The following is a 72,089-nucleotide window of genomic DNA, read 5'->3' on the forward strand; positions in this document are numbered from 1 at the left end:
AAATTAAGCAGGCAGCCAACTGAATGGTCACATGTCAGGATTAGGTCAGATATAAAGTGATGTACTGCATAGTGAAAACTCTTAACTGCTGTCTGCAAAACAAGAAATAGATACCCTGGCAATGGATAATAATAGCTGATATTTTGTTTCACGTGAAATGTTTTTTGTAATTCCTATTTTTTTAAATTCAGCCTACAATTTTACTTTGCTGTTATATAGTTTGTGTGTTAAGAAGACCAATGATGCATTAGAGAGTGCCTTAATGTATTAATCACCAAATACCTACGGGACAAGGTATACTGAGCTACACATAATACAGTTTATTAATTACAGTTGACAATCATCAGGGGATGATAATCCTAGCTGTAGAATTGGTAAGTTTTTCCTCTTGCCCTTTGTTGTCAGAGAGTGAAAGAGAACATGATTATCCCAGTACTTTCTGAAGCATTGAAAATCTTCTTTTGAAGATATAACTAGTAGAGTGGATAAAGAGGAACCAGTAGATATTGTGGATTTCAATTTTCAGAAAGCATTTGATTAGGTGCCGCACAAGAGGCTATTACACAAAATTAGGGCTCATGGGATTGGGGGTAATACATTTGCATGGATTGAGGATTGTTTAATGGACAGAAAACAGAGAATAGGAAGAAACGGGACATTTTCAGGTTGGCAAACTGTAACTAGTTGGGTACTGCAAGGATCAGTGCTCCATCCTTAGCTATTTACAATATATATATCAATTATTTAGAGGAGGGGACTGAGTATAATATATCCAAGCTTGCTGACAATACAAAGTTAGGTGGGAAGGACATAAAAAGGCTGCAAAAGGATTTAGACAGGTTAAGCAAAGGGGCAAAAAATGTGGCAGATGGAATATTATATGGAGAAATATGAAATTATACACTGTGGTAGGAAAATAGAAAAGCAGAATATTTTTAAATGGGGAGAGACTGGTAAATGTTGGTATTCAGAGGAATCTGGGTGTCCTTGTACATGAATCATAGAAAGTTAAGCTTACCACCTAAGGAAAGGCATACTTCCTTTGGAGCGAGTGCAACAAAGGTTCACCAGACTGATTCCTGGGATGAGGGGACTGTCCTACGAGAAGAAATTGAGTAGACAGGCCTATATTCCCTTGAGGTTCGAAGTATGAGAAGTGATTTCACTGAAACATATAAAATTCTTAAGGGGCTTGACAGGGTAGATGCCCCTCGAGCCTCCTCCACCATTCAATTAAATCAACTCCATTTGCCCTCCTTAGCTCCCTGTCCCTTAATATGCTTATCCAATAAAAATATAACAAAACTTTAAACAATAGCAACATCTAGCATTTACATAGAATCTTTGATGTAGAAAACATCCCAAGTTGTTTTACAGACACTAAATCATGGAAAGTTAGGAGTGATGACTGAAAGCTTTGTCAATAACATGGGTCATGAAAAGATTTTTAAAGGTCAAGAGAAGTGCAGAGATGAAGGAGTTTCGGGAGGGAGCTCCAGAGAGTAGGGTGGATGTGGCTGAATGCTCTATCACCAACAGTGAAGTATAGGCAGTTCACAATGGGGGAAGAACATGTAACAACAAAAGATGAAAAGTCGTCAGTTGGTCTCCAATGGAATGTCAATCATCTCACTTAGCCTCTCTTCATAAGCACTAATTAGAAGTCTAGGTGACAAGTTGTCTGATTTCTGGCATTCCTTATTCATAAATACCAGAAAATAAGATTGTTAGACTCCAATGCCGACATGATTGGGATCTCGTGGCAAGAGGCAGGAGATTGTGATCTCTTGTGTGAGACTCCTCCAAAATAATGGAAAGTTGGTAGGCCTGTGTAAATAATACCAAAAAAAGGACTGCTACTGAAGGTCAGCAACTGCCTTGGCCTATGCAGTAAAACAGAATTAAGGGACAATTTTCTTTGGAACTCCTACTGCACAGCTCAGACCGCATATTAGAATAAGGGCTGTGGAGCCCTTATTGTCCATTTTGTAGTCTGCTCAATCTTCCGTTCATTAATTCTAATTGGCAGAACATCAGGAAGAGTGTGTAATGGCTGCTTTCCCCTGCACCTGCTTTTTTGATATGCGTTTCCAGAAAATGCCGCTCTGCACTCGGAAGGCAAATGCAGAAAATTTGGCTTTGGGTTTATGTACATGCAGAATATGATTTCCCATCAGGCTAGGGTTCAATAAGGAAATATTGCTCAGCGAAGGTTGACTAGATTGGTCCCTGGGATGAGAGGGCTATCCTATGACAAGAGGCTGAGTAAATTGGGTTTATATTCTCCGGAGTTTAGAAGAATGAGGGGTAATCTCATTGAAACAGTCAAGATTATGAAGGGGCTAGACAGGGTAGACACTGGGAGGTTGTTTTCCCTGGCTGGGGGATCTAGAACAATGGGCACAGTTTTGGTATAAGGTGCCAATCATTTGAGAGTGAGATAAGGAGAAATTTCTTCACTGAAAGGGTTGTAAATCTTGAAATTCTCTACCCCAGAGGGTTGTGGATGCTCCATCATTGAATATATTTAAGACTGAGATAGACAGATTTTTAGTCTCTCAGGGAATCAAGGGGCAGGGGGAGCAAGCGGGGAGGTGGAGTTAAAGCCCAAGATCAGCCATGATCATGTTGAATGGCGGAGCAGACTCGACAGACCACTGTCTACTCCTGCTCCTATTTCTTATGTTCTTAACACAAATATAAATTCATAAAATTGCAACAGGAAGTCTGTCAACTCCATATCCAAATCTTCCAAACCAGATCCTTTTTCTCTTCACCAAATTCAAGTGCAGCAATTCCAACCTGAGGAAAATTTAATCAGAATGAAGACTTATCCAAATGTTTGTTGCAACTGCTTGTAGCTAAATTTATTGGGGATTCACAAGCTTGTTAAGATCCAAAAGCATTTTGGCTATCAAAATCATATTACTTATTCTGTTTAATACAAAACATATCAATAAAATGAGTAATAAAATACATTTCAGCACATACGCAATGCAACTATTTGTTCAGAAAAGATGTTATCCTCGAAATGAAGGTGAGTTAGAAGGTCTGCTAATGAAGTGCTGAACACAGTTGAACAAAATTAGTTTATTGAGACACAGAAGGGCAGGTTATCAATCAGCATAGCCAGGCCATCTGCCATGCTGGAAGCTACTTCAACAATTCACATAATTAGGCAGATTTACTCTGCATTTAATAAACCAAACCAACATAAATCAAATAAATACTTGCATTTACATACAAAAAAAAACTGACTGGCATGTTTACTACTCAACGTGCTCTCTCTCCTCTGAGTTCACTGCCCTACTATCCTACCTAAATGTCAACCCTTATAAACTCCCCTACCCATATTCTCGGCCACCTCCTTGACCTCGCCATCTTTTGTTCATTCACTATTCCCATTGTGTCAATCACAAATAAGGCCATCTCTGATCATTTCCTTGTATCCCTCTCCACCTACATCCTGCTTCCCTCTCCCAACTCCATTTTTTTCTGTATCTGCCCAAGATTCTCCCCCAAGTCACTTACAATTTCATTTTCAAATTTGCAACTGTCTAGCCTTTGGCCTTCCATTCACCATGAGATTTCTGCAACTACTGATGCACTCAATCACACCCTCATCTCCACCTCCACCTTTGATGCCCTTGTCCCCATTAAAACCATTACTCCCTCTCACCCTGATAATCCCCCTGCTATGGCCCTCATCTCTTCTCCCTTAGGTCCAAGGGACAGAGAGTTGAACATCTATGAAGGACAGCTGGTTTACCATTCATCATCTGATCTGGCGGGACCACATAAAGCACAACTAGGTTATGTTCTTCTCTGCCAAAACTGCTCACTATCATAGATAACCCCCAGCTTCTATTCTCCAATAAAAACTGTCTACTTAACCTCTTTCCCCTGTGTCCTCTATCCCTAACTCCAACAACAGGTGCAAGGAGCTTATGGACTTCTGTGGCTCAAAGGCACTGCTGCTTCCCTCACTTCCCCTGGCCCATCAGGCCAAATCCCCTAAGCTCTCCTCCTGCCCTAGCCCTGAACTCTATCCTGCTCTATTTCTCATCATGCCCTCTCTAAGTTTGTCTTGTCCATAAAACCCACCTCCTTCTCCCCAATTCTATTCCCACCAAACTGTTGATCATCCAACTTCCTTTTCTGGCTCTAGTGTTAGCTGGTATTGTTAGCAGTTCCCTCTCAGATATTGTCCTCCTCCCATACAAATCTGCCGTCATCGTCCCTCTCCTCAAAAATCCACCCTTAACCTCTTTTATTCTTGTAAACGTCCACCCCATCTGCAACATCCCTTTTCCTCTCCAAAATCCTTGATCCATGCCTATCTTTCCAACAATTCTATATTTGAATCCCTCCGATCAGGTTTCTGCCCCACCACAGTACCAAAATATCCCTTATCAAAGTCACAAATTATATTTTATGACAGTGATCATGGTAAACTATCTCTTCTCATCCTTCTCAACCTGTCGGTAGCTTTTGACACAGTTGACTGCACCACCCTCTCCCAACACCTCTCCTCCATTGTCCAGCTGGGTGGGGCTGCCCTCGCCTGATTCCATTCCTATCTATCCAGTTGGACGCAAAGAAGCACCTGCAATTACTTCTCTTCTCACTCCCGCACTGTTATCTCTGGTCTATCCTTGACCCCCTCCTATTTCCCATCTACATGCTGCCCTTCAGTGACATCATCCAAAAGCACAACCTGAGGTTCCACATGTATGCTGATGACACCCAGTTCTACCTCACCACCTCTCTTGACTGCTCCACTGTCTCTGATTTGTCATATGTCTTGTCCAACATCCAGTACTGGTTAAGCAGAAATTTTGTCCAACTGAATATTGGGAAGGTCTTTGACATCAGTCTCTGCCACAATCTCTCTTCCCCATCCACCAACTCTATTTCTCTCCCTGGCAGTTGTCTGAGGCTAAACCAGATTGTTCGCAACCTTGGTATCATATTTGATTCCGAGATGAGCTTCCGATCTTCAGCTGCCTAGGCCCTAGGCTCTGAAATTCGGTCCCTAAGCTCTCCACCTCTCTACTGCTCTCACTTCCTTTAAGACTCTACTTAAAACCTACCTTTTTGTCCAAGTTTTTGGTCAGCTGTATGAATATTTCCATACATGGCTCAATGTCAAATTTTATTTGATAACACTCCTGTAAAGCGCTTTGGGACATTTTAGCATGCTAAAGGTGCTGTATAAATGCAAGTTTTTTTTGTTGTTGCATAATTTACACATCTCTGAACCTAGCATCAATACATCTTTTCTGCCCTAATTTTACTGGCTGGTTTACTTCTGCAACAAATCACCGTTGGAAGTGCACCAGGATTGCACTTTCATCTGCCTGTATCATCCTACTATGATCGCATCCAAATTGCCTCAGTGCACCTTCATTAAATATTCAGAGCAAACTGTAGAGTTATTAGCGCCCTCTACAGGGAGTCCACCTACACATAAGGAGAGGGCGGGCAATGCGGAGTTGCTGCAACAGTGTTAAAATGGTTGCAGCAGCTTAAAAGAGTAAGCCAGCAATTTTCTGGCAGTAACAGTTTCAATCAACCCAGTGTGAGGCTGGTGATTCATCAGAGCATTGAGTCCCTAAAATTACAGATTTTTCTTTTTAGATGTTTGTGTCATAAATCTGGCTAAAAGGGATCCAGCTTTTTGACAGAGAGATACAGTGCAGATCCAATGAAAGCAGGTGACCACAACAATGAATGCCATCTCCAGCAACCACGCAGAGCTGATCCATACCACAAATGACCTCATCAGGCTAGCCAAGGTAACATAAGCCAGTCACTCCTTGAACCAGTGCAATGATATGAGCATATTTCATCATCCTTACCTACCCTGTTTGAACTAGAAATGCCTAGAGGCCCACAAGTCCCTTAACCTCTCCTCCCTTCTCCTGCAACTGCTCATTCACTTATGAAGGAATTTGAAGACAAACAGTGAAAGATTTATTTGAGATGTATGTATTCATTTCCTGCACCTGTTCTCTTATCAAGCATTGCTTTTTCACACCTAGGCTGCATACCTTAATCATAGCAAGCAAAGTGTTTTCACGCTATCTACTTTCTTCTTAAAGGAGAAGACAGCCAACAGTCAAAAAAAAATTATCTCCAGAATCCCCTAAGAAATCTGCTCAATAGCATCAGCCAGCCACCTCTCAGCCTCCCAAAGGAGCAGCAAGGAGTTAAGGGTTTAAGATTGAATGGGCACCCAATGTAGGCACCATTGTGGAGCAAGGTGGTAAGAAACAGTCTGAAGGCACACAGCTTGAATTTCATTAAATATTTTTATTTCTGAGGGGATATGTGCACAGTGATTTGGGTAAGCTGGAGGAATGCCTGCAAGAAAGAGTGGCCGAATATTATCAAAATGGGAGTCTTGGTAGTTAGAAGGGGAGCTGCATGTCAAAAAATGAATCAGTTGATGGAGTAGCCAAAGGGTGCCTGATGGCATGAATGATTTTGCAGCACGCATGGATTTTGTTTAGGTGAAAGTGTATCTTATGAGCTGTGTCCACAGATGTCTGGCAGCTAGCTGCAGCTTCCAGAAATTGGGCTTCAGTTGTCTGCTTATCTTGCTATTTTTCTACATTTACCTCTTCTTCCATTTTTTCAGAAGAGCTTGCAGCAAATGGCAATGATCCAAGATACCGTGGCTAGGATATACTGTAGACCTTCCCCAGATCTGTTAAGTCAACTAGAGCATGCCTTCAGAATCTCCATAGTCTGCCGAATCACAATGCAGATAGCACTACAAGCTGGTCCTTCTTCTTATCTGCCAGTTTTTCATCTTCAAAGAGTGGAATCCTCAATGGAAAATCCATTTTGTCCAGTATTTAGCAAATAAGGGCAGTAAAAGTTAAAATGCAGAGTACCAGCTGTAATGCTGCAACATTTTAGTGAGATGAAGAGGCAAAAGCGAGCATAAATTCAAACAGAATCGATTTTTCTGCAACCAAGTTTCAGCAAGTTAAAAGTCCAATACTCCTTCCCCTGTCTTACACTGTCTAAAATATCTCTTTTATGCAGGTATTGTTTTCTAGGGACGAACTTTAAGTATCAGTGTGAGGAAATAGACTGTAAAACATGAGAGGCTGATTATAATCATAATGTGCATGAGTCAGCTGGGACTTTGTTGCGTTCACATAGCTGTTAGAGGAAACTTTTACAGGCAGGGAGGCAATGCTAGGTGTCCCCACCACATTGTTCTCCCTTACCTACCTCAGTTCTTCCACACATGGAATATGCTGGAAATGCTAAGCAGGTCAGGCAGAACTGCTTCTGACCGAAAGGTCATCGACCTGAAACGTTAACCCCACCTTTCTCCACAGATGTTGCCTGACCTGCAGAGGGTTTCCAGCATTTTCTGTTCTTAATTCAGATTTTCAGCATTTGCAGTATTTTGCTTTTGGTTTTATTCTTCTACAAAATGGGCAGGAATCAGGACAAAATACAGCCTACATCTAAATCTTCAAACAATGACATCCTCTTATTACCTGTTAACAGTTACAGACAGGGAAGTGAGAAAAGCGTAGGCAGCGTAGCAAAACAGAATATTTCAACATTGAGCCCAATTATAACCTATTGTGTTCCTGCAAGTTCCCAATCAAATTCTATTAGAACAGTATAACAGTTCTGATGAAAGGTCATCAACCTGAAACATCAACTCTGTTTCTCGCTTCACAGATGCTGCCAGACCTGTGAATGTTTCCAGAATTTTCTGTTTCAATCTTGAAAAGATTTCAAAAGGAAACTGGATAGGCAGGGCGACAAGGATCAAGCAGGGGAGTGGGACTGACTGGATTACTCTGCAGAGAGCTGGCGTGGACTTGATGGAACGAATGGCCTCCCTCTATACCACAAACAACACTATGCGCTGAATTTTACAAGCCCCGCTGAGATGGATTTGGAGGCGGGGGTAGCCATAGAATTGTGATGGCAGGTGGTGGGGGGGGGGTGGGGCAGCGGGGCCTTCCTGTCACACCGGGATTTAGCCAACAATGGCCTTCCCGCCCAGAGGGCAATTGAGGCCCATAAGGGCGGAACAGTGGCGCAGTGGTTAGCATCGCAGCCTCACAGCTCCAGCGTCCTGGGTTCAATTCTGGGTACTGCCTGTGTGGAGTTTGCAAGTTCTCCCTGTGTCTGCGTGGGTTTTCTCCGGGTGCTCCGGTTTCCTCCCACAAGCCAAAAGACTTGTTGGTAGGTAAATTGGCCATTATAAATTGCCCCTAGTTTAGGTAGGTGGTAGGGAAACATAGGGACAGGTGGGGATGTGGTAGGAATATGGGATTAGTGTAGGATTAGTATAAATGGATGGTTGATGGTCGGCACAGACTCGGTGGGCCGAAGGGCCTGTTTCAGTGCTGTATCTCTAACAAAAAAAGTGGCCTATTACCAGCCTCTTCCTGCCACCGCTAGGATTTAACCATCGGCAGGGGCGGTGGGGGGGCCTCCGTCACCCGGGGAGATCTCCCAGTAAAACGAGGCCACCTTCTTGTGGGCTTGGGGGTGGCCATCCTCCGTGAACCATGGATTGTCCACAGAGGGTCCCCACTAGGCAAATCTCCACATATGTTAACCCTCTTCCCCCGGCACTAAACGCCACCCCCCAGCTCTGGCGGCGCTGCCGATACTACTGAGCTGCCTGTCCTCTGATTGGTCAGAGGCTCTTGGACTCTCTAAAGGGACGGGGTTCCCGGTGCCGAGAACTTAAGTGTCTTAGTGCCGTTAGATCGCGCCGGGGGCAGGCAGGGGGTGGGCTCCGGGGTAGGGCTCCCCCGCTGATGACGGGAGCCCCTCTGGTGCCACTAAATTCAGCCCTATGACTCTATTTCTTCCTCTGTAATTGCCTTTCCAGTACACACTCGAATGGAGATGGCGGCTTAGGAGTAAAATTGCCCACATTCTCAACATTCATTTTCAAAAACACAGGGTTTCATTCACCTGCCTCTTAACAGCTTCTTAGTTTTAAACCTTTTCTGCTCCCCATTTATAAATGGTTAATTGCAACCATCAACAGCGTCCTCGCAAAAGCCGTTACTTCCACCTTCACAAAGAAACATAATTTTGAAACAGACTAAAATTCTTAATACTTATTCCTTTTTATAAGCCATTGCAACCTCTCTGGTGTCAAATAAAGAATCGTGTTTCTACAAGCAATCTGTCCAAGGAGCAGCCTAAGGAAAAGTGAAAATAACTGCTTTCTTTACATAAACTGTTTATTGTGGGTTTTTGCATGAAGCTTAATCACACAGATGTAAGCATTAAAACAGTATGAACATATATAAACAATAGATTACTGTTTTAACTCTTGCATTTTAGATCACTTAACCAGACTTGTTTTCCTGATAAAACAATTGACATTAGATTGCATTGATAGTTCAACAATCTTATCCAATACTGCCACCTAATGATAAATTATGATACAGTTTCACTTGATATTATCTCACCTTCATTCAGATTCCAAGCCAGACAGAGATTACATGCCACAAAATCAGAGATAAATCAGGCTCAAGCGCAACTAATCCATCATCAAATATATTCAGAACCTGATTCAATAACAATGAGAAAAACAAAAAAGGTAATAATACATTTAGCTGAGGTTCTTATGCTGTTTAATATCTAATAAAAGTAGCTGTCTACAAAATACTAATGCTCAGATAATTGCTGTTAACATTAAGTCGAGAAAAGGTTGTGTTGAGCAAGAACAACATCAGATCAGTTGAGCACAACAGCTCGTGTGAAGATTCATAAGAGGACTTTCTAGTTAGCATATTCTATGGCGATTTATGAAGGAAATTAGGGCTGCTATAAATGTGCATGTGTGCATATACATGTATTGCAGTCACAAAATCCTATTACCAACCTATTGTAAAAATACATTATCATTCATCACACGGTAGCAGATCTCAACTAGAGTGGGTGATTGGTGCTACAATGTGACCAGAGAGTTGTTGGACGAAGAATAACACTCAGTCAAGATGATTTCCTACTCACTGTCCAATGTTGCCTGCTAGGAAGTGCACATAATGACATTTGGGGTAGCACCTTCTGAAGTCATACAGTCTGACAACAAGAAAAGTGACCACTTTGGCCTCTGGTAACTGTTAAACTATACATCAGTAGCTGTCCAATACACAATTTATTTATGAGTTTCATGATTTGCAGAAATTATTTTTAAAATGCTGACACTTTGAGAAACCTACATAAAGCTTTCCTGATGTTTAAATTTCTCACATGACGTGAGCATATTTCAAAAGAGTCTGAAAATTGAAGGACTTACAAGTAAATTGTGAGCATTGATTATGCTGCTTCACCCTTAAGAGAAGAGGTGAGAAAATTAGGGGGAAAATGTCCTATGGTAACGAAATTCTTTACATGTGCAACATAACAAAATCAGAGAAACTCTTAGTTTTCAATTTATTTCATTGATATAAACTGTAAACTGCAAACCGTTTGTACCTACCCATTACTCAGACATAATACACAGTTATAAGAGCGAAGACCAAAGTACAGAAAGTCCTCCAGAGAACTCCTCTTTGCTGGCGATGCTGCATGAACATCCCACACAGAAGAGTGTCTGCAGAGACTCATCGACAGGATTGCGGCTGCCTGCAACGAATTTGGCCTAACCATCAGCCTCAAGAAAACGAACATCATGGGACAGGACGTCAGAAATGCTCCATCCATCAATATTGGCGACCACGCTCTGGAAGTGGCTCAAGAGTTCACCTACCAAGCCTGAACTATCACCAGTAACCCGTCTCTCGATGCAGAAATCAACAAGCGCATAGGAAAGGCATCCGCTGCTATGTCCAGACTGGCCAGGAGGGTGTGGGAAAATGGCACACTGACACGGAACACAAAAGTCCGAGTGTTTCAAGCCTGTGTCCTCAGTAACTTGCTCTACGGCAGCGAGGCCTGGACAACGTATGTCAGCCAAGAGCAACTTCTCAACTCATTCCATCTTCACTGCCTCCGAAGATTGCTTGGCATCAGGTGGCAGGACCGTATCTCCAACGCAGAAGTCCTCGAGGCGGCCGACATCCACAGCATATACACCCTACTGAGCCAACAGCGCTTGAGATGGCTTGGCCATGTGAGCCGCATGGAAGATGGCAGGATCCCCAAGGACGCATTGTACAGCGAGCTCGTCACTGGTATCAGACCCACCAGCCGTCCATGTCTCCACTTTAAAGACATCTGCAAAAGCGACATGAGGTCCTGTGACATTGACCACAGGTTGTGGGAGTCGGTTGCCAGTGATCGCCAGAGCTGGCGGACAGCCATAAAGGTGGGGCTAAAGAATGGTGAGTCGAAGAGACTTAGCTGTTGGCAGGAAAAAAGACAGAAGTGCAAGGAGAGGGCCAACTGTGTAACAGCCCCGACAACCAATTTTATCTGCAGCGCCTGTGGAAGAGTCTGTCACTCTAGAATTGGCCTTTATAGCCACTCCAGGCGCTGCTCCACAAACCACTGACCACCTCTAGGCGCTTACCCATTGTCTGTCGAGACAAGGAGGCCAAAGAAGAAAATAAGAGCTGTACTGTGACAGTAGCTGATTGTCACAACAAAAAATGATTATACAGTTCAAATAAAAATAACAAACTGTAAAATGCTGGAAATCTGAAACAAAAACAGAAAATTATGGAAATATACAACAGGTCTGTCAGCATCTGAAAATGAATGTTTTCCAACAGAATCAAAGTTCTGACAAAAGAATTACATCAGAAACGATAACCTATCTTTTTATCCTTACATATGCTAATGGCTGCTGCGTATTTTCAACATTTTCTGTTTTTGCTACACAGCTTGCTGTACGTTATGGGAAGTTACAGAATGATCTGCTTTCAGACTTATCTCTATAACCAGCCTACAATTCCCATAGCAGACTGGATGCCAATGTAAATGCAGTTAAACCCTGGAATAAGTTAGCTTGGCATTAGATGTGAAAAATTTGTTTTGCAGTTTAGGCTATTCCAAAATATGTTTGTGTTCACAGCAAAAATGATAATGGGCTGAATTTTATTGCGTGTTGAACATCGCGGCATCGGGCTTTGAAGTCGGCGGCCTTCTGAAACGGAAGTGCCGCCGCCGAGACCCGGTGATATTCCGCACGCGGGCTCATTTAAATGGAGGAGGTGGAGCAGCCGTCCCCAATGACGTAGAGGGAAAGGCTGCTCTGTCCCCGGCAATGGCGTCCACGCCAACGCGCAGGTGGCGGTGCCATTTTTAAAAGGTTTCAAGCGCTTAGCAAAAATCTGAATTTTTAAAGAGAAAAGATCGTTAATTGTTTTTATTTATTTATTTATTTTATTTATTTAGAGATACAGCACTGAAACAGGCCCTTCGGCCCACCGAGTCTGTGCCGACCAACAACCACCCATTTATACTAACCCGACAGTAATCCCATATTCCCTAAACTAGGGGCAATTTACAAACGGCCAATTTACCTATCACCTGCAAGTCTTTGGATGTGGGAGGAAACCGGAGCACCCGGCGAAAACCCACGCAGACACAGGTAGAACTTGCAAACTCCACACAGGCAGTACCCAGAATCGAACCTGGGTCCCTGGAGCTGTGAGGCTGCGGTGCTAACCACTGCGCCACTTTGCTGGAGGCCCTTTCCCAACTCCCCCCCACCCCCCCGCCCCATGGTTGTTTTATCGGCCAATATGGCAAAGAATAAATTTATTCCCACCCTGAACTTTCCCCCCAAACTTGTACATTCGCCCTTCAACCCCTTCCCACCATCCCCACAGCCAATAAAAAATGTTTTCTCTGCTCCCCTCCTCCCACCCTGATATTTTCATTCCTTCCCCCTCCCAACCAGTGTCTCACCGCAGAACCCCAAACGGAGCCCAACAGCCATAAAATCAGCATGGGATAGCCACTGGGACAAGGTAAGTTGATAAGCATCTTATCTTAATTAATTTTAATATTTAAATGAAGGCAAGCAGCGGGACAGCCACACGGAGGCCTCGCTGCCGCTGGTAAAATGCGGCGGGGCCTTTTCGGCGTCGAGGGTCGTGGCGGGGCTGCTCCCACAGGTATTTTACGGGCCCCCCCCACCGCCACGAACCCCGACATCGAGGGGCTGGTAAAATTCAGTCCAATGAGTCTTCTAAGATTCAAAACCTCATAGCTTGTTTTTAATTCACAGGATATAGGTATCGCAGGCAAGGTCAGCATTTATTGCCTATCCCTAATTGCCCTTGAGAAGGTGGTAATGAGCTGACATCTTGAACCGCTTCAGTCTATGTGGGGTAGGTACACCCATTGTGCTATTAGGAAGGGAGTTCCAGGATTTTGACCCAGTGAAGGAGCGGCGATATAGTTCCAAGTCAGGATGGTGTGTGGATTGGAGGGGAACTCCAAATTCAAATAGTTAGGTAATGTGATGTCACATTAGCTACTCTCCTCTAGAGAGAGCTTGTCAAACAGGTACTCTCCCATCCCATTCTCAGGAGCTCCCAGACGCTTCAGGTTGGTGATGTCGTCCCCAAGTTGCTTGATCACCTTCACCTGCTCATCCAAATAGTGAGTCTCCAGGAAGTCACACAGATGAGGGTCAGTACAGGTGTTGGCAAGTTGATGTAGATCCAGCAAACTCTGGTTCACATTCTTTTCCAGACTGAGGGCAACTTGCATTGCCTGTAGACCATTGCTCCACTCATCCCTCTCTGGTTTCTTCACATCCTGTAGGAAGATGTGGCCTCCATGCTGATTCTGGAATTTCATCAGCTTCTCTGCATGTTCCTGCTTCTCATGGGAATGATGTTTGAAGAACTGGGAGAAGTTGTTGAGGGCGACATCATCCCGGTCAAAGAAAGACATCAAAAAAAATAAAGATAGGAAGCAGTAAGTTCCACATTAATCTGCTTGTTAACAGCAGCCTCACAATCCTGGTGGTGTTCCCATGCATCTGCTGCCCTTGTTCTTCTAGATGGTAGAGGTTGCAGGTTGGAAGGTGCTACCTGAGTAGCCTTGACCCATTGCTGCAGTGCATCTTGTAGATGGTACACACTGCTGCCACTGTGCGTCGGTGGTGGAGGGAGTGAATGTTTCAATCGGGCTGCTTTGTCCTGAATGGAGTCAGAGCTTCTTGAGTGTTCTTGGAGCTGCACCCATCCAGGCAAGTGGAGAGTATTCCATCACACTTCTGACTTGTGCCTTGTAGTTGGTGGATAGGCTTTGGGGAGTCAGGAGGTAAGTTACTCACTGCAGGATTCCTAGCCTCTGACTTGCTCTTGTAGCCACGGTATTTATATAGCTACTCCAGTTCAATTTCTGGTTAATGGTAACCCCCAGGATGTTGATAGTGGGGGATTCAGCGATTGTAATGCCGTTGAATGTCAAGGGGAGCTGGTTAGATTCTCTCTTGTTGGAGATGGTCATTGCCTGGCACTTGTGTGGCACAAATGTTATTTGCCACGTAAGTCATAGTCACCATTATTGCTACTAGCTTTCTATTCCAGATTTATTTAATTGATTGAATTTAAATTCCCCACCTCCCATGGTGAGATTTAAACTCATATCTGCAGATCACATTGATCACATGATATTCACATTGGAACACATTTCTTGGATTATTTGATAAGTGACATCATTGGGGCTCGATCTACAAATTTAAAGCAGGATTCTGCGGGTGGGTGTCCCACTTCTAAAATTCCAAAGCAGTGGGATCACAACAGATAAGTTGCCATAATTATTTCAACTTCCTACCTGCCCATTTTCCGCAAGGTAGAGTAGGTTAAAATTAGCCCTTTGTTTGTGTATGTGTTTGTCTGTCTCTCTCCATTTGTCTCACAACTATTAATAATTAGAATGTTTACAATGTCTGTCAACACAATAGGTAATAATCAGATGAGATTATTACATAGAATTTACAGCACAGAAACAGGCCATTCAGACCACCTGTTCTACTCATTTTTGGTTATCTACTAGTATGATTAAATCATCAATTTGAATCACTTAAAACATAAGTGCCCCCTTTTAAATAATAAATTCCAAATTAGAATAAAGCCACAACAACAACATATATTTATGGTTGGTAGGTAAATTGGCCATTATAAATTGCCCCTAGTATGGGTAGGTGGTAGGAAAATATAGGGACAGGTGTGGATGTGGTAGGAATATGGGATTAGTGTAGGATTAGTATAAATAGGTGGTTGATGGTCGGCACAGACTCGGTGGGCCGAAGGGCCTGTTTCAGTGCTGTATCTCTAAACTAAACTAAACTAAAATTTATATAGCGCTTTTAACATTATAAAATGTCCCAAGGCACTTTACAGGAGCATTATAAATGTTATGCACACACAAGGAGAAATTATGAACACTACAATGAACTTATGAAACAAACCCAAAACAGATAATTTTTCTATAAAACAAAAAGGAGTCGAGAGGTCACGTGACCTTATCCTCTACTGCTAATACACATGGAGGGCTGAATTTTATGCACACCCACATGCACGGGCCACCATACCGCCACGACCTAGCGCGCAGCGGCTCATTTCCATACGCAGGGCGGTTTCCACCCCCCCCATCACATGGCAGGGGCGGGATCTGCAATGCCAGCAATGGCATCACCTGCCTCTGCGCAGGCGCTGGCATCATTTTTAAAGGGCTACTAGACCTACACAGAGAGTACAAGGTTCAACTCCGGAACACCCGCTCCACTACACTGTACATAAATGTGTGACCCATTCCCAGCCCCAATAGACAGAAAAGAAATGGTAGCCCCATTACCGCCCCCAAAAACACTTAAATTGAACAGTTGACCTCTTCCACTCCCCCCCCCACCACCAATTGCACAAAGTGCAGAGGTCACCCCTTCACCGCTCCCACACTAAAATGCAGAGTTGACCCCATTTCCCTCCCCCCACGACACTAAAAATCCTACATTCCCCCCTTCCCCACCTCCATGGCACCAGCTTTCCCTGAACGGAAGATCGTGGGTAGCCGGTAAGATCACAGGGAATGCCGCTGCGATCTTCCAGTGCTCCCCCTACCCCCGCCACGGAGCCCAATGTTGGAAGCTCAATAAAATTCAGCCCAGAAATTGCAAGAATCCTGAGACAATCTTCATGTCTGGACAAGCCTTGGAGAAGGCATTAAAATGTAAATGACCTATTCTGTGTTAATGGCTACTTCTCTCAAACAAATTGGGTTAACAATGGCATTGCAGACTTAGTGACTCCAAATTCAAATGCATGAGAATGGGTGTGAAAAATCTCCACTTTGTCAAGATGCAATGAAGATGAGTTACACCCAGACCCCATTGTCTAACCTGGCCTCACCATCAGACACCTTTTATGAGAATAAGAGAGAAACTCTGGTCACATGACAGAAACCAGGTTTCTGATAGGAGCTTAATAAAAGGTATATGCTAGGCAGACAAAGCCAGAAGAGAGAGAGATCCATCGATGCCATCGAAGAGACAGGACACTGCCTAAGATTACCAGCTTTGAACTACATGTAGGCAGCGACTGGTGTTTGGCTTTGAACTCCCTACCTGAGAAATCATAGCAGTACTTCACCAGTGACCTTTGGCTGGAATATAACAACAGCAGTCTGCAACAGTGTATCCATCTTCCTAAACCTCCCAAGTCTTTCTTCAATGAACAAGGGAAAAGAATACAGGCCTGCACCATTTCAAGTCTTCATCCCGGGAAACACAACCTTACCAGAGGACTCTTGAAAACCATCAGAACTAAATGCATGTCATCTTTTAATCTCGATCTTTTCTTGTGTGAATGTATGCATTTAAGAGTGGGTGAAGTTGCATACATTTTCGGATGTTGTATAATAAACATCAACTTGCAAGAAAACCTGACAGTTGTCTGTTTCTTGACAAGCAAAACACTGAGGAGATAAAACACATTTTTTAACAGAACATTGAGAGGTGAAAAAGGGGAAACCATCCCTATCATCTCCCACCTGTCCTTAACAATAAAACAAAGTATGGCACAGAGACACAAAAGGAGATATCAGGTCAGATGACCAAAATCTTGGTCAAAGAGCTAGGTTTTAAGGAGTATCTTAAAGGAGGAAAGCAAGATGGAGAGGCAGAGTGGTGTAGGGAGGTTATTCCAGAGTTTAGGATCTAGGCAACTGAAGATGTGGCCACCGATGGTGGAGCAATTAAATCAGGGATGCACAAGAGGCCAGAATTAGAGGAGCACAGATATCTTGGAGGGTTGTAGGGCTGGAGGAGAGTAAAGAGATAGGGAGGGGCGAAGTCATGGAGGGATTCGAAATCAAAGATGAGATTTTAAAATCAAGATGTTGCTTGACCGGGAGCCAATGTAGGTCAGCAAGCACAGACCTAATGGGGGAACAGGACTTGGTGCAAGAGTTTTGGACAACCTCAAGTTTACAGAGAGTAGAATGTGGGAGACCAGCCAGGAGTGAGCTGGAATAGTAGAGGTAACAAAGGCATGAATGAGGGTTTCAGCAGCAGATGAGCTGAGGCAGGGGCAAAGCCAGGTGATGTAACAGAGGTGGAAATAGTCAGTCTTAGTGATGGCATGAATATGAGTTCAGAAGCTCATCTCAGGGTCAAATGTGACATCAAGGTTGCCACCAGACTGGCTAAATAAAAGTAACATAAACACTTATCACATTAACTTCATTAACCTCTAACCTCAGTAGTAGGCAAATTATTGGAATCTATTCTGAGGGACAGGATAAACTGTCACTCAGAAAGGCACAGGTTAACCAAGGATAGTCAGCGTGGATGGGCTTTTGACAAGGACCCACATGGCAACTGGTTAAAGAAATAAAATGCCATGGGATCCAGGGAAATGCAGCAAAGTGGATACAAAATTGGCTCAGTGACAGGAAACAAAGGGTAATTGTTGACGGGTGTTTTCGCGACATGGAGGGCTGTTTCCATGGCGTTGCGCGCGGCTTAGCACTGGGTCCCCTGCTTTTTGTGGTATATATTAATGATTCGGACATAAATGTAGGGGGCATGATCAAGCAGTTTGCAGATGACACAAAGATTGACCGTGTGGTAGATAGCGAGGAGGATAGCTGTGGGTATCAGCATAGTGGGGAAAGTCTTTGCTCGAGTCGCTCTGAACAGGCTCCAGAAGCTGGCCGAGCGCGTCTACCCTGAGGCACAGTGTGGCTTTCGTGCAGAGAGATCGACTATTGACATGCTGTTCTCCCTTCGTCAGATACAGGAGAAATGCCGTGAACAACAGATGCCCCTCTACATTGCTTTCATTGATCTCACCAAAGCCTTTGACCTCGTCAGCAGACGTGGTCTCTTCAGACTACTAGAAAAGATCGGATGTCCACCAAAGCTACTAAGTATCATCACCTCATTCCATGACAATATGAAAGGCACAATTCAACATGGTGGCTCCTCATCAGAGCCCTTTCCTATCCTGAGTGGTGTGAAACAGGGCTGTGTTCTCGCACCCACACTTTTTGGGATTTTCTTCTCCCTGCTGCTTTCACATGCGTTCAAATCCTCTGAAGAAGGAATTTTCCTCCACACAAGATCAGGGGGCAGGTTGTTCAACCTTGCCCGTCTAAGAGCGAAGTCCAAAGTACGGAAAGTCCTCATCAGAGAACTCCTCTTTGCTGACGATGCTGCTTTAACATCTCACACTGAAGAATGCCTGCAGTGTCTCATCGACAGGTTTGCGTCTGCCTGCAATGAATTTGGCCTAACCATCAGCCTCAAGAAAACAAACATCATGGGGCAGGATGTCAGAAATGCTCCATCCATCAATATTGGCGACCACGCTCTGGAAGTGGTTCAAGAGTTCACCTACCTAGGCTCAACTATCACCAGTAACCTGTCTCTAGATGCAGAAATCAACAAGCGCATGGGTAAGGCTTCCACTGCTATGTTCAGACTGGCCAAGAGAGTGTGGGAAAATGGCGCACTGACACGGAACACAAAAGTCCGAGTGTATCAGGCCTGTGTCCTCAGTACCTTGCTCTACGGCAGCGAGGCCTGGACAACGTATGCCAGCCAAGAGCGACGTCTCAATTCATTCCATCTTCGCTGCCTTCGGAGAATACTTGGCATCAGGTGGCAGGACTATATCTCCAACACAGAAGTCCTTGAAGCGGCCAACATCCCCAGCTTATACACACTACTGAGTCAGCGGCGCTTGAGATGGCTTGGCCATGTGAGCCGCATGGAAGATGGCAGGATCCCCAAAGACACATTGTACAGCGAGCTCGCCACTGGTATCAGACCCACCGGCCGTCCATGTCTCCGTTATAAAGACGTCTGCAAACGCGACATGAAATCGTGTGACATTGATCACAAGTCGTGGGAGTCAGTTGCCAGCATTCGCCAGAGCTGGCGGGCAGCCATAAAGACAGGGCTAAATTGTGGCGAGTCGAAGAGACTTAGTAGTTGGCAGGAAAAAAGACAGAGGCGCAAGGGGAGAGCCAACTGTGCAACAGCCCCAACAAACAAATTTCTCTGCAGCACCTGTGGAAGAGCCTGTTACTCCAGAATTGGCCTTTATAGCCACTCCAGGCGCTGCTTCACAAACCACTGACCACCTCCAGGCGCGTATCCATTGTCTCTCGAGATAAGGAGGCCCAAAAGATATTAATGATTCGGACATAAATGTAGGGGGCATGATCAAGCAGTTTGCAGATGACACAAAGATTGACCGTGTGGTAGATAGCGAGGAGGATAGCTGTGGGTTGCAGGAAGATATTGATGGTCTGGTGAGATAGGCAGAAAAGTGGCAAATGGAACTTAACCTGGAGAAATGTGAGGTGATGCTTTTGGCGAGGTCAAACAAGGCAAAGGAATACACAATTAATGGGAAAATACTGAGAAGTGCAGGGGAAGTGAGGGACCTTGGAGTGAACGTCCACAGATCCCTGAAGGTAGCAGGACAGGTCAATAAGGTGGTTAAGAAGGCATATGGAATTCTTTCCTTTATTTGCTGAGGTATAGAATATAAGAGCAGGGAGGTTATGATGGATATATTATTGGTTAGGCCACAACTTGAGAATTATCTCCAAATTTGCAATTGACACAAAACTGGTGGGAGGGTGAGTTGTGAGGAGGATGCAGAGAGGCTTCAGAGTGATTTGGACAAGTTGAGTGAGTGGGCTAATGCATGGCAGATGCAGTATAATGTGGATAAATGTGAGGTTATCCACTTTGGTAGCAAAAACAGGACGGCAGATTATCTGAACAGCTATAAACTGAGAGAGGGGAATATGCAACAAAACCTGGGTGTTCTCGTACACCAGTCGCTAAAGGTAAGCATGCAGGTGCAACAGGCAGTAAAAAAGGCAAATGGTATGTTGGCCTTCATAGCAAGAGGATTCGAGTACAGGAGCAGGGATGTCTTGCTGCAATTATACAGGGCCTTGGTGAGGCCACACCTGGAATATTGTGTGCAGTTTTGGTCTCCTTATCTGAGGAAGGATGTTCTTGCTATAGAGGGAGTGCAGCGAAGGTTTACCAGACTGATTCCTGGGATGGTGGGACTGACGTATGAGGAGAGATTGAGTCGGTTAGGATTATATTCACTGGAGTTCAGAAGACTGAGGAGGGATCTCATAGAAACCTATAAAATTCTAACAGGACTTGACAGGGTAGATGCAGGAAGGATGTTCCCGATGGTGGAGGAGTTCTGAACTAGGGGTGATAGTCTAAGGATACGGGTAAACCTTTCAGGACTAAGATGAGGAGAAATTTCTTCACCCAGAGAGTGGTGAACCTGTGGAATTCGCTACCACAAAAAGCAGTTGAGACCAAAACATTGTATGTTTTCAAGAAGGAGTTAGATATAGCTCTTGGGTCTAAAGGGATCAAAGGATATGGGGAGAAAGCAGGAACAGGTTACTGAGTTGGATACTCAGCCATGATCATAATGAATGGCGAAGCAGGCTTGAAGGGCCGAATGGCCTACTCCTGCTCCTATTTTTTATGTTTCTATGTGTGCAGTTCTGGTCACCTCATTACAGAAAGGATGGAATTGCACTAGAGAGGGTACAGAGGAGATTTACGAGGATGTTGCCAGGACTGGAAAAATGCAGCTATGAGGAAAGATTGGATAGACTGGGGTTGTTCTCCTTGGAACAGAGAAGGCTGAGGGGAGATCTGATTGAAATGTACAAAATTTTGAGGGGCCTGGATAGAGTGGAAGTGAAGGGTCTATTCACTTTAGCAGAGAGGTCAGTGACAAGGGGGCATAGATTTAAAGTAGAAAAATTAGGGGGGAGATGAGGACAAACTTTTTCACCCACAGGGTGGTGGGGATCCGGATCTCACTGCCTGAAAGGGTAGTTGAGGCAGAAACCCTCAACTCATTCAAAATGAGTCTCGATATGCACCTCAAGTGTCGTAATCTGCAGGGCTACAGACCAAAAGCTGGAAGGTTGATTAGAATAGGTGGATCGTTTTTCGGCCGGCACAGACATGATGGGCCTAGTGGCCTCTTTCTGTGCCTTTAGGGCGGCACAGTGGCGCAGTGGTTAGCACCGCAGCCTCACAGCTCCAGCGACCCGGGTTCAATTCTGGGTACTGCCTGTGTGGAGTTTGCAAGTTCTCCCTGTGTCTGCGTGGGTTTTCTTCGGGTGCTCCGGTTTCCTCCCACAACCAAAAGACTTGCAGGTTGGTAGGTAAATTGGCCATTATAAATTGCCCCTAGTATAGGTAGATGATAGGGACAGGTGGGGATGTGGTAGGAATATGGGATTAGTGTAGGATTAGTATAAATGGGTGGTTGATGGTCGGCACAGACTCGGTGGGCCGAAGGGCCTGTTTCAGTGCTGTATCTCTAAACTAAACTTTCTATGATTCTAAAAAAAACTTTCATGAGATCGAATTACAAACTTAATCCCTATTTCCACCTCTTTGTAAATAAATGCAAGGTGCATGGTACCAACTCGAGGCTATCTCTGGACCCGTGCTTTGTCTTTCGCTACAACTATTTAGTACTCCATTTGCATTCTGTTCCATGACACCTGTCATTTAATCTCTGCCCCTTCCCCCAAACCACCACCGCCCCCCCAGTCCTATCACACTCCTTCCTTCTTGTTCTTCTTCCCCCCCCCCTCCCCCTTTCACTTGCTCAAAGACTGTTGCATTTCTAACCTTTGCCAGTTCTGATGAAGGTCATTGACCTGAAACATTTGTTTCTCTTTCCACAGATGCTGCCAGACCTGGTGAGTATTTCTGGCACTTTCTGCTCTTATCAACTCGAGGCTGTTTGCTTTGCAATTCAACTATTTGAAACACTGCTGAAAGTAACCTTCCAGATTTAGAGTTAAGGTTGAGCTGATATATTTTATAGTGTTTGAATGTTTTTGCGGTTGGTTCTTATCTCCCACCATTTCCCTTAACCACCCCTATACCAAGATGGCCGCCCTGCAGCCCCAGCTTTAGGTGGAGGGAGACCCCTTTACAAAGATGGTCACCCAGTAGATTCAGGTGAAGTTCTGATGAAGGGTCTCTGACCTGAAACGTTAACTCTGCTTTTCTCTCCACAGATGCTGCCAAACCTGCTGAGTATTTCCAACATTTCTTGTTTTTATTCCAATCACAGTTCGCCCGCTCCCCGGCACGTGACCCAGCGACTGCGCGCGCACCCTCCGCGACCATGTCGCTGTACGCATGCGTGAGTGTCCGGTCGTTGGAGGGTTGGGTGCTAGGTGAAGAATGGAGGCGGGAAGCGATCAGCAGGTAATGTCCGCTGTGTTTAGCAGCGTAGTGTTTGAGTACGTTGACAGGTTCGGTGTTCTTGGCACTAGTATGGGTGGGCGGCCCGGAAGGCGCTTTCTCTTTAGGATGTCTGCATCGGGTCCCTCTCAGAACTGCTGCTGCTGTGGCTCCAGTTGGAGAGGCCGAGCTGTCGCCACTACATCACACGGTGCTTCTAGTTGAAGAGCCTTGTGCATCTGCAGGTGCCCCTGAAGCTGCTGGTTTCATCTTAAATCCGCCGTTTAGGGTGTTTAAAATGTTAAAGAACAAAGAAAATTACAGCACAGGAACAGGCCCTTCGGCCCTCCAAGCCTGCGTCGATCCAGATCCTCTATCTAAACATGTCGTCTATTTTCTAAGGGTCTGTATCTCTTTGCTTCCTGCCCATTCATGTATCTGTCCAGATACATCTTGAAAGATGCTATCGTGCCTTCGTCTACCACCTCCGCTGGCAACGCGTTCCAGGCACCCACCACCCTCTGCGTAAAGAACTTTCCAGCATATCCCCCCTAAACTTTTCCCCTCTCACTTTGAACTGGTGACCCCTAGTAATTGAATCCCCCGCTCTGGGAAAAAGCTTCTTGCTATCCACCCTGCCTACACCTCTCATGATTTTGTACACCTCATTCAGGTCCCCCCTCAACCTCCGTCTTTCTAATGAAAATAATCCTAATCTACTCAACCTCTCTTCATAGCTAGCGCCCTCCATACCAGGCAACATCCTGGTGAACCTCCTCTGCACCCTCTCCAAAGCACCTACATCCTTTTGGTAATGTGGCGACCAGAACTGCACGCAGTATTCCAAATGTGGCCGAACCAAAGTCTTATACAACTGTAACATGACCTGCCAACTCTTGTACTCAATACCCCGTCCGATGAAGGAAAGCATGCTGTATGCTTTCTTGACCACTCTATTGACCTGCGTTGCCACCTTCAGGGAACAATGGACCTGAACACCCAAATCTCTCTGTACATCAATTTTCCCCAGGACTTTTCCATTTATTGTATAGTTCACTCTTGAATTGGATCTTCCAAAATGCATCACCTCGCATTTGCCCTGATTGAACTCCATCTGTCATTTCTCTGCCCAACTTTCCAATCTATCTATATTCTGCTGTATTCTCTGACAGTCCCCTTCACTATCTGCTACTCCACCAATCTTAGTGTTGTCTGCAAACTTGCTAATCAGACCACCTATACTTTTCTCCAAATCATTTATGTATATCACAAACAACAGTGGTCCAAGCACGGATCCCTGTGGAACACCACTGGTCACACGTCTCCATTTTGAGAAACTCCCTTCCACTGCTACTCTCTGTCTCCTGTTGCCCAGCCAGTTCTTTATCCATCTAGCTTGGATTGGATAGGAAGAGGCTGTTTCCTTTGGTGGGAGAAAAATATCATGCCCTAAAATTAGAGCCAGGCTATTTCGCAGTGAATTCACGAAACACTGTTTCACACAAAAGGTAGTGAAGAATCTGGAGTTCTTTCTGTTCACTCACTCCCAAAATACAGGTGGGAGTGCTGGGTTAATTGGAATATTTAAGACAGATTGATCTTATTAGGTAAGGGTACCAAGGAATATTGATATAAAAGGCATATTTAGGAATTTTTGTTTTTTAAGATTGCCTTTTTTCCCATTTTTAGCTGGGAGCATGAGCAACAGGTTACATTTTCCCATTGACATGTTTTCAAGCTATTAAGGGGAGCAGATAGGGTAGATAGATGGAAATTTTTCCCACTGTTTGGGGATTCTTGGACTAAGGGACATAGTCTAAAATCAGAACCAAACACTTCAGGAGTGAAATGTGAAAACACATCTACACACAAAGGATGACAGAAGTTTGGAACTCTCTTCCACAAACACCAATTGATAGAGCAACCGTAGATTATAAGTCTGAGATTGATAGATGTTTGTTATCCAAAGGGATAACATCTGCAACCTAATTCTACATAGCCGTCTTTGCCGCATATCCCTGATACCATTTCTATGAAAGACTGTACATTGAGTTTATCAAAATGTATAGTATACACAGAGGTGCTATTTTATCTTGTCATTTTTACATATCCAGATAAGATGCAAGTGAATGGAATATTATTGGCACACTGTGTTAACATCAAGCACTTCCGGTCAGGTATAACATGGGAAAGATGCAGAGTAAATCGCCTTGTATCTTCAAATTGCCTTTTAAGGCTAACCTCAACTCAAAAGAGCATTCTCTAGTGCAGCTTCGCAAACATTTTTGGTTAAAGGACCCTTTTACAAATGGATTAGTAATCATGGATCCCCCAGCTAAATTCAATTACTAAATAATGCTCATAATATATGAAGGTGCTACATTAATTAATGTTTTAATAGTGCTTTTAAGAAAGGAAGTATTTACTTAGATATTAGTGAGATGCATGTGCCTGCTAGTAGTATCAAGTAGTATCTTTTACAATCTGTTGATTCTAATTCTAATATCAGCAACAGGAAATTCTGGACTAAAATGGTTTAAATATGTTTTTTCCACCAAAACATCAAAAATTTGACAATCCCCAATCTCACCCCAAAATTGGAGAATAGCAGAAGGTAGATACACTCAACACCAATCATCTTTTTGGTGCTCACCATCTAGCGATCTTTGTGCCACTGTGCACTGCACATGTGGCGGTCGCACTTCGCTGCCAGCTTACACCAAGCTGCCGCTGATGTGGTTTGCTCGTCTTCACAGTGGCCCACCCCCACCAGAAGTAATTGCAAACTGTACTATTCTTGATGCAAAAGCAACAGAGACTGCTTCCACACTAAATTATAAATCATTATACACGTCCTGTTTGAAAATAATTGTTGTACTACTTATTATTGTCAGATGCTCCTCTGCCAAATATGTTCAGCAAAAGCTCAGAAACATAGATTATTTCGTGGACCCATGTTTGAGAACCACTGCTGTAATGCACCAGTGTGATTTCCTTTTCCATGCAAACAATCCTTATAATTTGCTAAATAAGACATACAATGCATACGGGATTATACACAGGTTTAAGCTTTGCTCATATGGTCGTCATTACTCACTGAAGTATTGGGTTAAGACTGACCCAAGCTCATTTCACACAGCAGCTTTGCAGGCAAATAAAATCTGACTGGATTCTACCCCAAGTCTCCCATGTGATAACTCACTGCATCACCTAGTTCCCAGTTGACATTAAATCCTTTTTAAAAAGTCCATACATCTGCAGTTTTTTGTTAAATAAGCTCCTACTCCCAGTGATGCTATACCGTTGCAAAGTGTTTAATTTGTGTATTCTGTTGTCCCTAATTAACAACATCAGGAATATTTTTCTTGCAAGCAGTGCTGCTAATAATTCTTGTAGAAAATAATGGACCTCTGGGCTCATTACAGAGCTGAAGAAGCTTTGGTTGCCTCATTTACAATAAGCTGTCCCGTCATCAGTGACTCTCAAAATTGCATAGAATTTACTTCAGAATTATTTCTGTTAATGGCTTTGTGGGCACTAGCTTAAATTTAGAGTTTGACTGTGTGAGGGGTAATGGTTCAAGTCATAGGATCAGAAAGGTTTATTGGATATTAATTCAAGTCCTTCACATTATCAGTATATCCTATCTGGTATTGTCCTTGTGAATCTTTTTTGTACCTTTTCCAATGCCTCTGGAGACCAGAATTGTGCACAGTACTCTCAAGTGTAGTCTAACAAATGTTCAATTCACGTTTCACATAACTTCTCTGCTTTTTCAATTCTGTCCCCCTCGAGCAGTGAACCCCAGTGCTTAGTTTTTTCTGGTCTTATTAGCCATGTTGCTACTTCGAGTGATTTGTATATTTTTACTCAGCTTCTTTGTTGCTCTACCCCATTCAGACTCTTATTATCCAAGCAGTATGTGGCCTCCTGTTCTTTCTACCAAAATACACTACCTCACGATTATCATGAAATTTATTTGCCAATTACACACCCATTCTGCAAGCTTGTTAATCGCTACCTGTATTGTCATTCTTCCATTGTATTAACCAAACCTACCAATTTGGTGGTGTTCACAAATTTTGAAATTGTAGTTCAGACTTCCGAGTCCAAATCATTGATGTAAATTGTGAACAACTGTGGACCCAGCACCATTTTCTGAAACAACACTTCCTACTGACCTGAAACATTAACTCTGCTTCTCTCTCCACAGATGCTGCCAGACCTGCTGAGTATTTCCAGCATTTCTTGGTTTTATTTCAGATTTCCAGCATCCACAGTATTTTGCTTTTACTTCCTACCTTTTGCTAGTCTGTGTAACTACTTTTAATCCCTACTGTGTTTTCTGTTTTGTAGCCAGCTTGCTATACATTCTGCTACCTGTCCCTTGACTCCACATGATGCGACCATAGTCATGAATCTACTAAGCATTATTTTATCGAAGGCTTTTTTGAAATGTCAATCGTTCACCAGATTGAGCAGATTTATTTTCTAAAATTAAAAGCCAGAGGAAGATAAAAGATAACGTTACCAATAATAATTTGAACTGTCTCTTTTGATGGCTCATGAATTATATTCAGCAGGGGCGGCACAGTGGTGCGATGGTTAGCACCGCAGCCTCACAGCTCCAGGGACCCGGGTTCAATTCTGGGTACTGCCGGTGCGGAGTTTGCAAGTTCTCCCTGTGACCGCGTGGGTTTTCGCCGGGTGCTCCGGATTCCTCCCACAGCCAAAGACTTGCAGGTGATAGGTAAATTGGCCATTGTAAATTTCCCCTAGTGTAGATAGGTGGTAGGGAATATGGGATTACTGTAGGGTTAGTATAAATGGGTGGTTGTTGGTCGGCACAGACTCGGTGGGCCGAAGGGCCTGTTTCAGTGCTGCATCTCTAAATAAAAATAAAATAAAAAATAAAATTTGTATGATAGTGTTACGACCAGATGAGAAGGGGTTTAGGGGTTCCCTCTCAGCCTTTGCCTGGCTTAACCATAACAGGGTTTAATTTTAGAAACACCGTGTTCCAGCGAGAGCGAGACAGACAGCCAGGCGAGAGACTTGATAGTTTTGTGACTGAAGCTAAAACAGTCTTTTGTTCCTTTCTGTGTGGCACAATTCAAAAAACCTCAGGTTGCCCAGCAGGTTAGTCATGTGACTAGCTCCTTATTTGGAACAGTCTCCCCTGCGAGGTTTGTGGATTGTAGTACCTTAGCAGTCTCTGGAATGCGCGTCCTTACATCTTCACTGTAATGGTGATCAAAATCCATTTGGGTTAATTGGAACAGGGAATATCCCTTTGTCTCCACAAGCAGCATCTCTTAGTAATGTCCTTCCAGGCTAGTGTCTGGTGATCTTCAAACAAGTCATTTCTTCACTCCAGCTTACAGTTTAAAAGCAACAGTTTAAAATCAATGTTCATATGACAAAATTAATATGCTTCATTCTTGGCAGGTGGGGGCCTGCATGATAATAGTCAATTTTCTCTTTAACTTTGAAAGCATTGGAAATCAGGCCTTTGAAAGCACTGGAAATTAGGCCTTTCTGGTTACAGTGGGCTGAATGGCCTTGCTCATACGTAAATGTTTTGTGACTTGAAACAAGACTTAAAAGACAGAAGATGGGTTGGCATTCAGTTGCCATCCAAATCACTAATATATGTTTCTCTTTAAAATACGGATTGGCCTGTGAAATGGCCATTTTCTGTTTCTATTGAAACACTTCTGAATTCAAGATTTTTATTTTTGCATCTTAAAAGTACAAACAGATTTAGCAATTGCCATGACGGTGAAATATGTGATGCATTGTAAAGCGTATTCTATCTTTCATGAAAACAACCAGTAAATAGCTGTTGAAACAGAAAAATGAACAATATAAAGATAGTTAATAGGAACAGGAGTAGGCCACTCAGCCCATCGAGCCTGCTCCATTATTCACGATCATAGCTGATCATCCACTTCAATGCCTTTTTCCCACACTATCCTCATATCCCCTTATGTCATTGGTATTTAGAAATCTGTGACCATCTGCTTTAAACATACTCAATGATTCAGCTTCCACAGCCCTCCGGGGTAGAGAATTCCAAAGATTCACAACCCTCTGAGTAAAGAAATTTCTCCTCATCTCTGTCCTTAGTGGCTTCCCTTTATTTTGAAATTGTGTCCCCTGGTTCTAGACTCCCCAACCAGGGGAAACATCTCAACTGCATCTACCCTGTCGATCCCTTTAAGTATTTTGTAGGTTTCAGTGAGATCACCTCTCATTCTTCAAAACTAGAGAATACAGGCCCAGTTTCCCCAGTCTCTTCACAGGACAGTCCCGCAATCCCGGGAACAAGTCTGGTGAATCTTCGTTGAACTCCCTCTATGGCAATAATATCCTCCCTGAGGTAAGGGAATCAAAACTGCACACAGTACTCTAGGTGTGCTCTAACCCAGGTTTTATACAATTGAAGCAAGATTTCACAACTCCTGTACTCAAATCCTCTTGCGATAAAGGCTAACGTACCATTTGCCTTTTGCCTTAATTGCTTGAGGCACCTGCATGTTAGCTTTCAGTGACTTATTGACAAGGACACCCAGGACCCTTTGTACATCTACACTTTCTAATCTCTTAGCATTTTAAGAATTGCTCTGCACATCTGTTTCTCCTACCAAAGTGGATAACCTCACATTTTTCCACATTATATTCCATCTGCCACATTCTTGCCCACTCACTAAGTCTGTCCAAATCCCCTTGAAGCCGCTTTGTTTCTTCCTTACAGCACACATCCTCACCTAATTTGTGTCATCGCAAACTTGGAAATACTACATTTGGTCCCCGCATCCAAAACATTGATATATATTGTGACCAGCTTGGGCCCAAACACTGATCCCTGCGGTACCCCGCTAGTCACAGCCTGCCAGTGTGAGAATGATGTGTTTATTCCTACTCTCTGCTTCCTGCCTGTTAACCAATCCTTAATCTATGCCTGTATATTACCTCCTATCCCATGTGCTTTAATTTTGCTAACCAATCTCCTGTGGGGGATTTTATCAAAAGCCTTCTGAAAATTCAAGTAACCACATCCACTGACTCCCCTTTATCAATGCTATTAGTAACATCCTCAAAAAACTCCAACAGGTTCGTCAAACATGATTTTCCATTCATAAATCCATGCTGACTATATCCAATCAGATCATTATTATCCAAGTGTCCATTTACCACATCCTTTAGAATAGATTCTACATTTTCCCAATGACTGATGTAAGGCTAATAGGTCTGTAATTCCCTGTTTTCTCTCTCCCTCCCTTCTTAAGTAGTGGGGTGACATTTGCTACCTTCCAATCTGCAGGAACTGCTCCAGAATCTTTTGAATTTTGGAAGATGATCGCCAATGCATCTCCATAGCTACCTCTTTCAACATTCTGGGATGTAGAATATCAGGTCCTGGGGACTTATCAACCTTCAGCCCCATTAATTTCTCCAATACTAATTTCCTTCAATTCCTTATTCTCCCTAAACCCTTGGATCTCTAATTCTGGGAGATTTAGACACCAAGTAATCATTTAGCTTCTCTGTCATTTCTCTGTTTCACATTATAAATTCTCCTGACTCTGCCTGTAATGGACCCACATTTGTCTTCATCAAACATTTCCTGTTTATGTACCTGTAGAAGCTTTTACAGCCTGTTTCTATATTTTTTGCTAGCTTACATTCATATTCCCTTCTCCCTTTATCAGTTTCTTCATCCTCCTTTGCTGTATTCTAAAATCCTCCCAATCCTCTTGTTTCATACTATTTCTGGCAACTTTATAGGCCTTTTAATCTTATACTATCTTTAACTTCCTTTGTTGACTGCCTTCACTTTTGGGGGTTTTGGTGCCTTGAAGGAATGTATAGTTGCTGTGAACTATGTAATATTTCTTTAAAGACTATCCATTGCCTAAATACTATCATACCTTTTAATGTATTTTCCCAATCCACCTCAGCCAATTTGCCCCTCATACCTTCATAATTTCCTTTGTTCAAATTTAACACCCTGGCTTCAGATTGAACTACTTCTCTTTCAAACATAATGTAAAATTCTATCATATTGTAGTCAGTCATCCCTAAAGGTTATTTTACAGCCCTTTCTCATTACATAATATTAGATCTAATGTAGCCTGTTCTGTAGTCGGTTCCTCAACATACTGCTCTAGAAAATGATCCCTAACACACTCCAGAAAGTCGTCCTCCACACCATTAGTGCTCATTAGGTTTACCCAGTCTATATGCAGATTGAAGACACCCATGATTACTGTATTACCCATGCTATGTGCCTCTCTAATCTCCAGACTAATACTATGCCCCACACTACCACTACTCTTTGGCCTATAAACAACAGCAACCAATGTTTGCTGCCCCTCACTGTTTCTTAGCTTCACCCAAACAGATTCCACATTTTGTTCTTCCAATCTGAGATCCTCCCTTACTAATGTACTGATCCCATCCCTTATTATCAGCGCAACACCACTTCCTTTTCCTTTTTGCCTGTCCTTCCTAATTGTTGAATATTCAGTTCCCAGTCTTGGTCACCCATAGCCATATTTTCATTATGGCAATTAGATCATATCCATTTACCATTATTTGGGCCTTTTAAATCATCTACCTTGTTGCGAATGCTCCGTGCATTCAGGTAAAGTGCCCTTAACCTTGTCGTCTTGACATTCTGCATTCTAAGCCCAGTTGATGCTCGCCTTTGTTTCGCCTGCCTTCTAATGTCACTTGCTACTTTTCTACCTCCTGTTACCAGCTTTACTTCTGTCCAGTTTGAGCTACCCCTCAGGTTTCTGTCCATCTTCTACAGGTCCCACCTGCCCCAGAACCAGTCCCAATGTCTCAGAAATCTGATTCCCTCCCTCCGAACCAATTCTCCAGCCACATATTCAGTCGATCAGTCCTCCTGTTCCCTATGCTCACTAGCATGTGATACTGGGGGTAATTCTGAGATTACTGCTTTGGAGATCCTGCTTTTTAATTTCGTTCCTAACTCCCTAAAATCTGCTTTCAGGACCCCATCCCTCTTCCTACCTGTCATTGGTACCAATGTGGACCACGACCCTGGCTGTTCACCCTCCCCAAGAAGGATGTCCTGCAGCCACTCCATGACATCCTTGACCCTGGCACCAGGGAGGTAACACACCATCCTGGAGTCACGTTTACTGCCGCGGAAGCACCTGTCTGATCCCCTGACAATTGAATTCCCTATCACTATTGCTGTTCCACTCTTCATTCCCCCCTCCTGTGCAGCTGAGCCACCGGTGGTGCCATGGACTTTGCTCTGGCTGCACTCTCCCAAGGAACCTTCGCCCTCACCAGTATCCAAAATGGAAAACCAATTAGCAAGCAAGATAGTGCAGGAATCCCCATCCTCTCTGCCTGCATGCTCCTAACCTGCGGTGTGACCACCTCCCTAAACATGCTATCCACGTAGTCATTTGCCTCGGGGGTGCACAATAGTGACTCTAGCCACCGCTCAAGTTCCAAAACCTAGAGCTCAAGCTTCTGCAGCAGGTGACACTTCCTACAGATGTGTTCGTCTGGAACTCGTGGTGTGGTCCATAACTTCCCACATAACCGCAGGACGTACATTCCACTTGGCCGAGCTGACCTGCCATAACATAACTTTAAAAGCTTGTTATTACAGTGAAAAGTAACTTACCAGTTACTCACCAATCAGCTTCTTCCCCCTGCACCGAAGAGAGAGAGGCAGCTACTGGAGGCTGAAAAAAGGTAGAAGAAAGAAAGAAGCCCCTCCTCACGCATCAAACTCCCACTTTAAACACTACGCTCAAATTTAGTTTTTCTTAATTTATAGTTCTCCTCCTTAGCGAACTCCCTCACTTACCAAACTCCCTTCTTTACAATCTGTGCCCTCCAGCAGCACTCAAGGCAGACAAGCAGCACTGAGTCCCCTGAATTTATACTCTGAAAACAATGCTGTGTGCAGAAACTAGCCATCTAATTAACTAGCTACAGATACTCTGTGTTTGTACACCCCTGTTTAAAACTGCAAGAAACCTAACTTGCCTCTTAACTGAAACAGGAATTTCAATGAATTGCTAGATGTAAACAAAACAAAAACTATTCTTGAGAGAATAACCCTTAAAATCCATTCACTTACCAAACTCCCTTCTTCACGTTCAGTTCTGAGTAGTGCTGTGTGGTCACCCATACTTCAGATTTGTCTTCTCCCATACTTCAGATTTGTCTTCTCCCCCAAATAACTTCATTCACATGACTATGGAAAGAAAGCTAGTTTTGTTTTTAATATCAAAAAAGCTGCAGTAGCAGCTAGTGACTCCCATAGTTGGGAAAGGCTTTGCCTACACTCAAAGCCAACCAAGGCCAGATTTGATCCCTGGTTTATGCTAAGTTGGCTAGTCTTAAATCAGGTCAGCTGTGAAGTAGGCTGCATGCACACACCCAAAAACAAAAGCAAGCTGCTGCAGATGTTGTAACTCTCCACAGCTACTGCCTGACCTGAGTGTTTCCAGCATTTTCTGTTTTTATTGCATACACTCTGTCTAGGTTTACATTTGACTGGTCACTTGGCAGTGGTAGCCACTGTAGAAGTGATTTATGACTTTAACCCCTTGTAGGAACTAAACCAAATCAGGAGCACATCCCCATGAATCTCCTTTAATCAAGTTCAAGCCAAACAAATTCTCAGACACTTATTTGGGTCCAAAGAATTGCACTAGTTTTTCCTAAAAGAAAGAAAACCAACAGAGAATTTTTACCAGCTTTCAGATAGCCTGCTTCTAATATTTTATGGCTAAATCATAAATATCCCAGATATTATAAGGGTCTGGGAAACTCTCTTCAATACATATCTCTCCACTTAAAGAGACACAGAGAGGGGGTTCTTGTAGTTGTATACAGAATACTACATGAGACGATTTATTAACTATATATTTATTAAAGAATTTAACATGCAATAAACTTCTTAAGTGGATAAGTATATCACAATATCAAATATTACTGAGAGATGTAACATATTCTTATTTCTAACATAGAATCCAAAAGTTTAACCTTGCTAATGTTACAGCAATATTATCTTGGAATATTCAGATTATTCATCAAAATGTAAAGTAAGCTTGTACCTTTAATCCCCGAATAAGGCATGGGATGAGAAGTATTGTTGAGGATTCAACACCCCTCAGTGTTTGCTTTAGAACCTTGTATTTTTATACTATTTCTAAGGTGTCATATGACTTTTACATTAGATGTGACCTTCCTGTGTTCCTTTTAAAATCTATATCTTTAATTTAATGTTTTACTGAAATTTGAAGTTATGAGCTTTTATCTGGTCAAAATGTTTACAATTGTTTTTACTTGACCTCTCTTGTTCCTGTGAGTACATTCCATTTATTGTTAATTGCCCTTTCCATGGTACCCACAGCAACTCTGTCTGAACAACAACTCCATAAACCAATCAAGTTTATTGCTACCTCTTACTGAGGTCACACAGGATATTTCAATGTCTATGTTTATGTTCCAAGCACCTGGTAACAGCAATTCTATTCTGACAGAGACCTTGAAATGTTGAACTCTACCATCTTAAAGGGGAACTTCAGTGAGCACTGAAAACTAACCATTTATTCAATAGTTAACTCTAAAGGCATAATACACTAACTATTTCCAAATTCTACTTAATCAAGCCTATTATACCTATATTCCATCACACTGTTATCACAGCATAAGTTAGTGTCTTCAGGAGAGAAGGGGAAAAATTGTGTTTGTATTTTCTTTTAAACAGGATGATGGAATAAGACTAACTTCAGACATTTGGTACAACCATAAAATGTACTCCAGATTTTGGCAGCATTATCATCTAGCTATGGGATGGCTGCAGAAACATAGACGGGCTTATCGCAAGGCATTCGAGTCACTTGAGTATTCTCCCTGGTATAACACAGAACCAACAGCAAGTCGCTTTGCTGACTGGCATAACGGTTCTTTGTGCTACTCTTCAAGACGTACTGAGCAAACTGAGCGCAGCCAAAAGGGACGACAGCAGTGCCCACGCAGCTCGGAGTTTGAAATGGCCAATTTGAACAGTGAAACTGTTCTGAATTCTGACACAGAAAGCGAAACGGAGTCGGAGAGTGAAATAGAATGTGATGTCAGCAATGTGGAAATAACGGAAGAATTGCGCCAGTACTTCAAACAGACAGAAAAGCATCGAGAGGAGTTAAGTAAGTGTTCGTGATTGAATAGAATTTTCTTTTTGGAGTATATCACCATGACCTGGATTTGTGTGTTTGCTGCACCCTTTCCCTGTTGAGCAGGAGAACAGATCATACCTCTTTCCCCTCCCCTTCCCTTTTTATCTGGTTGAATAATACTTGTTCCATTCCAGAAAGTCCTTTGGTGATGAATAGAACTGGAGTCAATCTTTTCACACATATTTATTTACAGAATTACACATGACAAGCCTACACCTGCTAACCCCACAAACACAGTTTTAGTCTATCTCTTTATAGGGGCTCAAGTGATTCCCCAGTTAATGACCACTGCCTGCATCCAATTAAATGCAGTTAATATAGTTAACAGATTCCCTTCTCTCTTTTTAAATATAAATTAGAATTAATATATACAACCAAAATTTCAAAACAAATTAAATCAAAAACTTCCACATTCTGTACAAAGCATTACATTGTGAGATGCACCTTCTCGAGGGCTCTTAACATTTTTCTCACCTACGTTTTTTGTAGCGTGTCTGTTCCCACAATGAACGATGATCCGCATAACATTCAATGGGCAAACTATCTTCAGTACACCCCTTGTACAGAATCTCACTTATAATATTTGACAAATAGAATCCCATGTCTACTGCTGCCACAAGAGCCAGTGTTTCAGCAGCTGAAGTACTTTTAACAGCCATTTTTTATTTTATTAGCTTCCCAAGTAAAGGACGGTATTTCCCATTCTTACCCATAAGAAATATTATAAAACCAGCTGCACTTGAATACCCATTAGAAAGATTAGCATGTGAAGCACCTCTAAAAATGGCTCGTTTCATGTTCTTTGGGTCATCTAAGATGGCAACTTAAGTATGCATTGCATCAGATTTAATATTTTTAATGTTTTATTTGCCCTTTAAACATTATCAATTTTAGGGTGTTTCATCGTAGTTCTTGATTCCAACACATAAAACTAATATCTCATCTAGTCTGAGTGCCCAACCAGTTCAATTGACCAATCAAGCTTCACAATTGCTCGGTCTCTTTAGATACAACATCATCTTTCTGTGATGACTGAGCATGATTAATCGGGATGGGAGTAACACTAAATAGGATTGTTGATTTTAAAGTTATTCCAGACCGACTCTTCTTGATATCTGAACCAATATATTTAAAAGGCCCTATAAGCCTGACTCCCAATTTTTAATTCTACTTTAATCTTAACATATTTCTCATTCTGCAGTACCACCCCATAAGAAATCATTAACATGCATCATGAAGACGCCCAAAAGTTTTCCTTTGATACCAATAAAACATTGCAGGATCTGCTTTTAGTTGAACACAAAACTATTTTCAGGAGAACAGATCTCCCTGAAAAATACCACCCCATGGAAGCGTCATTCAAGCCATAGTTGCATATGTTTAGTTTCCATGGTTTCCTTCTACATCTGCTGACTTTTGGGTGGTTTCAGAAATGTTTCTCTGAAAAGTATCACCCTGCAGAAATGCTGCTTTTATGTCGAATAATCTACATTCCCATGAATATGTGGCCAAAAGAGCTAAAAAGATTTTCAAGATTACTTTTCTAGCTGTGGGAGAATCCACTCCAACATCTGCATCACCCTGTCGCCCTACAAAACCTCTAGCAACTAGCCTCGCTTTGGCCTTATAAGCACCATTTGCAAGGACATTTTCAGTACAAATCCACCTAAGTGACAAAGCAGGTTGCCCCTTATCTGGTAACTCAATAAACTCCAAACTCTCTCCAACTATCTTATTCCTTTTTGGCTTCTCTTATTAGCTTATCAGGTTTATTGGCAGCCACCAAAACTTCATAATCATGAGGACCTTTGCTTGTAGTTCGATTTTTAGACTGTTCTGTGGCCTTTATTTCATGGCTGCATTTGCTGACAACACAATCACTAGGTGGCGCAGTACTGGCATATGCACAAGTGCAGCCTCATGGACTGAAATGTCACTGTCTGCGACGTCTCAGGCAGCTGCCATTAATAACGGTGGAGCTGAACAATTTGACAAAAAAAAATGAATTGAAGCCAAACCCCCCCTCATCCCTCAATGGCCACGATCTTCACCACCCCACCCAAAGAACCCTACTCCCTCCCTCAGTCGCTGTCTTCTCTTCCCCACTCCCTCCCCAGGGATAGGCACCAACATGTTGCATCACGGACATTTGACAAAATTATTGACTCAACCACGGACATGGGGGCAATTAATCTGAATATAAAGTGTATAGCTAATCTAATGCAATCAAAACAGAGTCCGATGTAAAAATGCATTTCTCCCTAAGTATACAAACATCAATGTAGAGCAGCACAACTGTATTAGCTCCCCCGCCCTTGCTCCCTCCCTCATAAATGGCTTGGACATTGGAATACAAAGTATAATTTCAATCAGTTTCACTTTCAATCCAGCGCATTTGCTATAATGTGTCACATTGTACACCGGAGGTCAGAACAAATGGTATTGTTTTTATAAAACTATTTGAAAACAGCAGTTCAAAAATCAAATATAACAAACATAGAACTTTGGGTTTATTCCTAAAATATTTGAATTTTATGGATGAATAGTGACAGATTGCTCTTTGAAAGAGCTAGCGCAGACTCAGTGGGCCAAATGGGCACCTTCTGGGTTGTACTATTCTGTTTGTTGGACTGTTTTCCTGTTCTATTTGCTTTGTTACTTTAAACATCAGTTGTAGTTCCAGTGCACTCCTGGCTGGTCTCCCACATTCTACTGTCATTCAAAACTCTGCTGCCCATGTCTTAACTCACACCAAGTCCTGTTCCCTTATCAGCCCCGTGCTGGCTGACCTACATGGGCTCCCGGTCAAGCAACGTCTTGAATTTAAAATTCTCATCCTTGTTTTCAAACCCCTCCATGGCCTGGCCCCTCCCTATATCTGTAATCTCCAGATTCAAAACCCTCCTAGATATTGGAGCAATATGTTGTAGAACCAACCAGGAAGCAGGCTATTCTAGATTTGGTATTGTGTAATGAGGTGGGATTAATTAATGATCTCATAGTTAAGGATCCTCTCGGGAAAAGTGATCATAGCATGCTAGAATTTCAAATTCAGTTTGAGGGCGAGAAACTGGAGTCCCACACTAGCGTTCTGGAGCTAAACAAAGGTAATTACATAGGCATGAGGACAGATTTGGCCCTAGTGGACTGGGCAGGAAGACTAAAAGGTAGGATAGTTGATGAGCAGTGGAAGATGTTTAAGGAGATATTCAATTCCTCCCAACTAAAATATATTCCAGGGAGGAAGAAAGATTCTAAGAGGGGGAAAAAACATCCATGGCCAAGCAAGGAAGTTAAAGATAACATAAAGACAAACTACAGCATACCATATTGCAAAGGCCAGTGGCAGGCTGGAAGATTGGAAAACTTTTAAAGATCAACAAAGGGTTATTAAAAAAGTAATAAAATGAGCAAAGGTAAATTATGAAAGAAAACTAGCGCAAAATATAAAAATGGATAGCAAAAGCTTCTATAAGTATATAAAAGGGAAGAGAGTAGCTAAAGTGAATGTTGATCCTTTGGAGGATGAGACAGGGAGTTAATAGAGGGGAACACATAAATGGCGGAAACACTAAATCAGTATTTTGCCTCCGTTTTCACGGTGGAGGACACTAGTAACATCCCAGTAGTAACAGGAAATGCAGAGGTTACAGAAAGGAAGGAACTTGGAACAATCATCACTAGGGAAAAAGTACTGAGCAAACTATTGGGATTGAAGGCAGACAAGTCCCCAGGGCCTGATGGCCTACATCCTAGGGTCTTAAAAGGAAGTGGCAGCAGAGATAGTGGATCCATTGGTTATAATATTCCAAAATTTCCTGGATGGGGGAAAGGTTCCAGTGGATTGGAAAAAAGCTAATATAATGCCTTTATTCAAAAAGGGAGGGAGGCAGAAAGTAGAAAACTATAGAGCAGTTAGTTTAACATCTGCCGTTGGGAAATTGTTAAAATCCATTATTAAGTAAGTAATAACAGGACATTTAGAAAGTCAAAACGTGATCCATCAGAGTCAGCATGGTTTTATGAAGAGTAAATCGTGTTTGACTAATTTGCTGGAGTTCTTCGAAGCTGTAACAAGCAAAGTGGATAATGGGGATCCATTGGATGTTGTATGTCTGGACTTCCAGAAGGCATTTGATAAGGTGCCGCACAAAAGGTTAATACACAAGGTAAGATCACATGGGGTTAGGGGAAATTTATTAGCTTGGATAGAGGATTGGCTGACCAACAGAAAACAAAGTCGGGATAAATGGGTCTTTTTCTGGCTGGCAAGATGTAACTAGTGGGGTGCCACAGGGTTCGGTCTTCGGGCCCCAACAATTTACAATCTATGTTAATGACTTGGATGCAGAGATAGAAGGTATTATAGACAAATTTGCAGATGACACTAAAATTGGTGGGATAGTAAGTTGCAATAAAGAAATAAGAAATTTACAAATGCATATGGGTAGGTTAGGTGAATGGGCCAAAATTTGGCAGATGGAGTTTAACATGGATAAGTGCAAGGTTATCCATTTTGGTCGGAAGAATAGAAAGGCAACTTATTATCTAAATGGAGAGAAGCTTCAGTGCAGAGGGATCTGGGTGTCCTCGTGCATGATCCGCTGAAAACTAGTACGCAGGTACAGCAGGTAATAAGGAAGGCAAATGGAATTTTGGCGTTTATTGCTAAAGGAATAGAGTATAAAAGTAGGGAAGTGTTGCTGCAGCTGTACAAGGCACTAGTGAGACCGCACCTGGAGTATTGCTTACAGTTTTGGTCCCCTTACTTGAGGGATGTAGTTGCACTGGAGGCAGTTCAGAGGAGGTTCACTAGATTGATTCCAGAGATGAGGGGTTTGTCTTATGAAGAGAGATTGAGCAGTTTAGGCCTTTACTCTCTGGAGTTTAGAAGAATGAGAGGAGATCTGATTGAGGTATGTAAGATGATTAAGGGGATTGACAAAGTAGACGTAGAGAGGATGTTTTCTCTTGTAGGGCAGTCTAGAACAAGAGGTCATAGTTTTAGGATAAGGGTTGACAGATTTAAAACAGAGATGAGGAGAAATTACTTCTCTCAAAGGATCGTGAGTCTGTGGAATTCACTACCCCAGAGTGCGGAGGATGCCGGGACATTGAGTAAATTTAAGGAGATAGACAGATTGTTAATTAGTAATGGGTTGAAGGGTTATGGAGAATGGGCAGGAAAGTGGAGTTGAGGTCGAGATGAGATCAGCCATGATCATATTGAACGGCAGAGCAGGCTCGAGGGGCTGAATTGCCTACTCCTGCTCCTAGTTCTTGTATTATATCTGTGCTCCTCTAATTCTGGCCTGCTGTACATCCCTGATTTTAATTGCTCTACCATTGATGGTGTGCTTTCAGTTGCCTAGACCCCAAACTTGAATATCCTCCCTCCACCTCTCTGCCTCTCCTACCCCCTTTCCTCCTTTAAGGCACTCCTTAAAATGTACCTGTTTGGTCAAGCATTTCATCATGTGACCTGGTATCTCCTTACGTGGCTCTGTCATACTTTGTTTTATAATGCCCTTGCAAAGCGCCTTGGGACATTTTGTTACATTTGTTTTAATACATTATAATTTGTTGTAATAACTGCAGAATCATATCTTTGACTTTAACAAGCTCATGTTACACAATCCAACATTTAATCTAAATCATTCTCTAAATTACATGCATACTAACACCAAACTACAATACATTAAGAAACAGACAATACACAGACTTCAGATAACATGGGACCAAGAAGATACTCTCAGGTTCCTGAAAATCCCTCCCAGTGATTCTGTTACCATGGTTATATGATCCATATATGCTCCTTAATCACTTTATTACTACAAACAGTGACCAAAAAGACCCTTGAGATGTGGATGAATTAATTTTTTTCCATTAGTCCTGCTTCACTGTTACATATTCCCTGTTGAAGAGAACGGAAAGTTGTTTTAAATCATTTTGTTTTGATTGCGCAAACAACAGGGTACATTGAAATATATGGGCTCGTGTGAACTCATACCCACACGTTCTATTATGTTCTTTGAAGCATTAGCCCAGATAGACATCAATATTGAAATCATAGAGATGCAAGGAGAGTTACTACCTTAAATGATGTTTTGAGCAAATATCTAATGTGAAGTAGTGCCCAACTTCAGATGTATTATCTTAATTTAAAGATTGTGATATTGACTGGATTCGCTAACAGTGATGAATTGGCCAATCTATGTTTAATTAAACAGGATACTGCAGGAAAATCTTACCAAATAGTATCTAACAGCTCTGATCAAATATTACATATAAACTTAACTTCCTTTTTTATCTAAATTATCCAGCATCTGTTCTATGCCACTGACTGGTCATATCCGTTTGTTTGTTTTCACACTTGTCACAGGTTTTTGACCCAGCAACAAGTGAAGGAACAGCAGTATAGGTCGAAGTCAGGCTAATGTGTGACTTGGAGGGGAACCTGCAGGTGCTGGTGTTCCCGTGCCTCTGAATTGTAGACCTTTACTCGCTTAGCCTTGCTCAATCTTGATGTGTAAGATGGAGACGCAATTAAATAGATTGCCTTTATTCCACTCTGGGTAAATATATTTTGAATTAAAGTTCATTAACCGATAATATAATCTTTCAAGCAACAAAGCAAGGGCAGAACAAACGGCATGGCACTGCAGCTACGTGCATAATTCTGTATCATGCTGATGGCCTGTGCACCAGAAAAGAAGCCAACTGTTGTTTCGGGGTGCTTCTTTACCCAGAGTGGTTAGACCGTGGAACTTACAAGGAGTAGTTGAAGTGAATGGCATAGATACATTTAAGGGGAAGCTAGGGAAGTACATGAGGGAGAAAGGAATAGAAGAATGTGCTAATAGGTTGAGATGAAGTAGTTGGCCAACAACAGTTGGCTTCTTTTCTGGTGCACATTTTTACTTGTGCTAGATGCAATCAGTGAAAATAACTGAGTAGGTTAGTGTATATACTGTATAAAAACTTGTGGCTTTTTGTCAGGATATAATTAATTTTTCTGGAATTTAAGCTTTGAAATGTTGGCCTGAGCAGAACTTTATTGGAAGTATGAAACCCTGTCTTATCCAATTTCCCACAAAAGAGGGCAGCATTTTCCTACAAGCAGAAAAATGATTTTGCAGTACAGTTGCCTGTCGATGTGTGTCACTAGGGAGTATTTAAAACTTAACTTAAAAAGAAAGATTGCACTTTTTGTTCATTGAGAATGTAGCAGCATGGAATGATAGAATGGCAATTTTCTCAATCCCCGGCTAGTCAATTCCTAATCTCTCCAGGCCTATCTAGAGAAGGAAAAAAGCTTTCCGGGAGAGAAGGAAATGCTAGATAAGTCTGCAGATTCCTGAGTTAGTTACAACTTGGCATGTGTCCATTTCCAGTTGAATATCTAAAAATGCAATCAGCAAATAGAAGGAAGAGGGGAAATTAAGGGCTCTGCACGTATTATACTCTTAATACTTGCTTAAAAACACAATCCCAATAAAAACAACTAGTGACTTTAGGCACTACAGGGGGTAAAATCTCAAAATTACCTCAGCTGCTGTCCCCTTATAAAATTGTTCTTTTCTAACATCTGTTAACATTTTTTAAGCAAATGACTATCTGGTTTACATTATGCTGAGCAAAGTGACTTTTTATAGTACTGTAATCTAAAAATACACGTATTCATGGCAACAAGGAACATTATTGGTGGAGAAACTTTAACCATGGCCAGACTCGCTGCAGTTTAACTATACATTAATCTTCCAAATTGTATGGTGCTAAATTACAGGGTTTCACATTTCTATAAGAAAATATGAAATGTTTTGGAGCCATGACTATGGTTGCATTTAAATTATAAAAGACTAAAAGTGAAGCTGCAGAAAACTCCATTCCCAAGAGGTGAAGTATGCAAAACGACCAATCTAAGCCCATTCAATTGTGTGCAGATAAATATTATAGTGCTACGTATTTCATTTAATATCTGGGAAGATAAATGTATGCAGTTGGCATTGACAGCAATTGTAAGCTGCACAGTTGTGTGAAGTCAAGAAGGGGTTGTTTTCGTGTTCAAGTGTGCCAGTTTCTTAAAATTTAATTTGCAGTACCTCTAGAATAAATTGCTTCCTTCTGGTTTTCTAGGGGTATTTCTAATTCCCCCAACCCATGGGAATACCCATATTTTCTGAATACAAGACAAATTGCCCTAGTCATATCTCCCCAGTGCAGGAGTTGTTTCTAAACATGGTTAGTATTTCATGAAAAATGTTTCACTAATACAAAGAAGCCTTGCTGTGATTGTTTTCCTGCAATACATAAATATGGACTTCAGTTATCAGTTTTTCAACTGTCCATTTGGAATACATGGGTTTGTGATATAATTTTGCACTTATTTCTAAAGACCTGTTGACACCAGTTTGGTATCTGATTTTCTCTACCTCCTTGCTCATTATTGTTACTCTCTCAACGGAAGCAAGACAGTTAAAAGTTGTTACAAAAACAAGAAATGCTGGAAGTACTCAGCAGGTCTGGCAGCATCTGTGGAGAAAGAAGCAGAGTTAACATTTCAGGTCAGTGACCCTTCACCAATTCTGATGAAAGGTCACTGACCTGAAAAGTTAACTCTGCTTCTTTCTCCACAGATGCTGTCAATCCTGCTGAGTATTTCCAGCATTTCTTGTTTTTATTTCAGATTTCCAGTATTTTGCTTTTATTCTAGTTAAAAGTTGTTTGTATCTTGGCATTGTCACCTCTTGCAAATCTCTGACTGCTGATGTTAAACCTGAGTCTGGTTCCATCTGTGTTGGTAATACTTTTTTTTAAATGAAAATCTGTGTATTTTCTTCTCTCACCACCCCACTCTTTGAAAGTGTTGAATCTTTGCTGATCTATGATTCCATTTCTGCCAGACTCCCTCCAATAACTTATCCAGTGGCCACTATTTATGTATGAGCCTCGATGCTGAGAGTTGGTGGGATGTTCAACAACAGAAGCATCATAATCAAACGTTCACATACATTTCCAGTTGGACTTATTGGATTATGAGCTGTGGCTAACCTTCCCACCATTATGTGACAAGGGCTTCTGAGGCCATTTGTAGCACTCCTACCTGTGCCCCATCTGAAATCTGTTAACTCAGCAAATATCAGGAGTAAAAGTCCGGATCCTGCTTTTCTGTGGGGGCCATTAGCTCCGTTAACCCTAAATCATCGTGGAAGCATAGTGATAATTGTAAGTCGCAGAAGCAGAGGAAGGATTGTATTGGGGAATAAAAGTACCCCATGTCTCATCTGAATGCAGATCAATATTATGAATTATTAATGTGCCATCTCTATAAATTAGACTAGTTAAACCTGGATTAAAATACATCCTAATTTTACAAGAAGTTTAATTTAGCCTTTTAGTGTTTTGTAAAAATTGAATATGTAAGAGTAATTGTTAACCACACAAACAACCTCCAGTATACTCTTGTAAAATACAAAAATAAAGTATTGCATGGCTTGCTTGATAAATTTCTGTTTAATTTCTTTTATTCCCCTCAATGAGATAAATGTCAGTGTTGGGAATGGGATGCTTTTACATTTTTGGCAGCCATATCCAGCATAAACAGGTTACGTGTTGATCCAGATGTAGGGACGAAGCTTTCTCTACTCTTGCTCAAGTAATAGCAATGTTCCTTAACCCTGATCTCAAAAGAACAACCCTTGCTACAGAATAGTTTATTTTCTCACCTCCAATTCCAGTGTTTTTTTGCTTATACTTAACTGGTTAACACTGACAGATACCGTTGAATTAAAGGCAGCTGTGTTTTGCACTAATAACCCCTCAGACTGGCTACTCAAAGTTTTTTCTCTTAGGACTGTTGCACCTCATCACTTGGGCTGAATTCAAAGCCAGGTCTCAGAAGAAAGGACATGCTGGTAGTGGGAGTTGATGCATACTATAAGTGTCAGGACTAAAAGAAAGACTTTTGTTTTCCAGCAGTGATTCCCTCCTTGTTTAGTCAAAAATGTTGGAGCAAACGTTTGAATGCTGATAGTACAGCTCAAGCCAGTTGATATTATGTGACGGAGTTGAGTTCACACATGTAGTTAAAATGACAATTGCTGAAGTATTGCTAGGTTAATGACTATCATTATTGTTAATTTAACACACTTAAGCTCATTAGATCCACCTTCCTCAGAGGGTGTAATTGTCTGCCACAGTTTTTATCTTTTCTCATCAAGGTAAAGATTTAATCAGTGGGAATATCAGATATAGACTATTAAAACAGTTCAAAGTCAGATCTCACAATCTTAAATTCAGAGTAAAGTTCCTTCTCTTTATTCCAATAATGTATGTCAGCTGCAACCTCAGAAGAACTACAGAATACTACAGAATGTAGAATACTACAGAAATGCATATTTTTCCATTGTTCACTATAGCTATCCTTCTGGGTGAAGTTGCCAATTGATGTTGAATTGGGAGACGTTGTGCTGGATGACTGCGCCCACTAGGAACTGAGTTGAGACTGCCGAAACATGTTTACATAAGACCCTTACAGTCAACGGGCAGAGGAAATTTTCATTCCAGTCTTTGCCCCCCCCCCCTTCTGCAGTTGTAAACAGAAGAAGAAATAATCCTAAATCCTTGCTGAGTTCGCTGATAACAGCTAGAATGGCAGTGGGACACTACAGTTGACTTCACATTCCCTTCTGGAGAGTGGACATGTACTTATAGCTGGTAAACACTTGGCTGTGACCTGTGACGGCCCCTCTTTATCTCATAGTCTATTGGCACGTAATGTGTGAGCATGAACATGCTGAAGAGTGGTCACTGGCATGAAGTACTAGGGCTTGCCAATGACCTTGGTACTGTAGCCCTGCATGAGGCTTTGCCTTTGGTGGAAGAGGAGGTGAAATTCAGAATCACTGAGTGGGGGGAGTCTACTCACAAAAAGTTCATAAGTACTTTTAACTGTTGAGTTCAAATTTAAGTACTGTGAAAATATGAACTTTGAGTTTATACAGATATGTGATAAAATATCGTCATATCCTTAAAAGGATTAAAATTCTGTTTGCAGCAACGGGATCCTTAATTACCTTCATCCCTGTGTATTTATCTTTGACGCTTAAATGTGCCATCTGTTCGCTGCCAGTGAATTACTCTAGCCTTCAAATGTTTAATGATCGCATACCAGAAATTTGGAATGTAGGGCATTTTCTTCATAACACCGCTAAAAATTTGAATCTTGTATTTAGGATAGGAACTCTACTCCCTAAGTATTGCAGTGGAGTGTAAGTGTAAATTATGTGCTCAAGTCTCTGGAGTGGGACTTGAACGCACAACCTTCTGACTCAGAGGCGAGAGTCCTACACTAAGCCAAAGTAGAAACCTTTAACTTTACATGGGTCATTGTGGCCCATTTATGGGGGCATCGCAACCAAGTGAATTGGTGGCCCTGTGCATATTTTCTCAGCATCTTTCGTAGGTAGCTTGACTAATGGCCTGTCCCTGTCCCCACTCTTCCAAGCTAAGTAAATTGTTCAGCCCCTTCGACACTGAAACCTGAAATGAGCTAAACAGGAGCATATCACAGATCAAACCTGAACCTCAGACTGCAACATCAGAATGATAACAGGAGCAGTATCAGGAATACCTAAAAATGAGGTGCCAGCCTGCTGAAGCTACACAACAGGACGATAAACATGCTAAACAGAAGAAGCTATAGACAGCTAGGTGATCCCACAACCAACAGATCAGAAGAAAGCTCTGAATTCTGCCACATCCAGTTGTGAATGATGGTGGACAATTAAATAACTAGCAGGAGAAGAAGGGTCCACAAACATCCCCATCCACAATCATTGAGGAGCCCAGCATGTCAGTGCAAAAGACAAGGCTGAAGCATTTGCAACCATTTTTAGCCAGAAGTGCCGAGTGGACGATCCATCTTGGCCTCCTCCTAAAGTCTTCAACATCACATGCCAGTCTTCAGCTAATGCCATTCACACCACATTAAATTAAGAAGCAGCTGAGCACGCTGGATACAGCAAAGGCTATAGGCCCTGACAACATCCCAGCTGTAGTGTTGAAGAATTGTGTTCCAGAACTAGCTGCGCCCTGAGTCGAGCTGTCCAGTACAGCTACAACACTGGCATCTACCCAACAAAAGAGAAAATTATCCAGGTATGTCCTGCCCACAAAAACGGGGAAAATCCAATCTGGTCAATTATTGTCACATTTGTCTGCTGTCAATCATCAGCAAAGTGATGGAAGTTGGTCGTTGACCGTGCGATCAAGCAGCACTTACTCAACAATAATCTGCTCACCAATGCTTAGTTTGGGTTCTGCCAGGACCACTCCACTCCAGACCTCATTACAGCCTTGGTCCAAATGTGGACGAAAGAGCTGAATTCCAGAAGTGAAGTGAGAGTGACATTCAGGCAGCATTTGACTGGCATCAAGGAGCCTTAGCAAAACTGAAGGCAGTGGAAATCAGGGGAAAATCTCTCCATTGGCTGGTGTCCTCCTAGCACAAAGGAAGTTGATTGTGGTAGTTGGAGGCCAATCAGTTTAGCCCCAGGAATAACTGCAGGAGTTCCTCAGGGTAGTGTCTTAGGTCCAACCATCTTCAGCTACTTCATGACCTTCCCTCCATCATAAGGTCAGAAGTGGGGATGTTGCTGATGATTGCACAGTGTTCAGTGCCATTTGCAACTCCTCAGATAATGAAGCAGCCCGTGCCCACATGCAGCAGGACCTGGCCAACATTCAGGCTTGGGCTGATAACTGGCAAGTAACATTTGTGCCATACAAGTGCCAGGCAAAGGCTATCTCCCCTTGACATTCAATGGCATTACCATCACTGAATCCCCCACCATCCTGTGGGTTACCGTTGATCAGTAACTTCACTGGACCAGCCATATAAATACTGTAGCTACAAGAACAGGTCAGACGCAGGGCATTCTATGGCAAGTAGCTCACCTCCTGACTCCCCAAAGCTCATCCACCATTTACAAAACACAAGGCAGGAGTGTGATGGAATACTCTTCACTTGCCCGGATGGGTGCAGCTCCATCACTCAGGAAGCTTGATCAGCACCCATCTGCCACGTTAAACGTTCACTCCCTCCACCACTAGCACACAGTGGCAGCAGTGTGTACCATCAACAAAATGCACTGCAGCCACTTGGCAAGGCTGCTTCAACAGCACCTTTCAAACCCACAAACTCTACCACCTATAAGAACAAGGGCAGCAGGCCTATGGGAACACCACCCCCTGCAAGTCCCTTTCCAAGTCGCACATTATCCTGATTTGGAAATAAAATCAACATTCCTTCACTGCCAAAATCCTGGAACTCCCTCCCTAACAGTACTTTAGCTTTACCTGCACCACATGGTCTGCAATGGCTCAAATAGGCAGCTCACCACTAGCTTCTCAAGGACAGTTAGGGATGGGTAATAAATGCTGGCCTGGCCAGTGACGCCCACATCCCATGAACAAATAAAAAAGTCTTTCAACCCGAGGCTGTTGAGAGGGAATGGAATCAATGGTAAGGGCATGGAGATTGTGATGGGGGATAAAGACAATGACTTCAGTCTTCCCAATTTTTAACTGGAAAAAGGTGCAGCTCTCCCAAAGCCTGTCGTTGTTTGGTGGTGACCAGTGGTTATCAGTGTTCTCTGGTTTCTATCATTTGCTACCATTTGAGTAACTTTTTTAAATTATTCAATTACTTGTATTAATCAGAATACACTAATAGATGGAAAATTTGGATTGATTAATTATCAATTCACTATTCTAAGCTCAGTTTGTTGGTATATTTAATGAAAATGATGACAGATTAGAGTTAACAACTGACATTGCCATGTCAGCTGGTTTAAATCTAATCTTATTGTTTGCATTCTGATCTATGAAGCAAACAGCTGTGTCAGTGCAAAACAACAGTGATTGATGCAACACTGATTCGAAAGGAATGGTCAACACTTACACTCACAAGCATTGTACTTGAATCAGCTTTCTTTAGGCTTCCCTCCCCATGAAACGAGGGTTAATATTGATGCATTTGTTGTTTAGGTAGGATATAGCTGCTCTTGTATTGGTACCAGTGGAGTGTTGATGCTGCCAGCAGCAACTCGGGTGTAAAGCTGCTTAATTTTCTACAGCCATAGTCCAAGAGCTCCCACTGAGTGGAAAACATTAGGAATTAGAGTTCATTTTTAACAAAGCTGATATAAAGAAACCTGATTATCAAAATGGTCAGTTACTCAAATATGTCTGGGACTCTGGTACTTTATCATTCCGGTGCTGTCACTAGCATTGCAATAAAGCTTAATGGAAGGAGAGGAGAAGATAAATTTAGGAGTGAAATTGGAAATTTTATCCTTTCACCTTTGTAATAACTGGTGAGGACATGTTTCACTATATAACAGAGATGAAGTGTTGGTGGAAATAGTTTGACCTGATAACATTTTGGTAAATTAGGTTTATTGAAAGTTAGAACACATTAGTAGCAAAATGCAAAATCATTCAAGTGGATGGTAAGAATGATTCCAAGTCTTGAAGAGATGCAAATATAGCACTGAGAAGTGATTTTTTTTTAAAAATTATTTGAATGAATTAGTGTTGGCATAAGTTTCTTTTTCCAATCATTAGTCTGGAAAATCCACAAAATAATTAAGGATGTAAGTGTTGCTGAGAGTTTGAAACATCCATATTACAGACATTGAACTAGGAGAGACCATTGGTTGTATTATGAAACTACCAGGATGGTAGAAGGCAAACCAGATAGACTATGGTGTTTTCAATCTAACAATTCCTATGTTTCTGTGTCATTCATGAAGGGCATGATTTCCCAGTGAGTTATCACTTGCTAATGGACTGGCTTGTTGCCCAGATTTTTTTGTTTTACAGAATTCGTAATATATTAAAAAGACCAATTTATCTCAACAACACAAAACGCCATTTATGATTTATTGAAATGCAAATTATAATGGTTATGAACCCCCTCCCTCCAGATTAATATTCCTAGACCTAACAGTTAGTGGTGATTTTACAACCAGTCCCAGAACATAGAAATTATCAGCAAAATAAGTTGAACTGTTCCTAATTTGGAGACTTATTCAGTAAAGGCGCTATACCATACTGTACCAACATCATTTTCTCATTGTAGATGACATTTACAGTGCTTTACAGTTAAATTACTTAAATTCTTTAACCTATTTTAATCAAAATGTGGGCCAAAATTCTATTATCTACAATTTCAATTTAAATAATCTGCAGCATTGGTATGTGTGTGCAATAAAGTAATAAATATATCTGTAGGTCCAAGATGTAATCCTTGTTTGCTTTGGGTTTTTTTTTTTAAAGAGGGGTAGGTATGAGCTGTGTTGACGTAACAGAAGAAAAATCATTAATGTAATTGGACCTGTAGGGTAAGTGAAATGTTGCATTCTTTTTGAAGTTTCCATTTTCCATCACTAGAATTGTATAGAATTGCATAGAACGTACAGAAAAGAAACAGGCCATTCAGCCCAACTGGTCCATTAAGGAGCTCTAGCTTTAGTGGGGATAACTTGCCCACTATTTTCACTGACAGCAATGCAGTAGTGCAACTTGCACAACTTCAGATGTGAAAATTTTGACAGCCCCAGCTGGAACAATATGTTCACTACTGCTGTCTCTCAAGTTTGGAAGTCAACATCATCGAATGGTTGCAGCACCGAAGGAGGCCATTCAGCCCATCATGTCTGTGCTGGCTCTACAAGAGTAACTCACCTAGTCCCACTCTTCCACCTTTTCCCCACAGCCCTGCAAATTTTTTCTTCAGATGATTATCCAGTTCTCTGTTGAAGGCCTTGATCAAAACTGCCTCCACCACTCTCTCAGGCAGTGCATTCCAGATCCTAACCACTTGTTGCGTAAAAAAACAATCCTCGTCCCTGTTGCTTCTTTTGCCAATCACTTTAAATCGCTGTCCTCTTGTTCTGGATCTTTCCGCCAGTGAGAACAGTTTCTCCATATCCACTCTGCCTCATGATTTTGAACATCTCTATCAAATCTCTTAATCTTCTCCAAGGAGAACAGACAGAGTTTCTCCAACCTATCCACATAACTGAAGTTCCTCATCCCCGGAACCATTCCAGTGAATCTTTTCTGCACCCTCTCGAATGCCTTAACGTCCTTCCAAAAGTGTGGTGCCCAGTACCGGACACAATACTCCATTTGAGGCCGAACCAGTGTTTTATACAGGTTTATCATAACTTTTTGTTCTTGTACAGTATGCGCCTATTTATAAAGCCCAGGATCCCATATGCTTTATTAACTCTTTTCTCAAGCTGTGCTGCCACCTTCAACCATTTGTGCACATATACCCCCATGTCCCTCTGCTCCTTTAGAATTGTATCCTTTAATTTCTATTGCCTCTCCTCGTTCTTCCTATCAAAATGTATCAGTTCACACTTCTCTGCATTAAATTTCATCTGCCACATGTCTGCCCATTCCATCAGCCTGTCCATGTCCTCTTGAAGTCTAATAACTATCCTCCTCACAGTTCACAATACTTCCAAGATTTGTGTCATTCGCAAATTTTGCAATTGTGCCCTGTAAACGTGTCCTAGCTCATTAATATATATCAAAAAAAGCAGGGATCCCAACACCAATCACTGGGGAACCCACTCCGGTCCGAAAAACAACCTTCACAACTATTCTGTTTCTTGTCACTCAGCCAATTTCATATCCATGCTGCTACTGTCCGTTTTATTCCATGGGCTCTAACATTGCTGATAAGCCTGTTACATGGCACTTTATCAAATGCCTTTTGGAAGTCCATGTACACCACATCAACCGCATTGCCCTCATCAACCCTATCTGTTACCACATCAAAAAACTCAAGCAAGTTAGTTAAACATGATTTACCCTTAATAAATCTGTGCTGGCTTTCCTTTACTAATCCACATTTGTCCAAGTGACTATTAATTTTGTCCCGAATTATCATTTCTAAAAGCTTTCCCACTACTGAATTTAAACCCACTGGCTTATAGTTGCTGGGCTTGTCCTAGCACCTTTTTTTGAAATCGGATGCAACATTTGCAATTCTGGTTCTTTGGCACCACACCTGTATCCAAGGAGGATTGGAAGATTATGGCCAGTACCTCCGCAATTTCTACCCTTTCCTAAGCATCCTTGGATGCATCTCATCCGCTCCTGGTGACTTATCAACTTTAAGGACAGCCAGCCTATCTAATACCTCCTCTTTATCAATTTTTAACTTTTACACTTATGCTACATGATGCTCACTGGGGATTTTTTGTATGTTCGCAGAGCGACAGCAACAGTATGATGACGAGCAGCAGGCTATGTATGTATTGGCTGACCGTGATTTTCACACTGCATTGGGGAGAACAATTCAGCCACCTGCAGAAAGGCCTGGTGAAAGGAGACTGATTGAAATGAAGAGACTGTATGGAGATGATGCTGCTAAAATCCAAGGAATGGAAACTGCAATGCAACTCTCATTTGATAGAAAGTGTGATAAGAAGCAGCCGAAGTATTGGCCTGTAATTCCTCTGAAGCTTTGATTGTATTCCCTTATCGTATAAAAAGTAATATTGCTGACTAATGTTAGTTTTCTTCAAATTTGTTTTGAATTTTAGCATTCTATTTTAATGTTTGTTTTAATAAATGCGGAAACTTTTACCAATGAAATATGAAGAGATACTTTACCATGGAAGCCTCAACTTTTGCACATTATCACAGCATTGTAGTCAAGATCAGCATTTTAACAAATAGAACAGTGTGGTCCACCTGCTTACCTTAACTGGCTTATAAAACTTGAGCTTCTCTCGTGTGCTTTGCAGGTCAGAAGGATAGATAGAATATATTTAAGGTGCAGAGCCAAAACAACATTGAAAATTATGCTTTTGAATTTTTTGAAAATTACACGCCCCACCCGACCATCAGTTAACTTACTTTCCGTTTTTCACTTTGCTCCTTACCTGAACAAACTTAAAATTACTGTAACAAAACCACCTTTAAAGTTCAAAAAGTAAATTAACATTAGAGTCGCTTACCTGATGTGGTGATGGAGCGTGTCTGATCCAAACCCGAATGCCGGACCCGAAAGTGTGACTCGACCCAAACCCGACATATGTCGTCAGGTTCAGGTCGGGTAGCAGGCCTTTACAACAGGGTATTGTTAGCAAAGATACAATTGGAACAAAGGAAACTTGAATTAGAAAACAAGGAAAGAGACAGGAGAAAGAAAAAGCTTTTCAGAAGAAACTTGAAGAAAATGAAAGGCAGGAGAGGAAGAGAAAAAGAATATTCAAGAAAGAGAGCTGACGTGGCTTGAGTTAACTAGGGGCGACAGAGTAACCCCAGTGAAAGCATAGCCAATATGGAGGAGCGTAATTCAGGGCTGGGTACAAAATTGTTAAAACGAGCTCAACTAATCCCAAAATTCAATGAGGAAGGTGTAGAAGCATTTTTTTGTGTCCTTTGAGAAACTGGCAAGGCAGCTAAAATGACCAGCTGTGATCTGGCCTCTACAAAGCAAGCTAACCGGAAAAGCCCATGAGGTTTAGTCCCTGTTGCTAGATGAGAGTTCAACAAATTATGAACTGACAAAAAACGCTATCCTCTGGGCGTATGAATTAGTACCCAAAGCCTATTGCCAAAAGTTTAGAACCCTCAAGAAGCAAATTAATCAAACTTATCAGGAGTTTGAAAAAAGTAAGCAGATGGCTTTTGACCAGTGGCTGAGGCTCTTCAAGTACAGCTCAGATATGAGAATCTCAGAGAAGTAATTCTGTTAGAGGAGTTTAAACACTCTCTCCCACTCTCCATAAAGACACCTGTAGAGGAGCAGAGGGTTCAGAAAGCCCGTCAAGCAGCCATTCTGGCTGATGAGTTTTCTTTAATTTATAAGTTGTTTTCCCAGGGGAAAATCTTGCCTCATCACCCCCACCAATCTGAAAAGGACAAAGGGTGGGAAGGTGGTAGAAGCCCAAGCAGTCCTGGGAGAGAAAGAAAAGCAGGAGATATGGGGCCCTCCTCTAGCCAAGCAGGAAGGTGCTGTGAGCAGGAATGAGACGTGGAGACCTGTGTGCTTCCATTGGAATAAAAGCAGGGCATTTAAAAGCTGACGGCTAGAAACTAAAGAGAAAACCTGTAGGGTTAATCAGGGCGCACCCACTCAGTGAAGAATAGAACCTGATGGAAAGCACAGCAGAACAAGCTGTGGCTTTAACTGCAGTAAGAGTGAGACCCAGGAAGCTTACAGCTGCAAGTGCATTTAATAGGATTCCTGAAGGTCATCAGGGTTTTGTGTCTGATGGGAAAGTAACCCCATATCCCTTGAGTGGGGCAAGCAAGTCCATAATAATTCTCAGGGACACAGGGGCCAGTAGATCCCTTTTACTGGGAAAAGGCCTGACCTTTCCCCCAGGGAGTGCAGTGAACACCAGAATGGTGATGAATGTTATTGGAGGGTAATGAATATCTGTATGGACAGTGGATGCACCTGGAGTGTGACCTGGTTTCGGGACCGGTGACCGTAGGGATTGTCCCTAGTTTGCCTGTGGATGGGGTTGACCTGCTCCTCGGTAATGATCTGGTGGGGGTGAAGGTGGTAGCCCCCCCAGAAGTGAAAGAAAGACCGTAGGAGGTCAGAGAGACAAGGCTGTGGCAGGAGACAGACTCCTGCAGTTTCCCTGAATGTGTAGTGGATCAGGCCATGATCAAACCAACTCCCCCAGAGGAGACTGGATTGGCACTGCAGGCAGATGACCAGGTCTGTCTGAGACTTCCTTTGGCAAGTTAGGAGATCCAGGGAATGGATTAAATACTATTTAAAGAATGAGGTACTGATGAGGAAATGGAGTTCTCCTCACAGACCTGAGAGCAAGGAGTGGGCAGTAGTTCACCAATTAGTGGTGCCGCAGAGATACCGGAAAGAAATATTAAGAAAGGCCCATGAGACTACAGTGGATGTACATGCCAGTATACGCAAGACCAAAGCCTGCATACGACAGCAGTTTGACTGGCCAATATATACATAGATGTGGTGGAGTAATGCAGGAGTTGCCACATGTGCCAGGTTGAGGGGAAACCCTAAAACTACAGTGAAACCTACACCCCTAAGTCCTATACCGGTCTTAGGAGGACCCTCCAGCAGAGGGCTTGTGAACTGTAAGGGACCCCTGCCAAGAACAAAAGGGGACAGGCAGGCACAAGGCTGGAAAAAGGTTAGGGAAGGGGAAAAATTGATCAAGAGGGCAGGTTAAAGGAAATCCAGGAAGAATCCTGGATGAAAACCCCTACTGTCTGGTCAGCCAACCCTGAAAAATGTGAAAAGTTAGACCCTCACATCCTCCTTTGTAAATGCAGACACTGGAAGCATCCCACCAGAGTTGCGAACAGCATGTACAGGACCCTGCAGAGACAAAGAAAGATCTCTAGGGGGGCAGAGAAACTGTGAGGGTGATGTCTCACCTAGTCGAAGTGCCACAGGGAATGCAGTAGAGACTGCACAAATACCTGCAGGCAGGGGTGTCCCAGAGGACAAAGGGGAGATTAGCAAAGAATCCTCCCCCACAGTCAAAAAAAAGAGAACCACGCATCCTTGAAGTCCAAAGCCTTCGCATGATTCAGCAAAGCACTAAAGGAGAGTTCAGGATAGACCCTCCCGCTAATGACTCCCCTGAAAAAAAAATTCCAACTCAAGGCTAATTAAACCTAACCATCTCAAAAACCCTAGACAACCATGGAAATGGACAAACTGAAGAAAAACTTCCCCCCAAAAAACACATGTTTATTGGGATGCCCAAAAGGGGGCAATTAAAGCAGCACTGCCACTAAGAAAAGACAGGCAATAAGCAGCTTTAGGATTTCTGAATGAATGGGACTGAATGAGAGAAACACATTTTTTTTCTGTATCTTATACTTTCTTTCGACCCTTTTAATGAAATGCACTTTACTCAAATCACATTTCATTCCACTGGGTGTGGAAGTGTCATGCTAGACACCCACCTGCCGAGAATGAGGCATATTAATTTCTCCATGTGGTCATAAATTTCAAACTGTTGCTGAAGTGAAGAAAGGACTTGTTTAAAAAAAAATCACCAGGCCTTTGGCTGGAAAAACATTTTTGCATACTAACAGCCAGTACTTGGAAAGACAAAGGGGCTATTCTCTGCTCCAATTTAACCCACAATGGACTTTGAACACCAGGTATTGTGTGTAAGAAGAGACATTCCAGGGTCGGCTAAGACAAGAGAATCCACAAAAAGACGTGGTCAGACCAGCTAGTCACATGACTAACCTGCTTGGCAACCTGGGTTTTTCTGAATTGTGCAAACAGTTTGAACTCACAGTGTCTGTTGGCTCCTGGGCTGAAAATATCTCTCCTGGCTGGCTCGCCACAGCCTCTCCTGTCTGTTCAACCTTATTTCTTTAAAGCTAAGAAAACCTGTTTGGCTAGTTTTTTTGCCTTATAATTGGAAGTTAGTGATTAAGGACTCACTAAGGGGGAGCTAAAAAAATTGGTGTGTTTAAAATTAAACCGTGATGCGGTAAGACCAGGTGAAGGCTGAAAGGGAAACCTGGACCCCTTTCTCACCTGGTCGTAACACCTCAATGTTATGCTTTAGTAAGATTTGTAGAATTGTTTCAGATAAATAATCTGTCACAAGTTCCTGCATTGGGGAAAGACATTGAGGAGAAAATGTGGTGCTTGTTTTCACAGGCAGACTGAGGGTAAGTGAAAGCGATGTTAACTGTGGGTTTATTTGCAAACCTTCAGATGATAAGGGGTGGTAGTGGTCTGAAAGCAGATTACCTTGCAACTCTCAAGCAGGAAATGCAGTTGGAGGGAAGAAAGGATAAAGGAGCATTTACATTAAAAGAAATTATTGGAAAAAAATATTGACCTGCAAACCCCCATCATGATACAAGTTATCTCAGATTTTAAATGTTTGTAAATGGTCACTGACCAGCATTATTCTGGAAAGTTGGAAGACACAGCCTGAGAGATGAATGAACATGCACTCTTAAGCAGATAGTTTCATTACCATGGAAATGTTTGGGCACAATTTGTTCTGCATTGGATTGCAGTACAAAGAAATCTTTCACACTTCGAGTGCTTAAAGAATAAGATTGGCTACAACGTTTTATATTGGTACATGAAGTTATTTAACTCAGTGTCGACAGTGCCTATTCTCAACTCTTGGTGTGCTAGAGAACTATTCACCCGATATCTATCAGTTTTAGTGTACAGGAGGAATTCCCAGGAAGAATTTGTCAACCCAGAAGTTGAGCTTTTTAAAAAAAAGTGTTGAGAACTCATTACTTTGGCACCTTATCGCAACTGCAACTCTGCAATTACACGGGATATACTGAGACAGTGCCATGTATATTTTAGTTTTTACTCAGCACACCTTCTACAGATGCAGTAGCTTCAGAATGTTATGACCCCTCAATATTTTAAATAAGAGATTATCTACCTGCATTGGGTAAAGGAACCCATACTTCTTTATATTTCAAAAAACAACCAACAACACTTACTTTTGTTGTCGCTGGAAAGATGTCTTACAAATTTATTTTCAAATGCTTTCACCAGAAAAGCACACAACCCATCTACTTCCACAATGCAATGGGCCCTTTCTGCAGCAGTTTAATCTCTATTAAAAATGTTAAGAATGAAACATGGAACACTCAAAATTAACTGAGCAGATACCATTAATTGTGCATTTTGTTTGTCTTACGATCCCATTAGGGACCGTTAACTTTTTAAAAGAGAAAGTCAAATTCTCAGTTATTACTGAAAGAATTATGCCACAAGATTTCACGTTTCAAACAAAAACTTTACAAGAGTTAACCAAAGCAAAGCACTACTAACTTAACACTACAACTTGAGACATTTATATTTTAAACTTTAAATCCTACAAAACACTCCTGTTTGACTTTTACTTTCACCCCCAAGAATTTCTTTCTATGTTACAGGATCTTGGAGGTTTGTTCACTTCTCCTGGGACCAATCCGAAGTGTACCACAACTCTTAGGAATTCACTTCAATTTCCTTAATTTCTCAGCTGCCTTCCAAGGTTTGAGATTTCCTAGGAATTCTCCCTCTAGCTTTGGCTAGGTAAATCCTCCAGTTCACCTTCAACACCTCATGAATCTGGATTTCCCAGCTTGAGCAGGGGCCTTTCCAAAAGCAAACTGACTGCCTGTTTGAAAGCCAGCAGCTTGTCCCGAAGCCAATTGACTGACTGTCAGCAAACACACAGATCGAAAAGCACCTCTGACCTATCTCCCTATCAACATCTATCTCCATAGCAATCAGGTACATGTGGGATGCCCCAGACAGCAATTTTAGCTAATTATGTCCTAACCCTCCAACTTTAAATTTCTTTGTTCTGGGAAATTATATGAATAATTTAAAGCCTTGATGACGGCAGCTGCAGACACACCATCTCCACACTTCCCACTATAGAGTCATAGATTTATACAGCACAGAAACAGGCCCTTCGGCCCATCCTGTCTGTGCTGACCATCAAGCACCTTTCTATTCTAATCCCATTTTCCAGCACTTGGCCCATAGCCTTGTATGCTATGGCATTTCAAGTGCTCATCTCAATACTTCTTAAATGTTATGAGGGTTCCTGCCTCTACCACCCCTTCAGGTAGTGTGTTCCAGATTCCAACCACCCTCTGGGTGAAAAAAGTTTTCCTCAAATCCCCTCTAAACCTCCTGCCCCTTACCTTAAATCTATGCCCCCTGGTTATTGACTCCTCCACTAAGGGAAAAAGTTTATTCCTATCTATACGATCAATGTTCCTCATAATTTTGTATACCTCAATCATGTCCCCCCCCCCCCCCCTTAGCCTTCTCCGCTCCAAGGAAAACAACCGTAGCCTATTCAGTCTCTCTTCATAGCTGAAATGCTCCAGTCCAGGCAACATCCTGGTGAATCTCCTCTGCACCCTCTCCAGTGCAATCAAACCCTTTCTATAGTGTGGTGCCAAGAACTGTACACAGTACTGCAGCTGTGGCCTAACTAGCATTTTATACAGCTCCATCATAACCTCCCTGCTCTTATATTGTTTGCCTCGGTTAATAAAAGCAAGTATCCCATATGCTTTCCTAACCGCCTTATCTATCTGTGCTGCTGCCTTCAGTGATCTATGGACAAGTACACCAAGGTCCCTCTGATCCTCTGTACTTCCTAGGGTCCTACCCTCCATTGTATATTCCCTTGCCTTGTTAGTCCTCCCAAAATGCATCACCTCACATTTCTCAGGATTAAATTCAATTTGCCACTGCTCCGTCCATCTGACCAGCCCATCTATATCGTCCTGTAATCTAAGGCTTTCCTCCTCACTATTTACGACACCACCAATTTTGTGTCATCTGCGAACTTACTGATCATACCTCCTATATTCACGTCTAAATCATTAATGTACACTACAAACAGCAAGGGTCCCAGCACCTATCCCTGTGGTACACCACTGGTCACAGGCTTCCACTCACAAAAACAACCCTTGACCATCACCCTCAGCCTCCTGTCACTAAGCCAATTTTGGATCCAATTTGCCAAATTGCCCTGGATCCATGGGCTCTTACCTTCTTAACCAATCTCCCAAGCGGGACCTTATCAAAAGCCTTACTGAAGTCCATGTAGACTACATCAACTGCCTTACCCTCATCTACACATCTAGTCACCTCCTCGAAAAATTCAGACAAATTTGTTAGACACAATCTCCCCCTGACAAAGCCTTGCTGACTGTCCCTGATTAATCCCTGCCTCTCCAAGTGGAGATTTATCCTGTCTCTCAGAATTTTTTCCAATAGTGTCCCTACCACTGATGTTAGACTCACTGGCCTGTAATTACCTGGTTTATCCCTGCTACCCTTCTTGAATAATGGTACCACATTTGCTGTCCTCTAGTACCTTTCCGGTGGCCAGAGAGGATTTGTGTCAGAGCCTCTGCTGTCTCCTCCCTTGCCTCACATAACAGCCTGGGATACATCTCATTTGGGCTTGGGGATTTATCCACTGTTAACCCCGCTAAAACAGCTAATATGTTCAGTTATATCACAATCCCCCACCCTGATCTCTACACCTACATCGTCCTTCTCCATAGTGAACAGAGATGAAAAGTAATAATTGACAACCTCACCTATGTCACCCGGCTCCACACACAGACTGCCACTTTGGGCCCTAATGGGCCCTACTCTTTCCCTGGTTATCTTCTCGCCCTTAATATACTTATAAAACACCTTGGGATTTTCCTTTACCTTGCCCACCAGTGTTTTTCCATATCCCCTCTTCGCTCTCCTAATTACTTTTTTAAGTATCCCCCCCTACACTTTTTATACTCCTCTAGGGCCTCCACTGTATTCAGAGCTTTGAATCTGCCATTAGCCTCCCTTTTTTTCCTTATCCAATCCTCTATATCCCTTGACATCCAGGGTTCTTTGGACTTGTTGGTCCTACCCTTCACCTTTGTGGGAACATGTTGGCCCTGAACTCTCACTATTTCCTCTCTGAATGACTCCCACTGATCTGATGTAGACTTTCCTACAAGTAGCTACTCCCAGTCCACTTTGGCCAGATCCTGTTTTATCATATTGAAATCGGCCTTCCTCCAATTCAGTACTTTTATTTCCAGTCCCTCTTTGTCCTTTTCCATAACTACCTTAAATCTTACAATGTTATGGTCACTATCCCCGAAATGCTCCCCCACTGACATTTCTACCACTTGTCCAGCTTAATTCCCTAGGATTATGTCCAGTACCACCCCTTCTCTTGTAGGACTTTCTACGTACTGGCTCAAAAAGCACTCCTGTACGCACTTTAAGAATTCTGCCCCCTTTCAGCCTTTTGCACTAAGACTATCCCAGTTAATATTGGGGAAGTTGAAATCCCCAACTATTATTGCCCTATTACTTTTACACCTCTCTCAGATTTGCCTACATATCTGCTCCTCTATCTCTCCCTGACTATTTGGAGGCCTGTAGTACACTCCAAGCCAAGTGATTGCCCCCATTTTGTTTTTAAGTTCGACCCATATGGCCTCATTTGAGGAACCTTCTAAGATATCATCCCTCCTTACTGCAGTAATTGACTCCTTGTTCAACAGTGCAATGCCACCTCCTCTTTTACACCCTCCCCTGTCATGCCTGAAGATTCTATACCCTGGAATATTGAGCTGCCAGTCCTGCCCTTCCCTCAACCATGTCTCTGTAATAGCAATAATATCATATTCCCATGTGTTAATCAATGCCCTCAATTCATCTGCCTTACTAGTCAGACTGCTTGTGTTAAAATAGATGCAATCCAGCCTTGCATTATTTGCTTGTGCCTTAACAGGTCTATATTTGCTCTGCATTCCAGACTGACTCAGTATCTCTTCTGTATTTGACTGTGCATCACCCCTTACTGTACCTCCACTCTGTATCCCGTTCCCCTGCCAAATTAGTTTAATTATGATAGGGGATTCTATCACCATAGCTCTCCCACTCTTCTTCCTTCCCTCCTGTGCAGCTCAGCCACTCATGGTGCCATGAACTTGGCTCTTGGTGCTTTCCCCTGAGCCATCTCCCCCAACAATATCCAAAGTGGTATATCTGTTAGAGAGGGGGATGGCCAAAGGGGACTGCACTACCTGCCTTCCTCTGCTCTGCCTGGTCTTCTCCCATTCCCTTCCTGCCTTTGCAGCATTTGCCTGTGGTGTGACCTCCTCGCTAAACGTGCTATCCACGACGATCTCAGCATCGCGGATGCTCCACAGTGAATCCACCCACAGCTCCAGCTCCGTAATGCGGGTAGCCAGTAGCTGCAGATGGATACGCTTCCTGCACACATGGTCTTCAGGGACACTGGAAGCGTCCCTGATTTCCCAAATAGCTCAGGAGGAGCATATCACAGGTGCGAGCTCTCCTGCCATGACTTACCTTTAGATTACTTAGTTACTTCATTTAATTAAAAATTACTAATTACACTAGGGGCCTTGTTCTACGCCAAACACGACCCACTACAATCTAAAGTCCTTAATAAATTACACTAATTTAAAAAAAAACACACTTTAGTACTACTGACCGCATCACTAATACGGTAGGTTTTGAGGGGTTTTTTTCCAAAAAAAAGAACTTTCCCTTTTTTAAAAACTATTTACAGGCACTAACAGCTGTTACTTACCCAACCAATCAGCTTGCAGCTTTCCTGTGATGTCACTGTTGACTTTTTTTTCTTTTTTTCAAAATTCCGGCGTGCCTGGACTGCTCTCCTCTCCGCTCCTGGAAGGTAAATGTCTCAGCCACAATCCTCAGGCTCTATTTATCCACTCCTCTCTCGGCGTTCTCCCCTCAGGTCCGCTCCCAGAAGGTACTAAATAAACATGGGCTACCCTTTGATTTGTAACCACCCCAGGATTGTTTGTCAGTTTCTCAAACCAGGTGTTTTCATTTGTCTTGCATTAAAAAATTCAGTTTCCAAATTAAAAGTTATAGCTAGAAAATTAATACAAACCATGAACCAGGCGAATGTAACATTTTTAAAGTAATATTTTTAATGTTGCAACATTTGTTTTTAATCACAAACTGCACCACAACGTAGTGGAATGTAGTTTTGTGCTCTTGGTTGTCTGAACAGGGAGTTCCTAATCATGCCCACCATTAGAGAGAGGCTCTCTGAGTAGAGTCAATTTTCTGGCTGACAGTGGGAAAACTCAAAAAGTGAATCACCTCACATAGCTTCTTGAGGTTGGTGGCAGTGTATTTCTGGGAGCTGCCTGACAGCAAGTGAACTATCCAGCTTGCCTTCATAATTCACGTTCGTAAAGGTTAATCTACTCCTGTAATGGTCAAGTAAAAATAGCCATCATACTATTCCCATAAATAACTTCCAAAAGTCCTATGGGAAATCAAGAACATGGGACAATTGTATATCTGTCTTTGATGTTCAAACTAGGATAAAACAACATTTTAATAAAAGGCGTTGTTAATTAAAACTGACATAATTTGAATTACTTTCTGCAGTGGCAGATAAGGGACAAAAAGAATCCCTAAGTGTAAACAACTTTGAGCCATGTTAACCCTTGGCAAACCAGATTTGGCTTAATTAAATGAAGGCTCCATCCTTCTAAATCAGATGGACTGCTTGTCAAAAGTGAATAATTCGGTTTTATTTAGTTGCCGTTTAGTAATGATGTGGAGTTGTAGAGATCTCAGTATGTAATCCGGGAAATGGAGCAACCTTGCATTGATTAATTTGGGCAATCAATTAGGAGCATAAAGTGTATCTTAAATGAGAGGGAACTTAAGGAGAAAAGGGCAATTAAATTCAAATGTACTTAGGAAGAGGTAATCCTTATGGCTTGCTGAAAGCAGTTAAACACTGAAAATATGCAATAAAAGAAAACAATGCACAGTATAAACAGAAAATACTGGAAATACACAATAGGTCAGTCAACATCTGTAAAGAAAAATGGGTACACACCTGAAGAATCAGAACCTGTCCTGTCTATCTAGATACAGACTGATCTCCTGTATATTTCCAGTATTTTCTGTTTATACAGTGCATTTTTTTCTTTTGTTGTATATTATACAGGTTCTGATTCTTCAGGTGTGTACCCATTTTTCTTTCCAGATGTTGACTGACCTCCTGTATATTTCCAGTATTTTCCATTTTTATTTCCAATTTCCAGCATTTGTAGTTTTTCCTTTTTGTTGTACAGAGGTGCAGAATAAAACTACGTCTTGAGCAATGAAAATGTTGACAGCAGGAGATTGCTGCACTTTCCACAAAAAGGGTCAGGTTCAATTCATTTTTCCAGCAATAACTTTAAAATAAATTCTGATAGTAACAATCTATAAGTGTGATAAAATTACCATGCACAATTTGGACTCACTCATTGTTAATGCAAATACATGCCTGGAAGAAAAGCTTACTGCAAAATAATTTTGATCCTGTTACTAAATGTTTTCCAGCACAACAAGGTAAATGTCATGATGTAGCAGTTCCAGTACAGAATTTCACACTAACTGCGTATGTATTGGGAATTTGGATGCAGTGGTCAGCATGCCCCTTTCACCTCCTGCACAACTTTCCATCCAATTCAGTTTACACCTGAATTCCTAGTTTGCCCTCCCCATCATACAAACACTATGCCAGGATACGAGATCAGAAAAAATGTACATATCTTGGTAAGTGCCAACTTTAGCGTTAGCATTAGAAGAGAGATTTTGTAAAGCTAATAGAATAAGAACAGGAGCTGGCACATCAGAAACTTGGGCTTAGGCCCATATTGTTGCACCTTTGTCAATTTAGTGCCAAACATAATTTTCACGCAGATCCTTGAGACTGGAATATCTCGGTATTGGCAAAAAGAAACCATTGCTTCATTGAAATGTTATAATCTCTGTAAGTGAAGACAATGATCTGTCTGACTGGGCACTCCCTTCACCCACCTGATGTGACCCTAAGTGGTGCTCCTTAAGCAGTGGAGCTCTTAAAGGGTCAGAAGAATTTTTGTCTTTTTATTATTTTTCAGTTTTACAGTATGCTTCAGTACTGGCTTCTGTTATTAGTTCTCGTTTTCATTTTTAAGTAATACTTTTTCATTTGTATTTTTAAACTATGTTCTGAAGATGTATTTTTCTACTGACAATTAGTTTCTGTGGAACCTAAACTAGACAAATGGTGTCTGCTAATTCACAAGAAAGCCAACTGTAATGAAGCCTCTAAAGGACTTCAGCTGAACAAAGATGAAAAGGAAAGGAAACATAAAAAGGGAATTCTCACAATAGAAACTTTCACAGGAGCTCAGAGGGCTGCATAGCATCCAATTTTATTCTATAGAGTCTGGTGGCAGTGAGCAAGTCAACTTAAAATGAATGATGGGAGTTGGTTTCAAACAGCATAAATATAATATTTCATGATTAAAGTGGTACAAGATGAAAGAAGGAATGCCAAGGAAATCAGCACTTTACACCATACAAAACAACTGCAGGCTCATCAGTCTTACTTCATTCCCATGTAAAATAATGTCAAAGATTGCAGCGTTCTGAGTTTCAAGGGATCTGGGTGTTCTAGTGCATGAATCGCAAAAGGTTAGTATGCAGGTACAGCAAGTAGTTAGGAAACGTAACAGAATGTTATCATTTATTGCGAGGGGAATTGAATACAAAAGTAGGGAGGTTATGCTTCAGTTATGCAGGGCAATGGTGAGACCACATCTGGAGTACTGTGTACAGTATTGGTCTCCTTATTTAAGGAAGGATGTAAATGCGTTGGAAGCGGTTCAGAGAAGGTTGACTGGACTAATAGCTGGAATGAGCGGGTTGTCTTATGAGGAAAGGTTGGATGGGCTAGGCTTGTATCTGCTGGAGATTAGAAGAGTAAGAGGCGACTTGATTGAAACATATAAGATCCTGAGGGGTCTTGACAGGGTGGATGTGGAAAGGATGTTTCCTCTTGTGAGAAAATCTAGAACTAGGGTTCACCATTTAAAAATAAGGGGTCTCCCACTTAAGACAGAGATGAGGAGAAATTTTTTCTCTGAGGTTCTTGAGTCTTTGGATACTAACATGTCCAGCCATTAGAATTTCATGGGCTATTCTCAATCATTTCCCTACGGTACCTCGACAGCACCATTACCTGATGAACCACTGTCCACTCTTCATCTGCAGTTCTGTGAGGAGGTCTCCACCTCCTCATCAGCACCTCATCCTTTAAATAGTAGCACTCTGGAACTCCCTCTGCTTCAGTTTGGGCAATGTGTGGTAACTTTTTTAACCCTGGGTTGGCTTGATGAGCCTCGACCAAGGAAGACCTGTTTAACTCCTCCTTTGGATCCTCTAACTTCCCAAAGGAGGTTTCAAAAAACCAGACAATAGGGTCATCTGTCTGCAGTGCCAGTTCAGCCTCCTCTGATTGAACTTGTTTGGCCATGGTCCGGGTCACCACAGTCAGGGAAAATGTCAGAGACCTTTTTCTGTAACTGCTATGTCTCCCTGACCTCTTTTGTTCTCTCTAAATCCACTGGGGAAGCTACCACCTTCACCCCACCTGATCATTACGCAGGAGAAGGTCAACCCCGTCCAAAAGTAAACTAGAGACAGTCTCCATGGTTCCCAGTCCTGAAACAAGGTCACACTCCATGTGCATAAATTTACGGGCATATACTTTCCTCCGATACAGTTTACTAGCATTCTAGCATTCAATGCACTCTCTGGGGCAAGGTTCATGCCTTTTCCCAGCAGAAGGGATTGGGTGGTCTGTTATCAGCACCTTCCTTTTTGGCCTGAGGAGGACCCCCTCTGTTTCCAGCTCTCCCTTCTCGCTCATGGCTGTTCACCCTATAACCCTCCCACCTTCTATCATTTTCAGGGTTTTGGAGTTGACTAGGGAAGGGTTTCCCTTGAGGAAAGGGCTTGTGAATAAGTTTATAATCATCAGCCAGGATTGCTGCCTGCGTGGCTCTTGGAACCTTTTGTTCTTCCATGTGGTTTCTTATGGAAAGGGGAAGCGAGTTTTTGAACTCCTCAAGGAGGATCACCTTTCTGAGATTTTCATAGGTGGACTGTATCTTAAGCGCCCATATCCATCGGTTGAAAGCAAACTGCTTAATTCTTTCAAATGCAAGATAAGTTTGTTCAGGCTGATGTCAGAGGGTTTGAAATTTTTGGCAGTATGCCTCCGGTACTAGCTCATACGTGCTCAGGATAGCATTTTTCGTCATCTCATAGTCTGATGAACTCTCATCAGGTAACACTGAATAAACCCCATGGGCTTTTCCTGTTAGATTGCTTTGCAATAACCATGTCCAGTTCTCTACCGGCCACTTCAACTGTCTTGCAAACTTTTCAAAAGAGACAAAAAATTCTTCCACATCCCCCTCTTTGAACTTTGGTATCAACTGGGAGAACTTTATGAGCTCAGCATCCAGTCCTGAGCTAGGAGTAACTCCCTCACTAGCGGTGCCTTCATTTGGGTACATCGGGTCTTCCCCTATTCAGATTGAGTTGCCTTAACTCCCTTGGAAAGCTTTTTCTTTTTACCTTTCCTGGAAAGCTCTTTCTTTCTCCCTTTCCTGACACTTCCTCACACTAGGCTGATTCCTGGGATGAAGAGGTTGACTTATCAAGAATGGCTAAACAGGTTAGGCCTTTATTCATTAGAGTTTAGAAGAATGAGGGGTGATCTTATTGAAACATACAAGATTCTGAGGGGGCTTGACAGGGTAGATGTTGAGAAGATGTTTCCACTAGTGGGGGAGTCTCGAACTAGGGGACATAGTTACAGAATAAGGGGACACTCATTTAAAACTGAGATGCAAAGGAATTTCTTCTCTCAGAGGGTAGTGAACATCTGGAATTCTCTACCCCAGAGAGAGTTATGGAGGCGCGATCACTGAAAGTATTGAAAGAGGAGGGAGATAGATTTTTGAAATATCGGGGAGTTGAGGGCTATGAGGAGCTGGCACGAAAGAGGAGTTGAGGTCTGAGGCAGATCAACCAACGTCTTATTGAATGGCGGGGCAGGCTTGAGGGGCCGAATGACCTACTCCTGCTCCTATTTCTTATGTTCTTATGTTCTCTCTGCTCTTTCTCCTTCTGGAATTCTAATTCTACTCTCCTCTGTTCTAGTTGTACCTTAGCCAATGTTACTTTGTTTCAGATTCTATGCCTGTCTCCGGTTCCTCAGTGTCAATTTTAAAATCGTTGGCCACAAGTTTTAGGATTTTGGGCTTCCTAGCTTTTGGATGGATAGTAATCTCTAACTGCTCAGCTACATTCCTCAACTTTTCAACAGATAGGGCTTTTAACCTGGTCCAAGTTACTTTACTCTGTTCTAGGAAGGTATTGGCCTCGAATGTGGACGTTTTAGTACTCTAGTACTGAAAAGCACAAGAAAACCTGTATTGAAGTTTTTAAATTATTGCTAGGGATCAATTTGGTTTCCCACTTCCAAATTCCCATTTGTCTTTGGGTTTGATCCCAGACGTGAGCCCCCAAATTTCTGTTACCATAGAACCACAGAAAAATTACAGCACAGAAGGAGGCCATTCAGCCCATCCAGTCAGGTGAGGAGGGGTCAAAAGGCTTCTCTCTTTTCCCTCTTCTTGTTCGACCACAACAGGTTTAATTCTTTTTTAAAGTGGTTGTACTGGAAAATTCAGTAGGTGTTTGATTACTTACTTGCTATGATCATAACAAGAATGAATCGGATAGGTTTTCTTGAGTTTAACAAAGAAAGATGTTAACTTTATTGTACCTAAACTGAACGAATAAAAAATAATACACTACACACCACGTTTCACTCACACACACACACACAAGAGGCTTACATGCACACAAATAGGTTACAGAGTGGGGAAAGTGAGTTAGAGTCCATAGAAACAACGGGGTATACAATCTGTGGCGTTTGGTGATTCAGCTGGCTTCTACGAACATATGAACATACGAATTAGAAGCAGAAGTCGGCCCTTTCGGCCCCTCAAGCCTGCTCTGCCATTCAATAAGACCATGGCTGATCTGTTTGTATTTCGAATTTCACACTCCCATCTACTCCGATAACCTTTGATTCCCTTGCCTAACAAGAATCTATCTACCTCCACCTTAAAAATATTGAATGACCTGCCTCCACCACCTTCTGAGACATAGAGTTCCAAAGTCGCACAATTCTCTGAGAGAAAAAATTTCTCCACATCTCTGTCCTAAAAGGGCAACCCCAAATTTTAAAACAGTGCCCCCAAGTTCTGGACACACCCACAAGAGAAAACATCCTTGCCATATTCACCTTGTCAAGTCTATTCAGGATCTTACATACTTCAATCAAGTCTCCCCTCACCCTTCAAAACTCCAGTGGAAACAAGCCTAGTCTGTCCAACCTTTTCTCATAAGACAACCCGCTCATTCCAGGTATCAATCTAGGAACCCTCCTCTGAACTGCCTCCAATGCATTTACATCCTTCCTTAAATAAGGAGATCAAAACTGCACACAGTATTTGAGATGTGGTCTCACCAATGCCCTGTATAACTGAAGCATAACATCCTTACTTTTATTTTCAATTCCTCTCATAATAAAGGATAGCATTCCATTAACCTTCTTTATTACTTGCTGTACCTGCATATTAACTTTTTCTGACTCATGCACTAGAACACCTAGATCCCTCTGCATCCCAGAATTCTGCAGTCATTCTCCATTTAAGTAATATTCTGCTTTTTTATTCTTCCTGCCAAAATGAACAACTTCACATTTTCCCACATTATACTCCATGTGCCAGATTTTTGCCCACTCACTCAACCTATCTATATTGGTTTGCAACCGCTTTATGTCCTCTTCATAACATACTTTCCTACCTATCTGTGTCATCTGCAAATTTAGCTACCACGCCATTGCTCCCCTCATCTAAGTCATTGATATAAATTGTAAAAACTTGAGACCCCAGCACAAACCCCTGTGGGAGAGAGAGAGACAGAGACACAGAGAGACAGAGTAAAGAGTGTAAAGAGTGCCCAGGAGATGGGGGGGAACTGCCAGATAAAGCAGTGGAGAAAAAAGACTGGAATTGTTTAAGAAACAATTGGATAATACAACAGGGGACTTCAGGAATTTTCAGCTGGATGAACTACATGGGTTAAATCGCCTTCCTCATCAGAGACATCTTGTGGTCTTACGAACTGAGATTAGCTAACTCGGCAAAGACTGGTAATCAAATATGGAGTCTTCCTGTTCTGTATAGTTCAGTTCCACACTGAGTGGTGCATTTGACAAATGAGTTGTCAGGATCAGTTGTTTAACTTTTGATTGGATTTAGTGTAAAAATTATACTTTCTTTTGTCCTTCTGAATGGCATTTTATTATAACAATGCTTTCTGTTTCATATAAATTTAAATTTGAATAACGTTGCTCAGGCTTTATCCAGTCAGTCCTGTCAGCTTTAGAGATGCTCCAGGATCACAGATAATGTTAATGCCTATTATTTCTGTCCTGCACTGTGTGCTGCTGTGGAAATAGGATCATAGTAAAGCTGAATGGGAATGTAAAGCTGGTGTCTCCAGCCAACCCCAATCAATAACAGTGTTCTAGCAAATTGATTTTAGTTTTCAGTTAGTTAGTTATTACAGGATGCAGTTATTTTTATTGCAGGGATTCAGTTGTTCATGGTAGAATCATAATATTGATTAGAAACTATGAAATTCTGCATAGGTCACACTATTACTTCAACCAACGGCATTTCCCTTGACTGAACTTGCTGATTTTTCAGTTGTTAGTCTTATATATATATATATATTTTTTAACTATTTTCTGTTGCCACATATTTTTATGTTACTTCTTTTATTATAGATTCCAATATCTTTCCTACCACTGATGTTAAACTGACCAGTCTTCTGTTCCCAGGTTTTGTTTTACCACCCCTTATATATATATATTATATATATATATATATATAAATATATATATTATATATATATAAGGGGTGGTAAAACAAAACCTGGTATAAATATATATATTTATATATATATATATATAAAATATATATATAAGGGGTGGTAAAACAAAACCTGGGAACAGAAGACTGGTCAGTTTAACATCAGTGGTAGGAAAGATATTGGAATCTATAATAAAAGAAGTAACATAAAAATATGTGGCAACAGAAAATAGTTAAAAAATAGTCAGAATGGAATCCGAAATGCTAACTCATGCTTAGTTAACCTGAAAGAGATAACAGAAAGAGTAGACAAGGGTAATGTCGAAGATGTCATATACTTGGATTTTCAAAAGGCCTCGGTTAAGATACGACATGGTAGGTTCTTGCCAAAGGTTAGGACTTGTGGTATCAGGGGACACATTACTGAATGGATAGAAAATACATTTTTTAAAAAGCAAAGCAGAGCCCTGCCAATCCATACTACAATCACAATGTTTACTGTCTGGAGCCAGCACTCTTCTTTGGCCTCCTTGTCTCCAGAGACAATGGGTAAGCACCTAGAGGTGGTCAGTGGTTTGTGAAGCAGTGCCTGGAGTGGCTATAAAGGCCAATTCTGGAGTGACAGACTCTTCCACATGTGCTGCAGATAAAATTGGTTGTCAGGGCTGTTACACAGTTGGCTCTCCCCTTGCACTTCTGTCTTTTTTCCTGCCAACTGCTAAGTCTCTTCGACTCGCCACACTTTAGCCCCGCCTTTATGGCTGCCCGCCAGCTCTGGCGATCACTGACAACTGACTCCCACGACTTGTGATCAATGTCACAGGACTTCATGTCGCGTTTGCAGACATCTTTAAAGCGGAGACATGGGACGGCCGGTGGGTCTGATACCAGTGACGAGCTCGCTGTACAAAGTGTCCTTGGGGTTCCTGCCATCTTCCATGCGGTTCACATGGCCAAGCCATGTGTTGGAGATACGGTCCTGCCACCTGATGCCAAGGATTCTCCAGAGGCAGCAAAGATGGAATGACTCGAGACGTCGCTCTTGGCTGACATACGTTGTCCAGGACTCGCTTGCATAGAGCAAGGTACTGAGGACACAGGCTTGAGACACTCGGACTTTTGTGTTCCGTGTTAGTGCGCCATTTTCCCACACTCTCTTGGCCAGTCTGGACATAGCAGTGGAAGACTTTCCCATGCACTTGTTGATTTCTGCAGAGAGACAGGTTACTGGTGATAGTTGAGGCTAGGTAGGTGAACTCTTGAACCACTTCCAGAGCATGGTCGCCGATATTGATGGATAGAGCATTTCTGACGTCCTGTCCCATGATGTTCGTTTTCTTGAGGCTGATGGTTAGGCCAAATTCGTTGCAGGCAGCCGCAATCCTGTCGATGAGTCTCTGCAGACACACTTCTGTGTGGGATGTTAATGCAGCATCGTCAGCAAAGATGAGTTCCCTGATGAGGACTTTCCGTACTTTGGTCTTTGCTCTAAGATGGGCAAGGTTGAACAACCTGCCACCTGATCTTGTGTGGAGGAAAATTCCTTTTTCTGAAGACTTGAACGCATTGGAGAGCAGCAGTGAGAAGAAGATCTCAAAACAGTGTAGGTGTGAGAACACAGCCCTGTTTTATGCTACTCAGGATAGGAAAGGGGTCTGATGAGGCGCAGCTATGCTGAATTGTGCCTTTCATATTGTCATGGAATGAGGTGATGATACTTAGGAGCTTTGGTGGACATCCGA

General features: G+C 42.2%; 1 protein-coding gene and 1 pseudogene across 1 annotated transcript; one reads left to right on the forward strand and one right to left on the reverse strand.

The window, feature by feature from the left end:
- Positions 1–13,421: 13,421 nt before the first annotated feature.
- On the reverse strand, positions 13,422–14,759 carry LOC137374167 (ferritin, middle subunit-like; annotated as a pseudogene).
- A 7,860-nt stretch (positions 14,760–22,619) lies between these two features.
- On the forward strand, positions 22,620–52,611 carry gemin8 (gem (nuclear organelle) associated protein 8). Its single transcript, XM_068040449.1, has 3 exons — positions 22,620–22,711; positions 34,464–34,902; positions 52,228–52,611. Exons 1-3 carry the CDS (start codon positions 22,688–22,690, stop codon positions 52,482–52,484), a joined length of 720 nt encoding a protein of 239 aa, XP_067896550.1. The 5' UTR covers positions 22,620–22,687; the 3' UTR covers positions 52,485–52,611.
- Positions 52,612–72,089: the final 19,478 nt, after the last annotated feature.

Source organism: Heterodontus francisci, chromosome 10, assembly GCF_036365525.1.
Source record: "Heterodontus francisci isolate sHetFra1 chromosome 10, sHetFra1.hap1, whole genome shotgun sequence".
Classification (NCBI taxonomy): Eukaryota; Metazoa; Chordata; class Chondrichthyes; order Heterodontiformes; family Heterodontidae; genus Heterodontus; species Heterodontus francisci.

Bases quoted from the DNA above. Each gene is read 5' to 3' on its own strand.
- gemin8 (XM_068040449.1), top strand. From the start codon at position 22,688: ATGGAGGCGGGAAGCGATCAGCAG. The intron at 22,712-34,463 runs GTAATGTCCGCT...TCTTTTAAACAG, and splicing joins AGGCGGGAAGCGATCAGCAG to GATGATGGAATAAGACTAAC. The intron at 34,903-52,227 runs GTAAGTGTTCGT...GTATGTTCGCAG, and splicing joins AAAGCATCGAGAGGAGTTAA to AGCGACAGCAACAGTATGAT.